The sequence below is a fragment of the Mercurialis annua genome, linkage group LG5 (assembly GCF_937616625.2).
Source record: "Mercurialis annua linkage group LG5, ddMerAnnu1.2, whole genome shotgun sequence".
Classification (NCBI taxonomy): domain Eukaryota; kingdom Viridiplantae; phylum Streptophyta; class Magnoliopsida; order Malpighiales; family Euphorbiaceae; genus Mercurialis; species Mercurialis annua.
In genome coordinates, this window is record NC_065574.1 from 12,071,510 (window position 1) to 12,142,062 (window position 70,553).

Here is a 70,553-nt window from a genome sequence, read left to right on the forward strand (position 1 = left end):
TCCTTTAATTAATTTAATTGTTAAAATTTTAAATTTTAGGATAGAGAACGAAAAATAAAAATAAAGGTACAAATGAATTTTTTCCTACGTGAGAGTATAAACGAAAAAATATTATAAGGTGATTTTTTTTAAGTAATTAGGCCTTTTGTATAATTGTCAAATCATAAAGTAAATGTGAAGAAAGAAAACCTTGAATAAGAAAAGAGTTTTATAAGGCGGAGATGTAATTTATGTGGAACGTGCATAAGGCAAGCACCAATCATCTTCTAGAATCCCTTTCATTCAATATTATTTATATTTGTATTATATTAAAGTATATAAAAAATAAAGAATTAAATCAGAATATAGAAAAAAAATAATTAAATCAAAAGTAATTTTACATATAAGTATAGAAAAACTTTATAAGAAATTAGTAATTTTCATGATAAAGTCTATTAATAATTAAAATAAATTGCAAATTTATGCGAATACGTTTTATAATAATGGATTTTATAATAAAATAAAATATTGAATAAGCAGTTTAAATAAGTTAAAAGCTTCACAAAATGTTTCATCATTAATAAATTTTACAATAAAAATAAACATTAAATAAAAAATTCTTAAAAAATGATAATTTTATAATAAAAGTTAAAAAAATAAAAAAAAATTGTGGATTTAGAAATTTATAATAATTTTTATAATAAAATCAAATAAAAATTAAACAAATAATTTATTTAAATTGGAACTCAATAGATTTCTATTTTGGTGGGAATTCATAATAATATCTAAATAAAATAATGTATATAAATTATACCCTAATGAGAATTAGAAATTATTAATTAATAAATAATTATAATGTAACTACCAATTATCGTAGTATAGAAATTCCAACCCTTGTTTATATTTTATTGATATCATACAATTTTATATAAACTAGTCATATACTCATGAGATTTATAATTTATTTTAGTTATAGAGACAAAATAAGTTTTATTTTTATAATTAATTTTTTATAAAATCCTTTAACTTGTGATAAATATAACACTGATTTAATGCTGATTAATTTGAATATGGTTAAATAAAGTAATAAATAAATAAGTATTTAAACTCTTAAATATTAATTAATTAAAATAGAATATAAACTATCAAGTAAATAAGTACTTGAATATAATTAAAACACTTATTAGTAAATAATATTTTTATTTTAAAAAAATATAATTTACTGAATTGATATAATAAAACAACTTAATTTAATACTCAAAATACAGTTTAGACTTTAGAGACATCAAAAGCTAGTATGAATTTTTTTAAAGATCCCTGGAATTATATATACAGATTCTAGATCATAGTATTCATATGACATTGGAAATAATAATAGAAGAATTAACCAAATTGTTGCTAGATAATGTACAAATAACATTAGAGTTGACTATTATAAGGATTAACCAAATTGTAGCTAGGTAATAGCTATTGTCCCATTTTGATGGGATGTAGGAATTTGGCAGCAAAGCAACAATTTCAATTAGGAATGTTCTAATCAAGAGATTCACTTGTATTTTGTAACTTAATTAGAACAATTTGATAAAGACATCAAATTAATCTATTATTAAAACAAATCATCTAGAAAAACCAGTCACTCGGCTTTCAAATTTGTGTTAGGTCAAATAAGTAAAATTATAATTTTTTCGAGTCAATAAAAACTCCAAACTTATATTTTGGAATCAAATAATCACTTTAATCAATTAGGTCTATAAATTTATATCTCGAACTTAAATAAGTATGCATTTGAGGTATTTAAATTTTAAAATTATTTGATTTAAATTAAAAGAGTTTAGAAACTTAATTGATAAATTAAAAATGACTTAAAATAACTTATTTAATCTTGAAAGCTCAAATTTAGAGATTTAATTGACCCAACAAAGTAATATGATCTCAAACATAAATTTAAGCGTTGGATTAGCCCTTTGTCCAAAATAATCAAATCTCAGTAGCAGAAAAATTTGGGTTAATGACATGTTTATCTATAAAATTAAAAAGATTTCTTAAATTAGTCCCCGATTAATTCTCTTTTTGCATTTGTGCCATGCAGACCGCGGAATACTTAAGCGTCTTGGGGTATACCGCGGAAGTGTTCCGCGGTATGCAGACGTGGCTCCACCTGAACGCAGGTGGACACAGGTGGAGCCACGTTGCCACATTGGACAAAGCAAACCGCGGAAGTGTTCCGCGGTTTGCTTTTCCCATGTGGCTCCTCCTGACTGGCTAGCGAGGAGCCACATAGGCTAGACCGCGGAACTGTTCCGCGGTTTACACAAACCGCTGAACAGTTCCGCGGTCTGGAAGAGACTAAATGAGAATTTATTTATTTTTGGGGGTAATTTGAGAAATAATTAGCAAATGAGACACACAATTGTCATTAACCCGAAAAATTTGACAGACCTTTTCTAGGAAAGAGATGCATGTTTGTTTGGTTGCATGTCATAGAATGAAATTTTTTTGGCAAAACTCATGCGGAAGCCCTTCTGCTTTATCGGTGTTGTTCGAAAGGTCCTTATTTCAAAATTTGTCACGTCCGGATCCCTGTACTTGTCATAATTCTTATTTTAAGGTCCTTTAGTGGACGGAAATTGGCAATTGCATAACACTCTCTCTTTCTGTTAACTAACGGAGCTAAATTGCTCTTTTGATAATCCATGTCATCAACTAACTCCTCTCTTTTAAACATGTGTACTCCCACCATTTGGTTTTCATTCTAACCAACCTTCTCTTTGATTTCACCCCAGCACCACTCTCTACCATATTCCATGGTCGTTCACCTTTCAATAATAACCGGCGCTGCAATTTTTTTCATTCTCCGACCATCTACTTCTCGTTTCTTGGACACATCCATCACCGTTCACCTTTCCGCAACCAAAGATAGAAATTGAAGTATCTCAACAAGTGGTTCTTTCAAGATCTACAAGCCATTTTTAGATTACAATCTCAACAAATGGTTCTTGCTGCTAACGCTTTTCAAAAGGTTTCAACTCGCACTCTTTCTGCTAGAGTTTCTTCTTCTAAACTTATCAAGATTACCACTTTGATCAAACCCATTTCTCTCCTTCTCACTCTGCTTATTATGATCATCATTATTATCATCAACATCTTTTTTGTCCTTTTTACATTTGAGATCAAATTTCAAAGACCCAGATGGCTGTCTTGATGAAACATTGGTGTTCCGATCAATAAAACCGAGATACAGCGAGGAAGAAGAAGTAGCAGCTCCGGCACGGATGACCGTTTTTTGGAGATAACGCAACCCATTAACCCGAATCTAGGACAAAACCCCAGATTGAGAAAATGGGTCCTCGTTTTTTGGTTTACTAAATTTGAATTAAGCAAAAAACATGACATTACATCAACATTTTAGATTTTAGATTTTAGCAAAAGATAAAAAAAATGGTGTTGTTTTTGTTTAGAAAATGGGTTAGGAGTGTTTGTCGACTTGGTGCATGCGAGATTTGCAGGTGGACAAGAAAAAGGATAGTCTGAGATTAAAGGAAGAGGTAAATGGCTTGATTATTGTGATCTGTGGAGGGAAACTTCATCGTGGTTAATGTTCGGTGAAAAAATGTTATCACCTGCACTTTTTTAATGGGGATTAAAGAAAGAGAAGATGAATAGAAGACGTCCAGTCATCATGCCATGTCACCATTTATATAGAAAAATAATAATTACAAAGACTTTTTTTCCCCTTCACTCTCGTTAACTGAGAGTATGAGACACTTGCCAATTTCCGTCCACTAAAGGGACTTAATATAAGAATTATGACAAGTATAAGGACTCAGACGTGACAAACTTTATCATAGGGACCTTTCGAACAAAACAGATAAAATATAAGGGCCTTCGTATGGGTTTTGCCAAAATTTTATTTTCATTTTAATTTTTTGATTTGATAATTAAATTAAAAAATTTAAGAAATTAAATAGGATTTATTAGAAATTAGTTTTTAAAAAATAGTTACTATAATTTTTAATAAAATGCACCAAGCGAATATAATAAGCTCAAACAAAACTGATACAAAGTTTTTCAAGGCACAAGGCCGGCTGCAAAACCAGTTATATAGAAAGAAAATGCAAAATCATAGTAAAAGACCATTACAAAATAAAGTATGGCATACAAGCTATTTTTCACTTCTCACTGTACCCTTTGCCAATTTTGATAGGAAAAAAAGGTAATTAATGTCTTTAAGATTTAATTTTAAGATCAAGTAAGCCTTCAATATCCAAATTTTTTAAAATAGAGTACAAATATTTTACATTAAATTTTGATGTTATAACCAATGAGCTTTAATTCAAATGATATAAACGCTAAGCAGCAAACTGTCAGGTCGTGGGTTCGATTCCTCCCATAAGCGCTCCCCTTCTCCAAATTATCAAAAAAAATTGATGTTATAGCTAGGGCAGAGTTCAATTGTAGATTCAATCGTGAGTTTCATCTGTGGATATGAGCATTTAACGTGAATTAGATATATTTAGAAAAGTTGTATTAGTTTTTTATTTTTTATTTTCGATGAGTTTCTTGCTTGTAATATATTTGATTTTTCTATTCAGAAACAAATAATAGCGACATTCCTTTCACTCACAATTCCAGATAATTTTCAGCCACATTTCTTGATTCTTCTTCTTTTTTTAACCAATTTTTTAAAATTTTAATATATAACTAGAAAGTTTCGGACTTCTCTTTTCTCTTCCATAAAATCTTTAAATTTTAATTATAACTTGAAAATCTGTGCTACTTTATTAAATTTTTAAAAATTCTTTTCTTTTTCTTCACACCGTCAGGCGTCAATGTATAATGATAAGTGATCATACTATAAAAAAAAATATAACCCACTCTTAAGTTTTTGCATTTTATTTCTATAGGATTGAGGTCCTGATATTTTTTGATTATCTATATCTATATCTATATTATATATAAAAGCACGGATTGGGGGGGACAGGCAAATTTACTGAATAATCTTTTTCAGTTTACTACTAAATAAAGATTTTATAGTCATTAACTAATTACTTATTTAATTAATCATTGTAATTAGAGTTCTAATTAAAATAGGTAGCTAAATTATCTCCAATTTAATTTTTACTATGTAAAAAATAATTAAATTGTCTCAAAATTAGTAGAAATACCTATTTTTTAGTTTGATTGAACTAAAAAATAAAAATATTGCATTTGGTCAATATATTATTATTTAAAATTATATCTTATATTTTAAAATATATTATTAATAAAATTAAGTTAATTATTTAATTATGATTATTATAAAACTAAAAGAAAAATAAATTCAATATGGAAAAAAATTTAATAACCGAAGATATTATATTTATTTTTACTATTAATTATAAATAAAAAATTGATATAATTATAATAAATTTACTAATATGTTCATTGAGAAGTTACGTTACGAGCCACGTGCATAGCACGTAACGCGAAACTAGTATTTAAAAAAGAACATATAAATTAATTAGTTATTAATATAAAATAGTGATACAATTAATTGTTTTTATAACGTTTAAATTAACAATTAGAATAAAAGATCAGATTAATAAACAATTATAGAAAAAATTTAAAATAAATAAAAATATATATTTTCTTTTTTCTTTTTTATTTTATTTACAACGCTTCATCATCAACTTAAACCTCAATTAATAGTAAAAAGTAAATGAATGAATTTTTGAGAAAATTTATTAAAAAGTTAGGAATGTTTTGATTACAAATTAAAATTTTAAAAACTTTGACAGGAGAAAAAAAAATAGAAACCTCTGATTTTGAGTATGCTTACCTTGTTTAAATTCTATGAATGTATAAAACTTATATCCAAATAAAATTTTATATAGTTCAAACTCAAAATTTGCGTTCTATACTAATTGAAGGCTTATAACAACTTAATTCAATTCAAAACTATAATGAAATAGAAATAATAAGTTATTCATAAAAATATAAGTAGATGTATATTTAATCTTTAAAGATGGTAAATATTTAAAATCAATCTCACTTCTACTTTAGATTTTGAGTATATAAATCAAATAAAATCCAATTTATTTGATTATTTGTTATAAATTTAGGATAAGATTCTTATACTAGAAGGAAGGTGGGATTGTGATCGAAACCCTACTTTTACTAAATAGTCTTAAAAAAGCGTTCGAGCTATACATAACTTAGGATTTAAAGTAAGAAAATAATATGTTTTAAATAAGATTTTTGTATGGAACCGTGGCTACAGACATGTCATCTTGGAAATGGACAACAAGCTCGGAGTGGACAGCCTGAACAACGAAGACAATTGCGTCGATGGCAATACGAACATTCGAAGGGAAATCAGGAGAATGATTGACAAAGACTGGCATGTTTCCATCTGTCACATTCGCAGAGAAGGCAACCGTGTTGCTGACCGTATGGCTAATATCAGATTCTCTCACCATGTGGGGCTGCTGCATTACGATAGTATTCCGAAGGGTATCTATAGCTTCAATACTGATGACAACGCCGGGGTCTCTATCCCCCGTATGTGTAGGAGCTTGTAGCTTTCTTCTTTTGTTGGCCTTGGCCTTTCTCTGTGATAAAAAAAAAAAGTAAGAAGATAATATGTTTTAAATAAGATTTTTGTACTCCTATATATTTTAGGACATGTTTCTCTACTTTTTATGCTAGACAATATTGAGTAATATGAAGTCCTATCTCATTTCATGCATTCTAATCTTAGTTCTAGTTATTTTTAGTATTTATCTTAGTTATTACTTTATTTTTAGTTTTTCATTTTGACTTTAAATATATTGTGCTTATAATTTTTTTTTGTATGATAATTATATAATTGTGGTAAATTAATAAACTTAGCAATTTTTTTTTTGAATAGAGCCATATTACAGACCTAGAATATTTTGTTTTGATGCAAGTTATCTTATGGAACTAAGATAAAGTGTGAGATATCTCAGTTGTAAAAGACATTCTTAGCACGACTAGATGACGATTTCATCCCAGTAGCGGTCACCAAGTTATCATAATGCTTGAGCAAACAAGCAGGTTCACACAACGTACCACTTTTATTTGGTTACGAAGCCATTCCACTGTAGTTAGCAATTCAAAATTTCAAATTAAACTCATAATGAGTAAGAAATCTTTAATAATTCAAGAAAAACATTCGAAATGATCCATTAACTTCAATTATTGAGTCTTCTTAGATGGAAAACATTACTAGAAGAACTGACTTACCATGTATCTTCAAGTTCTACGAACAAAAGAACCCCATAGATAATTTAACCTTATTGACAAGGGTGACTAGTGTAAAGAAAGTACAAGTTGATGTTGAAGTTGAAGTTTACCGGACTTTGTTTACTGAATGTACATTTTTTTTAAATGAATAACTTATTTTACTTATTAATTATATAGGTAAAATTGAAAAATTGAATAATCCATGAACATTACTCATACTTATTGCTTAAGTTTGGATCACGGAATATGCTATCTTTTGTAGACGGAGGGAGTATAATAGATTTGAATAGTAAATATTAACTCTGAATCTAGTTAGGACCGAACTTAAATTGTATTAAAAAAAATTTATGTATGGTTTGAACTCGTTTAAATCCGACTCATAGACATATAATTTCTAGTTGGAGTTAATGTAATTTAAAAATATAAAAATAAAACTTATATTATTTAATGAATTTTTTTAAAGGGTTAAATGCAAATTCATACACCAACTTTGATCTAATTTGCAATTACAACATAAACTTTTAAACTTGGCAATGTCGGTAACCAACTTTCATTTCTTGGCAAATTGGTACACCGACCAATCATAAAACGACAAATGGCAGTTTATTACAATGTCCACGTTAGTGTTTTTTGAGTTTGCTGTATCGATTTGCCAAAAGTGTAAAGTTGGTTACTGACATTGCCAAGTTTCAAAGTTTATGTTGTAATTGTAAATTAGGTCAAAGTTGGTGTATGAATTTGCATTTAATCCTTTTTTAAATTATGTGCAAATGGAATATTTTCAATTAGATTTGGAATAGTAATGTTTTTAGCATCTTAATTTAATATAATTATTTTATTAATTTTTTTTTTGGATAAATGATTATTGAATTAGCTCATCCACAAAGCAGTGGAAGGCAAAAGTCTTTGAAAAAAGACAGGCTACAAGAAATTACAGAAGAAAATCAAATTCCGATAGATATCATTAGCCGAATAATCAAAATCCTTGTTGTTATCCTTGTAATAAGTCACCGCTTTGCAGATTGCAGAGTAAACTAGAGAGTCGGCATCCGTCCCAATTTGACTGAAAACTCTCTTGTTTCTAGACTTCCACAATTCCCAAATAAAGAAGAACCAAATTGTTTGCCACAATATCCGGAATCTCCTGCTAGAAAGATCGCTCCATAAATCAAAGAATTGGTGAATAGAGTTTGGGACTACCCATTGAAAACTGCACAAGTTCAGCACTGAGTTCCAGACGTGCCAAGCGAAACGGCAATGAAGGACAATGTGAATGCTTGATTCTTCCTCCAAGCAAAATAGACAAGCAGAATTGATAGACGGGACTCCTCTACGAATCAAAGCAACATTCGAGGATATTCTATCTCTAGCCAAAAGCCACATAAAAAAATTGATACGAGGCGGAAGTTTGAATTTCCAAAACCTGCCATAAAGAGGATCGTTATGAACATTCTGCCGAAGACCAGTAAAGGATGCTGCCGTGTATATCTTCCCCCTCCAATTGAACCGATCAGAACTTAAAGAAGAACAGTGACCATCAATTTGACGCTGAAGCAACTGAAGCTGGGCCTGTTCTCCCACGCGAAGCCTGCGTTGCCAACTGAACCGAAACACCTGCTGATTGGAGTCAAATAAATCAGCCACTAAGCCATCCTTTATACGGCTGAGAGCAAACAGAGAAGGAAACTGCAGACGAAGGGCGCTGCTATCAGTCCAGTTTTCATGCCAAAATCTGGTATTTTCTCCTAAACCAACGGTAATACTCAGCTCTTATTTGAAGGCTTCCCAAACCTGATGATTTTTAACACAAACTGTGTATATTCCTCTCCACAAATGAGAAATGCGACGGGCGTCAACTTCTTCGATATCAAACCAATTAAGGATATGAGAGCTACAAGAAGTAACAAGAAACCAAAGAGAATTCTTGTCACAAGTCATAAACTTCCAAATCCATTTTAGAAGCAAACTTTGGTTTTTTATTTTCAAAGGAGTAATGTTTAAGCCTCCATCCACAAAACGCAAGCAAACATCATCCCACGAAACCTTACTGAAACCCGCAGAGATTGTTGAACCGGTCCATAAGAAACGACGCATGGATTTCTCTAAAGACATAATCACAGCATTGGGAATACTAAAAGTGCACAAATAATAAACAGGAAGACTGCCGAGAACAGACTTAATCAAAGTAAGGCGACCAGCCGGAGAAAGTAAATTACCTTTCCATCTCGCAAGCTGAGACGAAAAATTGCTAATAACCGAATCCCAATGCTTCGCTTTGACCGGCTTAAGAGAGAGAGGAAGCCCAAGATAAGTGATAGGTAATTCTTCGATCTTGCAATTAAGAATACTTGAAGCTTCTAATAGAGAATGATCATCCACGTTGATACCAATGATAGATGATTTCTGAAAATTAATTTCAAGGCCAGACACTAACTCAAAGCATCTAAGAATTCTCAATAAATTCTTTACCATCTCCAAGTCTTTAGGCACAAAAATAAGAGTATCATCCGCAAACTGGAGTATAGAAATAGGTTCAGCATACCCATCGACATGAATACCGTCTAAAAGACCCAAACCAACTGCTTGAGTGAATAAAGCTTTTAGGCCTTCAACTGCTAGGACAAAAAGCATGGGAGAAATTGGGTCTCCTTGTCGCACTCCTCTTCGCATACTGAAATTTTTACTCGGACTGCCGTTAACAAGCACGGATAATTGAGAAGACTTAAAAAAGGAGGAAATCCAGTTGATCCAAGTGGCATCAAAATTCATTCTAGCAAGCATTTTGAGAATAAAATCCCAAGAAATATAATCAAATGCTTTTTTAAAGTCAAGTTTAATGAGAAAAACTTGATCTTGGCGGCTATGTGCAAGATGAATCAAATCCGAGGCAATCATATGACAGTCGTGTATGTTTCTCCCTTTGATAAAACCAAACTGATTTTCAGAAATAAGATGAGGAAGAAAGGAAGATAACCTGTTTGCTAACACCTTCGACAGAAGTTTAAAAATCCCATTGATCAGACTTATAGGACGAAAGTCCTTAAGATCTGTAGCACCTTTCAGCTTTGGAATAAGGACTAAGAAAGCAGTATTGAGACTTGCAGGAAAAAATCCAGTATTATGAAAGTTGAAGAACAAGTCCAGAATATCGTTTTTCAATATTTTCCACGCCTTCTTGTAGAAGAAAAAATTAAAGCCATCCGGCCCTGGCGCTTTGTTATCATCACACCCAAGAAGAGTCAGATAAATCTCTTCTTCCGTGAAAGAAAGAGTAAGAGTCGAAGCTTTCTCGTCAGAAAGCCTTCTGATAGCCAGAGAATCAAGTGAATAAGCAATAACAGTGCTCGGTCTGTACAAATTTTTAAAGAATAGATGGGTGTGCAGCTTAATGGTATCCGGAGTAGTAAAGCGTTGATTATCTTCAACCAGCTCGGTAATAAGATTATTCCTGGAATGAACTGAGGCCACAGTATGAAAGAATTTAGAATTCTTGTCACCGAAAATGTTCCAGTTTAATCTAGATTTCTGATGCCATAAGGATTCTTGCTGTTTAGAGATCATGTGCAGCTCAGATTGAAGAGCAGTCAAATCGGTACACTCCTCTGCTGATAAAATCCGAAAATCTGCTTCTCTTTGCAAGGTCTCAATTGAGGTATGAATAACATCAAATCTTGAGTTGAGATTACCAAAGCAATTGGTATTCCAGTCCTTGATTAACCCTCTCAACGCTTTAAGTTTAAAAACCAAATTCTTATTCTCTATGGCTGCCGAAATGTCACACCAAGATGATGCCACAAAATCATAAAAAGAAGGATTACTCCACCAAGCGTTAATCGATTTGAATGGTTTAGGACCCCAATCAATAGACACAGCTGAACGGAATAACAACGGATAATGGTCTGAAAAGCTTCTCGACAAAGTTTCAAGCGATAAACTCGGCCAAGAAATGAGAGCATTAGCTGAAATAAAACAACGATCAATCCTAGAGCGCGATTGATTGTTGTGCCAAGTAAACAAACGACCTTGAAGGTTAACTTCTAGAAGATTGGAATCCAGAATAAAATCTGCAAACTGTTTCATGCCAGTAGAGAATCCTTCGCAATTTTGCCTATCCGACGGAAGCAAAATCTCATTAAAGTCACCAACCAAGAAATAAATCATATCCGTTTGAAGTTCAGGAAGAATATTAGACCAAAGAACAGCTCTATCAACAGCTTGCAAACAACCATAGACCAAAACATATCGAAAAGGAACTCCTAAACAGTCAAAATCAATACAAATCCATCTCTGAAAAATAAGAATTCTTGAAGCAGTAAGAACCTTTGAATCCCAAATACACAATAGGCCTCCAGAGGCTCCAGTAGAAGGCGAAAAGCAGAATTTATAATCAAAGTGAGGCCATAGACGACTAACGATAAAATCATCTATTAATTCCTTTTTAGTCTCAATGATCCCCGCTAAAGATAATTGGTGTTGAGAGACAAAAGAGCGAATAGCCCTCTGTTTCCTAGAAAAAGAAATACCTCCTCGACAATTCCATGAAATAAAGTTCAAAGCAAACGACATTAAAAAGATCAAAAAACCTTGATAAATGCAGAACTAAATACTTACTTAAACTGACTTCGAAAAGTCCTGCTGCAATCGATTCATTAGTAAGTCTAAAATGGCAGATTCATTATCCTCAGAAAATAATCCAAGTTGCAACCCAATATTCCATGTCTTTCGAGCTTCAGATGCCTTGTTAGCCTCCGAAAAATTAATCTTGCTACGATGTCTGATAATAGCATTGGAGAATGAGGATGTAGAACTTCCTGGAAGTGTTGAAACTGAGCCAATATTCCCTTGTTTGTCTAAACGTTTATGCTTACGTCGCGACTCGATAAATCCCATAAAATTTGCTGGCGTGCATGCTGCTGAAGGGCTGGACAAAGAATCACTATGCAGAATCGAATCTGCAGTTAGGTGCTCAGCGTCAGCTGGGATAATGGGAACAGGAGCAGAACCCGGCGAGAAGTCTTTTGGCTCTGAAGATTCCAGGTTATCAATGTCCAAAGGCACATTTGATTCAGATACGGAATCTTGAGTAGATGATTCATCAGAAGAACTAGAATCCAAACCATCCCATTCTTCCAATACAATTGGCAAATCAGATTCGGAGATACGGATATCAAATTCCTTATCAGCAAATAATAAGGGAATTGAGTTATTAATAACATCCATTGTAGTACAAATAAGTACTGAACCAGTATCGAGTCTATCTTTGGATATAACCATAGGATGAACCGCAATAGAATTACCATAACGATTACCCACTTGCATGAAAATATTCTCCTCCCATGCACCTATTGGAATGCCAACGATATTAATCCACACGAATCTGCCTCTGCTCAATGTAAATTTGTCTAATGGTTTGAAAGATTCGAAAAAATCTAACAGCGAAGGAAACTTAATATTCTCAAAAACAGTTCTAGCATCCTTAGAATTAAATCTTAGGATTATTTCATTAATTACTATAACATTAGCTTGAAATTAGTGAATACTCCTATTATAATAATGGATTTCATTACTATAACATTAGCTTGAAATGTTTTTAGCATCTTGATTTATTTTGCTTCATATTAAGCCAAAATATGTAACTGTGAATTCAGTCATCCCTATCAATGTCAATTTTTTCTACTCTTTTTTTTATATTTAAACAAAAAGGGGTAGGAGGCCTACAATTATGCATTTGACCTGATAAATAAAGAAAAGTTAAAAAGATTGCTAATAAAAAGAAGGAAAATATTGATTGGTGAAAGGTCGGTCCAACATGACGATGAGTCAATTATTCATTTTTGGTTGGAAAAAGAGTCATTTATGCCCTTAATGTTTGACTCGAAGATCAAATAAGCCCTCAACGTTTGGAAAAATTCAAATATGCCCCTAACGTCTTAAAAATTGAACAACCAGCCCTCCCGATTTTGACAACCATGCCCCCAATGTCTCATTTATAAGTCAAAATCAGGGTCTGGTTGTTCACTTTTTAAGACGATAGGGACATATATTTGAACCTTTCCGGACGTTAGGGGCTCACTTGATCCTGTAGACAAACCTTAAGGGCATAAATGACCCTTTTTCCTTTTTGGTTTATACAGCGTAAGCGTCATCACTGACATAAACAATAAATAAAAATTCACCTTTTTTTCATCAAAGATAAATTATTCTAAATTAATTGCTAGCGGAAGTAGTGGCGGAACTAAAAAAATTTTCTAGTCCAGACTAAACAATATCTAATTAATATATAAATACTATTTTCATAAAATTTATATTAATAAAAAATAATAGAAAATATTACAATAACCTTATATGTTAGTTTCGATCACTACTATATATTTGCTTTCTTCACGTTTATATAGTTTAAAAGCTAGCGCTGTAAAATAGACTAATTATCTATTTTTACAAAAAACATTATCTCTCAATTTAACACGTCTTTCTTCGTTCTAAAGTTGAGTTCGGATTATCTTCTTTATCACAAAAGTTGACGTTTTTTTAGTAATAAATTTATCTGATTAATTTTAATATCAACAGGTTCTATTTTAAAATATTCACAAAAATTCCCACTAATAAATTACAGAATAAAATAGAATGACATTTTTTTTTTATGAAAAGAGTGACAATAGTTATATACTTGTAGTATTCTAATCAATATTTTGATTTTCCATGACTAAAATCGATATAAATAATCTAAAAATATAATTTACTATATAGCTATTAAATAATAATATAAATATATAAACTAAATCAATTTGTATAAATAAAATTTTAAAGAGAAAAATTTCTCATAATATTATATGGATTGATTAAAAGAGAAATATTAAATAATTATTAGAATTATGAATTTTTAATTGAAGAAATTAGAGACATTTTGGTTAAAGAATTTGAGAAATAGATTAGAAAATTTGGTTAAAGTTTTTAGAAAAATAATGAAAAATTTAATAGAGAATTAATATAAAATTTAATAGAATATTAATAATTTAATTTGAAAATTATTGGTTAGGTATGTAGATTTGAAACTTTAAATTTTCATTGTGGATATTGGCACATAAAACGGAAATGATGCAGTCCCGTTTTACTCTGCTTTATCAATACTATATATAAAAGCACGAATGGAGAGGGGGGAGGGGAGGGGGACATGCAAATTTACGGAATATCTCTTTTTAATTTCTATTAAATAACGGTTTTATAGTCATTAACAAATTAGTTATTTAATTAAAAATTATTATAATTAGAATTTTAGTTAAAATAAAATTGTATCATGACAGAGGAATACTAATTGAATATAGAAAAAATAGCTAATCTTTTCCAAATTAATAGGAATATTAATCTTTTGGTTTGACTACACTAACAACGCAATTCATATTGTCCAAATCTTTGTTAGTTATGCGTAACTACAAAAAAATAAATTTAATTTTTTTTAATTTTGTTTTAAAATAATAATACACGAATTCATTACGGGCCACATGCGTAGCACGTAAAGCGAGACTAGTTTATCATAATAACATGGGCTAATTTGGGCCCGTCTGTTTAAGTAAATGATGGGCCAGTTTGACCGTTTTTTGAAAAATTACCTTTACACCTCATTTTTTGAAAATTTTATAAAAGTATCATTTTTACCTCTAATCTACCAATAAATTATCAATAATCTATTAGTAAACTACAATTTTTTTTAATAAAGAATTCAAAAAGCGAGGTATGTTTAAAAAAAATCCTTCTTTTTTGGGTAAAAGATGGGCTAATTTAACCCTTTTTTATAAAGTGAAATTAGGGCAAAAATACATCTTATTCGGTCTTCTTCCCCTTTAAACATCGAAATCAGTTTTACGCAAGCAGCTATGGCTGAAACACAGAAGCTTCACGCCGGCCTGCTTACAAATCGGACTTCCGAGCAACCTGGGCTTAAGCTTACCCAAACCTGAACCTAGTTCCGCCACTGAGCGGAAGTTAACAGGAATTAGTTAGTACCAGTTTTATTATTCATTTTTCTAAATCAGCCAAACAACGGGCTGCAGAGAGTCGTGGTCGAACTCCTAACTTTATAAAGTCTTAGCCATCACAGCTAAATGCCCAAATGCAAATATTCACCCTTTAAGCAAACACAAATAATACTCACTGATCAAACAAGTTCTTGTGAATATTATTTCGGTTGAGGGTTGTGTATAAATTTACAACTCTTTTTGATTTTTTAAAGCTCTATTTTATATGTTTTATGGGAAAAAATTTGAACTTCTTACACAAATAACCATCTTTCTTCAATTTTTAATTTTTATACGGGTCTAACTTTTGTATCTCTAAAATACAATACACGGTTCAAATTATATTTTTTATATTGTTCATGTATATACCACTCCTCTCAAACAAACCCTCATAATTACAATTATTTTTCTCTCCTCATATATCTGTCTCTCTTTCTCTCTCTCAACTCACACTCTCATACTTCTTTTTTTTTTTCTATTATCATCTCCATTCACCTTCAATTCAATAAATCAGCATTTTCAGATCTGTTCTTCGCGCTCTGTCTCCGCCATTCCATCTTTGTCCCGACGCTCAAAGTCATTTCATTAGATATGAAGTTTATTGTTTCTCTTCTTCTTCTTCTTCTTCTTCATCTTTTTCTTCTTTTCAAATATGTAATTTTGTTTTTGGTTCATTTTTTTATATAATAGTAATTTTCCATCATTAAACATGTATAGAGATTATCTTTTCATGTTATATAAAATAATTTTTGTGATTTTATGGAATAAATATATGTTAGCTTTGCATTTTTACTATGTTTGGTTGTATTTCTACGTTTTTTTTTATTCTGCAGCACGATTTGTTGATGATAGTTGATTGATGAATTATTATAATGTTATAATGCTGTTGATTTTATGTTGATTTTATGTTGATATTATGTTGATAATCAGTTGGTATATTTTTTGATTTTAACATTGACAAATAAGATGATATTATCCTTGAAATAAACTAAAAAATAAATAAATTGAGATTAGATAATAATAATGTTAGTATTGGGAATAATAATATTGAATTATTGTAATTTTATAGTGTTGATATTGTGTTAATTTTTGATTGATATTTTGTTAATTTTAGCATTGTTGAAGAAGACAATAATGATGTTAAATTATTGTAATGTTAATGTTGATATCATGTTGATATTATATTGATATTTAGTTGATTTTAGTATTAATGAAAAAGACCGCACTATATGTGAAATAAAATAAAACGGTAAAAATTAAAATAAAACAATGTTGAAAAGTAAAAATTAGTATCAAAAAGATTTAAAAATTAAAATTATACAGTTTATTAAATGTTGTTGATATTATATTGATGTTATGTTGATATTAAAATTGACGAAATATGTGAACATTTAAAAAAGTCAAAATTCAAAAAAGTTAAAAAATAAAATAAAAATAATGAAAGAAAATATTAGAAAATGAGAATTAGTATAAAAGGTAAAGATTTTTTTTTTAAAAAAAGTAGTATAAAAAAGAAAATAAAATTAGTACGAAATGTAAAGATTTAGAAAGGATGGTAAAAATAAATGTTGTAAAAAAACAGTATTTGTATATAAAATCCAAAAAATATAGTGTTGACAATTTCAATTGAGAATCTCCTCCTAAAAAAATTAATTAAAAAAGTATTTTTTTTTTGATGAATAAGATTATATTAAAAGCCCAAAAAAAGGCAAAACCGAAAACAAATATTAAGCCATAGGCTTACAAAAGCTAAGAAAAGAAAATGCTATCGGGATTTCTATGCAAATCTAAACCCGAGTATACAAAGGAAGGGTGAGCGGTATTGTAAAAGAAACCCACGTTGATAAGACTTCGAAAAATAACATCTTCTGTAGAACAATCCTTATGCTGAAAAATTCTTCTATTACGGCACTTCCAAATTCCCCATATAAAAATAATCCAAACATTAGTCCAAAGTTTGGAGCAACCACCATACAAAACAATGGCATTCCATTGAATAAGAAAATCATCAAGAGAAGAGGGCATCACCCAAGCTAGATCCAATTTTTGAAAAAACGAAAACTAAATTTTTCTTGCAAAGATACAATGCAAAAAAATTTGGTCTTGAGTCTCTAATTCAGCACAGAGATCACAAGTTGTATTACCATCTCTAATAATTCCACGCGAAGCGAGAAAAGCTAAAGACGGGATGCTTTTGTGTAAAGCAGTCCAGAAGAATACCTTTATTCGTGGAGGAACCTCTGATTTCCAGCAAATTTTAAATAAATCCGACCTGTGTTGATCAAGAGGTTGGGAGTGAATTCCTGTTATCAATGAAGAAGCTGCAGCTGCAGCTGAGAAGCCTCTGCTTCCATGTTTCCAGAAGATATCATCGTCTTCAACAGCAGCAACGGCAGACCCAGCGTGACGAGTGAACAGAAGTAGCAGTTCTTGGTATTGAGCAGATTCGTTGAGCCTGAGACGTCTTCTCCAACGCCATCCTGAAGACCTGACTGAACTGATGGTTGCATTTTTCATGTTTGAGAGCTGGAACAGGCGGGGAAAAACAGTAGCAGCTGATCCGGTTCCCGACCAATCATCGTGCCAAATAGAAATTGAGTCTCCGTCTGCTACTCTTGAAATAGCGTTTTTACTCCAAATTAAAAAAGTACATCCATATTTTAAACACTATATTTTAAGGTTTCCACAATATTTTTACTCCAACTTATTACACTATTTTCACACTAAAAGAATATTCTCCATTCTTCCTTACATACAATATTATTATATTTAAGCATTTACCACTTTACTTTTATATGTATACTTTTGAGCACATACATCCTCATCTATTAATATATTTAGATATTAATAATTTAAAATTAAATTAATAAATTAATTGTTACGATTCGAATTTCTCCAAAATCTCGAGCCGAGACCTGTACTAGAAAATGTGAGTGTTTGCTTTAAAACGCATATCAAGTCTAAAAACCTTTACACAATTTTCTCGTTTCAAAATTATAAAAAGGTTTCCAACCTCGTTGCAACACACTTTAAAACCTTTATTGGAAACTCAATCACAAAATCATAATAGTAATTTAAGAAATCAGAGCACAAACATCAATCTCTTATGACGTACCTGCTCTATTTCCAATACAATACTAAAATGCTATTAACATAAGATCAGCGTACCTCTTTAAACAACAGGTCAAAGCATTTTAGACAAATGCGCAGCTTTTCAAACATATATCATATTCAATAGTTAAAATCAGAGTTCATCAAAATATAGTTGAACTACTGAAAATAGAAAGACACACTTTTTGGTATGCAACTACTTGCAGCTCTACAGATACAGACGAAGACTTCTAGAATTATTGTGGAAGTCTGACCGCGTAGCTCTATAACCTATAAGGAAAAACAGAGGGGGTCAGAAATATAAATATTTCTGAGTGAGTTTAATTTACTAATGCATATTAAATAAAATATGATCGCATACATCAAAAACTATTCAAAAAATATAGCCAAATATTCAATCTGATCAAAACTCTAATCCAAAGCGCGCACAATATACGCATACCAAAACCATATCGAATCAAATCAAACTTAATCCAAGTGGCATGGTTTCGAGATTATCAACCGAGTTACCAATACCATATGACACAGTCCCGAGACATTCCACCGAGTTACTGGTACCATTTTTGGGACCCAAATTATGAGTCCCGATAATATCACCGAGTTACTCACTACAGGTCCCAAGAATTTTGCTTCCACACCGAGATCCCAGTCCCGAGAGCTTCTACCGAGTTACCTTGTATCTAACAAAGGATGTCCACCTTATACTCTTACGAATCACAAGGCACAGACACATAAGACTTAGACTCAACACCGGTGATTACACATTCCTATTGACACCCAGTAGGTAGTACGTTTCTTCTGATCTCTATATTGGTTTTCATACTATTATACAAAATCAAAGTATAATAATCAAAATACATAATCCAATATAATATGCAATACTTTTTTATATTCATAAAATAAAGACTTTGAATATTAATAAACAAAAGTAACTGTCAATTCACGGAACTGATATCCTCAAAAGCGTATGGTCCTGATAGTTCTCAATATAATATTTATAATTCACCACCTTATATATATTTATAATTGTATATATTTTGATTGAGATTTCAATTATAATTAAATTAGTTATTAATGTAACATTAATATCTATATAAGCAACTAAATAGTGCCATGAAAAAATATAATTTATCATTAAGTTACCACTTTTCATGAAAAATATTAAGTACATCTTTTCCATATAAATCCATGTAGTCAATTGGATTTTGGTCAATCTATTATGGACAACCTGACCCAAATATCAATAGAAAGTGATAAATATTAACTTTGTTTTTTTTTTTTGATAAATGGGGGAGGGGGAGCGTTTGTGGGAGGATTTGAACCCACGACCTAAAAGTTTTACTGTTCAGCGCCTATATTATTTGAGTTACAGCTTGTTGGTAATATTGACCATGTTGTTTTATCATTTATTTATATCTTATTTTATTTAAATAGGTTATCGATTAGATAAAGCCAAGTAGTTTAGATAGAGATAGAATTCCGTCTCTTTGTATTCTTCTTGTATTGCAACTCATGTTGCCAACCTCTATTAATTTGGGTTTTCATTTACAATACATATTTATATCTATTTATAAAATTAACAGATCAAAATGTTTAAATTTTGATAGATAATATATTAAATAACCAATTACTAAAAAATTTAAGTTTTTCAATTATAATTTATCATTATCTCTAAGAAGGCTCGACTCATGGAGACAAGATTGAGGCAATGTTGAGCTATACATTGATGGATTTGTTATCAACAAATTGTATCCTAACTAAGAACCGAGTCATAGAATCCAAATGGCATACGTGCTAAAAAGAAAAAAAAAAGAATGAATCACTATGGAAATAAGAATATCATCAAAGTGGGAGACAACTATACCAAAATTTCTTCATTATCTATATATGATCTTTAGGTTTTGGTGATGTAGCTAAGAGTTTTTTGGATCAATGTTTTATAGAGTAGTTGAGACATGAAAGAATACTTGACCAAAACGAATCGAAGTCTTTTTTTTTATAAGGTAGTTAGGGTTTTGTACGCCATCTTAGCTCATGCAATATGCTCCTCCCATCATAAATGCTAAATATCATACTCAAATATTCTAAATTACACATACCTACTTGCTTCATCATTTTACATGACAAATCTGGACCCTTGATGGGTACCCTCAAGAATTTGATCTAATGGCCTTGATTGTATATTTTTGCATAGTAATACCATGATGCATGCACTTCTTGTACAATTAGCATTGCTCATAATAATGCTTAGTTAAAGAAAAAACTTAGAATAAAAATGAAAATAAGGTTTAATTCTTCCTCATGCAAGCTCTGCACTTCACCTACCAAAGCAACAGCAAAAGCTCCAGATATAATAAAGTGAAGAAACATTAATTATAATTTGTAGGAATTAGTGACAATATAATATAAATATTAGGAGGGTCAATCTTATTTCTTTTATTTTGTTATAGTAAAACCCAACCAAATGAAGATATAAAATCTTTTTCATGTGCTAAGAGATGGTGCAGTTAACCATTGCTATCATTTGAAGTTTTGTTTAGATCATTTAGTGCTTTTTTCTCCACAAACAAGTTCAGACAGGTATTTACTTTCGTTGTTTAGTATGTTTTGGATAACTGTTTTGCTGTTTGTGATGCAAGGTTTTGTCTTTTATTTATGGTCTAGCCATGTGAGATTAAATGTTTTTGATGGGTTTAATTATGTATATGCAGACATCATGAACATGTTTCATAACATCATGGAAAGACTGAGGCCTCTAGTTGGTTTCAAAGGCTGGGATTATGTCGTTCTTTGGAAACTGAGTGACGACCAAAGGTTACACAATCTTTTATTTCTTAGGGTTTATACTATCTAACACCGCCCAAAAACGAAAAAACACCCGAAAATAGGGTTTCGGGGTTTCGTAAGTGTTTCCGGATATGGAAATAAAATGCGGAAATCGTAGGACTCGAGAAGTTTCCGTAGTATAAACAGTTTTACTTGTGTTTGTAGGTATGTTGAGTGGATGGATTGTTGCTGTAGTGGAACTGAAAACACACAAATTAATGGTGGAGAAGAAGCTCAGTTTTCTGTTTCATCAGTTGTAGCATGCAGAGATATTATTTTTCAGCATCCAACTTCTAAATCTTGTGAACTTCTTGCTCAACTTCCTTCTTCTATACCCCTTGATTCTGGGTATTTAATTACTTAATCCCACCTTTTTATTTTAGGTATCAAGTGTTGATTATTGATTAACTTGAGCTGATTTATTATGCAGAATTCATGCACAAGCTTTGATTTCAAACCAACCCAGATGGTTAAATTTTTCTAATAGCTCAGATTCAAATGTTCTTGAAGTGAGCAATATTATTTTTTCTTTTGTCTGATCTATAAAATCCTATATATAAAAGAAATTAAGAAGTTTTCTGATTTGTTGACAGTGCACAGTTGGAACTAGGGCTTTGATACCAGTGCCAGGAGGACTATTAGAGCTGTTTGTCACTAAACAAGTAAGCAACATTGTTCTCTTCTTCTTCTTTTCATTATTTTTATTACAATGGGAAGCAGACATGGTTCTGAATTCGAGATTTTTAGATATCAACATTATGTTTTTCGCAATAGACTCTATTTTATGTTGTATGGAAACTTGTCGAGTATTACACTTCGACGTTTCATTCTCATTTACTTTTGAAACTCTCAAAATCTATGTGTATAACCTATTCTTATAAAGATATCTTTTCGTGGTTTTTCCTTTCAGCAATTCCATTTACCTATCGAAAATTATCTCTTTTTCGATTCGAAGAAAATGATGTTTTAATTTCATGAAAGCTACAATTAAATTTCAAAATAATTAATCATAACAATGTTAAATGATTTAACAGGTAGCTGAAGATCAGAATATTATAGATTTTGTGACAACTCAATGCAGCATATTACTAGAGCAAGAAGCAGCCATGTTAAATTCAACCAACAACATTGATACAAGTAACAATTTTGCAGTTAATGTGGATCATATGATTGGAGATCAAGATCAATCAAAACAATATTTAACCGATCATCATGATCAAAACGAACAAAACGATCATATCAACAACAATCAATTCCAACACACACAAGTTTCTCCATCAGCAACAGGAGGAGCACTAGAGAATTTGAATCTTCCGTACGATATATCAGCGGAACGAATCCAACTTTGCAGTCCTCCAATGAACTTTCTGCAGCAATTCACTACTAACTACAGCAACAATGACCAAGAAAATCTAACCAATGGGCTTCAAGATCATATGATGATGAATAATAATACAGATAACTTGCAGATGAAGTTTATGGAGTCCTCATCAGCAAATAAGGACCAACAAGGTAATAATAACAACGATAAGGACTCGATCAAACTCGAAAACGGAAGATCAGATTCGATATCGGATTGTAGTGATCAGATTGATGATGAGAATGATGCAAAGTATAGAAGAAGAACAGGAAGAGGTCCACAAGCTAAAAATCTTCATGCTGAGAGAAGGAGAAGAAAAAGGCTCAATGGCAGACTCTATGATTTAAGGGCTTTGGTTCCAAAAATTTCAAATGTAATTAGTATATAACATTCTTGATTTCATGCATTTTACATTATTTATTTAGTTTTTAAAATTTCAAAGTTTTTTTTGGTTATGATTTCAGCTAAATAAGGCTTCTATACTTGGAGATGCAATTGAATTTGTGAAGGAGTTACAAAAGCAAGCTAAAGAACTACAAGATGAGCTTGAAGAGAATTCAGATGATGATCAAGGTGCTAAAATTGGGAACCATAGCAATATCCCACAAGAAATTCTGAATCAAAATGGAGGAGTTGCTAATGGGTATCATGTAGTTTCATCAGAAGTAGTCAGCTGCACTAAACTTAATCAGAAGTCAGAAATTAGTCATCAAGACAAGGGACAACAAATGGAGGTGTGCATGTGAATTAATGTTATATTATATACTATGTATGAGAAAATAAGATATATGATTAATTAAATTGTATACTGTGATTCATAGGTTAATTAGTGAAATAAAATGATTTGTATGTGTATATTAGGTGCAAGTGGAAGTAGCACAAATAGATGGAAATGAGTTTTTTGTGAAGGTATTTTGTGAGCACAAGGCAGGAGGGTTCATGAGATTGATGGAGGCTTTGGATTCTCTTGGATTAGAAGTTACAAATGCCAATGTAACTAGCTTCAGAGGCCTTGTCTCTAATGTTTTCAAAGTTGAGGTAACTTTTTCAACCCTTTTATATTATATTTTATCATCCAAAAAATTTCATTTTCAGTATTTTTTTCAAACTTTTAAAATCGTCAATTTTACCTCATTTTTCAATTTCATTTGTATTTTTTTTAACAAATTTCACTCTAAAAATAATTTAAATATATCCTTCATATTTGACACGTAGTCTAAATAAACTATTAATGTTTGAAAAAGTAATAAAAATTAAGACTATGTGTGAAATATGAAGGACATGTTTAAACATTTTTTAAGTGAAAAAGCTCCAATTTGACAAAAAGGATACAATTAAAACTGAGTATAAAAAAAGTAGGGTAATATTGATGATTTTGAAAGTTTAATAAACGAAAAGAAAAAAGTAAAAAATGTGAGTTATTTTTAAATGATTAAGCCTTTAAATTATAGCTTTTCAATTTCATGTTTTCATATATGTTATATAGCACGGAAACGGAAACCTCGAAAAGAAAACGCCAAAGCAAAACACCACCGGACAATATATTTTTACAATAATAGGCGATAAATATGAGTTTTTAAATTTAAAAAACCTTTTTGAAAACACAAAACATAGAACTCGATAAATTTACATGAGACATAACATACAAGCAATATGTATATATAGTAATATGCAAACATTGATATAAAATTAATTTGTAGAAAAAGGATAGTGAAATGGTTCAAGCAGAGTATGTAAGGGAGTCATTGCTAGAGCTGACAAGAGACCCATCAAGAGGATGGCCGGAGATGGCAAAAGCTACGGAGAACGGAAACGGCATGGACTATCATCCCCACCATCACCACCACCATCTCCACCACCATATGCACAATAACCACCTCAGTTCCAGTCACCACCATCTCCACCATCTTCATAACTGAGCAACATTTAAATTAAGTTTTTGTGATATTAATTTCAGATGACAAAATGTTACTGGTACTTTGATTAATTTTTATCATCTTTTGCATGCTTAATGTCATACTTTTCTTGTTTGCTAGAAAATGAAATAGATAGTCAACAAAATCAAAATTAAAATGACAATAACATTCCTTGTTTGCATGTTTTAAGAATGTATATAACTAGATAACATTATTAAGTTTTTACAATTACTCACCCAATCAAATTGTATAAATTAGTAGCTGCACATATAATTTTATCATAGTTATTAAAGGCAAAAGGCGACCTGAGGCGACAGGGGTCCAAAAGCCCGAGGCGCAAGGCGTGGGGCAAGGCGAAAGCCTTTTGGAAAAAAGGCGACAATTAAAAAAAAAAATTAAAATATACCTTGAAATTTTGTTCCAAGTTAAATAGAGTTCCATATTAGTCATCCCACTTATGCATACAAAGAACAAATGACAGATCAATGGAGGTCAAAGATTCATATTGTGCACTATGAATTCTAGTAACAACAGTCAATCTATGAGCCTCTGGTTATCAATGTTCATTTCTAATCTATCTATAGTAGCAAACATCACCAGTATCAGTCACATTCTCAAAGAAGTCCATCAACAGAATCTACGAAACCCGTGAAAGATCAGCCAATTATTGTACGAATCAACCACAATGTTGATCACTCCCTTCAAGCTGATGCAAACCCGTTAGAGCCTATTATTTCATCGCAACAATGAAAGGTTGCAGTGTGCAAGCTAGAAGTAATAATGATATTGATGATGAGGTAGAACAAAAGCGAGACTGTATGTTTAAATCCAACTAGTCACATGAACATGAATTTCAAAATAACTATGTAGGTGTTGGCATTTCGAATTAGTTCAAAGTCACGCAACCAATCGTCCCATAAATACTACACTTGAATCATGACAAGTAACTAGGACAAGAATCTTTTAATTAAAAAGTACCACCAAAAATAATTGCATATGCATCTATAAGTACAAGAAACAATTAGAGACAGTCTCCATAAAAACAGCCGAAAGAAGATCGAGTTTGAGGAGCATATATCAGTCATCCTTGAAAAGGTGCAGTATGTTACCGGTTAATGCATCATAATGGTAGCACAGATCAATCAAAAAACACATATTAATAGTCCACAGGCATATCAAATGAATTTCTGCAAGTGTTTAGAGACAAATGAGCTGGGTGTACATTGCATATTTCAACAGAATTTCTCAAACTAATATACACCCACAGATAATTACATCAAGGATTAATCCTAATTGTCAAACAATAAGTTTATACTAACAATAAGTCTATACTACTAAAAATGCTAGGAAAACAAGTTCGAAAGCAAATAATTTATGCAAAACATGTGCGCACCAACTGTTCGATGAAATGCTCAGTAGGTCCAGCAGACGAGAAAAAAATTTGGACCATTTCTCGATTTATGCGTGTCATCCTTGCGCAGGGGCCATGCTAATCTTCTCTGTATCGTTCCAATTTTATCGGATGTCCCCGAAGGGACGATAACTTAGTGTAACGTTTCTTACTATAAAGACAAAGATAGCTATGTAAACAAACAATGTGGGATTTTTAAGACTTTCAACGTAGTAAACGTCATGCCGTTTTCGGTTATCGAGCTAATTTCAAAAAAAAAATTATAGCTCATCTTTTACCTTTTAATTAAATCACACTGCATAAAGGTAACTTTGGAAAAATAAATTAAATTTATATGGCCTTTTCTTTTTGATATATATTTATACACTACTCTTTAAATTTTCAGAAAAAAAAAAATTACTGATCGTTTGTTAGTAAATATTACTCTTTATAACTGGATTATTTTGATTTCAAGAAAAATAATATACCATGGAAGGTCTAGGGTTCCGTCTTTTGTTGGGGATAATGTTGTATTAAAGATTTACGAAGAAGAATCTGAAATTTGCACGAAAAGACTATAAGTGTTAGAAGCGTCGGCTGTGACATTATACTGTCATGATGCTGAGATCTGTACACAATGTATTTAACGTAAATAACGTAAAAAATTATAAATATATATACATATTTATAATATTTGCATCGGTCAAATAGTGAAATTGGTATACTTTCTATCTTATATACCTCTATTGAAAAAATTATTTAAATATATTTTTGATATATGCATCACTGTTAATTTTTCAATATTAATAGCATTATTTGTAATCAATAAAAAAACAATTAACACTCTAAAATCATCTAAAAATGTCATCAATTTTATTAGAATTTCAATCAAGTATAATCAATTATAGGCCTAATACTTTTAAAACGCCAAACCTTTTTGGATGAGATAAATTATAACTAAATCTTTGAAAAACATCAATTTAAGCCAATTATCACTCACTTTAAAAAAAAAAACTAATTTTACCATATTTTTTATTTTAACCAAAACTAATATTTTTTTTATTTATAAAATACTAATCAAAATTAGGATATAGTAAAATGGTCATAATTGAAATAAATACAAAAAATTGGTATTGTTTTAAAAAAGAAAATCATTGGATAAAACTGAATTGTGTTTAACAAAAATTGACAAAAATTGGGTTTTTTAAAAAGTTAGATTAGAATTGACCTTCTTTAAAAATGTTTGGTATTTTTAAAATATTAAGCCTTTATTATATAAAACTGAAAAATTTAAATGAATTCTAAAGATAAGGAAATGTTCTGATGGAGATCGGACCCCTGCTGCTGCTGCTACTGGCCAATGGCGACCTGCTGTCCATCATTCAGCTATTGTGGAGGTAAATTCTGGACACCGGTCTGCTGCAATCTCATCCAATCCGGTGTTAATTAATTCTGAATATAATTTCTAATTGGAAATGATTTTTTTTCTGTGTCAGCGGGCTAGGATTCTAATAGAAATCATCGGCTATTTGCTTCTGTGTGGACATCGTGTGCGCCTCTTAAAGTTAAATTCTTTATTTGGCTTGCCTTGTATGGTAGGATATTTTCTCTTGATAGTTTTTACGGATAACTCTTTATGCTCACTTTGCAGTGTGATGGAGACTCAATCTCGTATTGTCATTCATTGTAAATTTGCCCAAAGCGTTTGGTGTGGCATTCTTCACAAATTTGATATTCCCTAGTCTTTTCCTAATTTCTTTGGTGATTCTATGGTGCAATGAATATCATTTCTAAAAGGTTGTATTGGAAACTTTGGCAAGTTTTTTTTTTAATTCTTTGGGAGATATGAAAATGCAGAAACATCAAAGTTTTTCAGCATAAAGAATCAAGTAAAGAGGCGGTGATTCTAAACTGTTTTTCTAAGGCAGCTTTTATTTACAAGTGTAATAGGGAGTTTAGTTACTCGGATTTGAATTTCTTTTGGAATCATTTTTATATTCTGTTCTCGGATGTTTGATTTTGTTTCTTTAGCCTATCTCTGAGTCGTAACCTATAGTGTACCACCTTAAGTGTGCCACTTCTTGTGCGAAAATTTAAGAGTTAAGATGAAATTGTTTAAGAGTTAAGATGAAATTGTTTAAGAGTTAAGATGAAATTTATCGATGAGGCACATCTAGGGGTGTGCGTCGGTCGGCTCGGTTCCTAAAAATTGGAAACCGACTATTTCGATTTAAGACATATTTGAAACCAAATTGCATTATATTAACTTGAAAACCGATTGGTTTTTAACCGAAAATGGTCGGTCGGTTCGGTTCGGTGTCGGTTCGGTATTTCTGTTTGGGCCTTATCATGGGCCTTTAATAAATAGACATAAAACAGATTGTAAAGACAGCAAAATATAAAATATTACAAAACTACATACTTAAAATGTATGAAATGATCTATACGCCCACCCTTAAATTAATTACAAGTTTTCCCCTATTAATAGTACACAACTATTAATACAAATATACAAAAATTTCCTCCTGAATCAGAAAGTAGCAATATACAAAACAATTGAACTGTTCAAAAATTACACAGTTTAAATAATCAAAAAAAATGATTGATGAAAGCAATAAAAAGAAGCTGCTTCCAAAGTTTCAAGTTCAAACCAATTGCATAGTCTCTCTGTGTTGTATGTACACAGTCAGTCTCTTTCATCACTTTCAGTTGAAGCCCATGCAAAAAAATGGACATGAAAGGAGAAGCTGTTTTAACTTTTAAGATTGAAAGACAACAACTTCTCATTATTGAAATTGAAAATTGTACTAACTAAAAACAGAAGTGTAGTTTTTTAAAAAAAAAGTTATAAAAATAAGGGCTCAGTCTAGTGCTTTTCTGGTCATTTGTAAGGCGAACAAATGATATGGTGGCTCAAAAAATGTGTCATTAAAATATCATATCACAGTTATGCAGGCCTTACAATATCATTTTGTGGTGGAAGCATCATCATAGCCCAAAAAAAAAAGATTATAAACAATTTTAAAACTGAATTAAAAAGAGGAAAAGATTAAGAGCAGTCAACATAGTTTTAAAAGATTTAAAACTGAAAAAAGTAGAGTTCAAAGTTTGAACTTTGAAAAACAGAAGGCAACTAGTTTTAAAAGAGAAAGTTAAAACTGAGTAATGCATCATATTTACAAAAAAAGATTGAGTTGAACAAGAGTTTAAAAGTTAAAGTCAGTAAATAAAGTACAAGAGTTTAAAAGTTAGAAGTTCATACTTTGAAGTTTGAACAAAATTCAGCACTAGTTTTTGCTTCCACCATCAAAAATCATACTATCAGAAGGTACAGGGACATTAACTGATCCTTAGATCAGTTCTCATTCAGAAGGGACATCAGGTAGGGACAATGATCTGATTTGGCTTCCACCAGAAGCTCCAAATTCCAAATCCACCAAAAGCAAAAAATGTGTCATTCTCTTTCTCATATTGCAACAGGACCAACATTTGGCAATTCTGAAACAAAAAACCAAAGAGAAGAAGTTCAGAAAGCAATGATATAATATAAGGCAGTTTAACCAAAAGAAAAAAATAAAGAAAAGAATTGCATAACCTTTGTCAAATGCCTCTAACTCCTCCAAGATTTCCTCCACAACAAGAGACTCTTTAAAGCCTCTGAACCAATCTTGTGTGCATACCAGAGCTTCCACCAGTTTAGGAGTCAAAGAGCTCCTGAAGCTATCAAGGACTCTACCTCAGTACTGAATGCAGACTCAGATGCAACAGTGGAAATGGGAACTGCAAGAATGTCACGAGAAAGCTTGGATAGCATTGGAAGCCTTTGTGCATTTTTCTTCCACCAAATCAAAACCTCCATATCATCTTCCAGTAAATCCTCACTGAGGTTTACTTCTAGCTCACTCCTTTGAAGTTCTCATTTCCTTTCTATGCTTCTTGAATCTGGTTTTCATAACTGAAGCACCCTTTTTTGAACCAGAAGCAGACACAAGAATAGATCCAGTTGGTGAGGCACTGACCCCTTGAGATGGGGACACTTCATATTGAGAGCTTACTACCTCAGTCAAATTTGTTATACTTCCACCATTTTCATACACAGATTTGTATTCATTGAACAAAATAGTAAGCTCGTCAACAACTGATTTAAACAAAATGACCCCCTTCTCTTTACCAAACATTGTTGTTAGAGAATATTCCATACCCTCTAACTTCACAGTAGGATCAAAGACACAAGCAAAGAAAATCAGTTTATTCATTTTTTCAGGATCACCCCAGTATTTGTCAAACTTAGTTTTTATTTTTTCACCCAACAATTTCACTATCTTCACTATCAATCATATCAGATAACACACAACTCAAATCATATATCTCTTGAAAATGCATATTAGAGGTAACATACAAAGAACCTGATATGCGCTAAGTTACATGATAAAAATGACATAAACAATCAGAACACTTCCTAACAACCTCCCAATCTAATGATTCAGGTATGTTATCATTCAAGTCAGACCTAAAACAGGACTCATCTTCCTCATACTTCTCAAATGCTTTCTCAAAAATATAGGCAGTTGTAAGCATCAAATAAGTAGAATTCCAACGAGTTCACACATCAAGACATAATGACTTTTTAGTTTCAATCTCCACAAATCCAGCAGCTTCTCTAAACTTTCTTAGCCTAGCAGGACTATTCCTAATGTACCTAACACAGTCTCTAACTTTTTTAATTGACACATTGACATCTTTCAAACCATCACTGACAACAAGATTCAAGATATGAGCAATGCATCTCATGTGCAAATACTTACCCTTAGCAACACCAGTGCCCCATTGATTCAATTTCTTTTTAAAAGCAGACACAACAGTGTCATTACTACTGGCATTATCCATTGTGATAGAGAATACATTTTTAAGTCCCCAGTCCACCAAGCAATTTTCAAGGGACTTAGAAATGTATTCTCCCTTATGTCCACAAACATGCATAAAAGCAATTATACATTTGTGCAAAACCCAAAGGTCATCAAACAATGACAAGTAACACACACATAGTTAATTCTCTGGATGATAGTCCATGTGTCAGTGGTTATACTAACCCTTTGTCTATGATTCTTTAAGAAAAGTTTCAGTTTCAATCTTTGTTCCTCATACATTTTGAAACAGTCCCTAGTTACAGTCCACCTACTAGTTATTTTAAACCTAGGACATGCAGCTAACATCAATTTTTTAGACCCAACCCCTTCCACAAACCCTAGAGGCAACTCATCCACAATTATCATATAGGCTAAAGCTTCCCTAATAACTTCTTGACAGAATTTCCATGACCCAACATTGACTCTGTTATCATTATCATCACCAGCACTACAAACAGGGGCAACAAGAGTTAAAGTTAACAATGTCTGCCTAGTATGTTTAGCATGAGGATTTTTAAGACATGCAAGCATATGGGCTCTCAAAGTAGAAGTACCATCCAATTTGCTATGACATTGATAAACTCTAGCACAGTAAAGACACTTAGCACTCATGACTCTACCATATTCATCATACACACGCTCGTAATGTTCCCAAACATGTGATCTAGTAACCATGGGTTTTTTTTCCCTTACCCCAGTGACCTCAGCAGGAGCATGAGCAGCAGCAGGCACAGGAAGAGGGATTGTTGAACCCTTTACCACCAATGGCACATCAACAGGAGCATTGGGAGTCCCAATGGGAGCAATATTGCTCCCACCAGTCCGAACTTCTTCAACTGTTGGCATCTACAAAATTAAAAATAAGATAACATTAGTACATATCCAACAACTTATAAAAAGAAGTTAAGAAGTAAAGAAGTTAGGAAGATTGTCTTACCATTGAGTTTGCTGCCATCGAATGATCTGCAACTGCAAAGGCCAAAGAAGTAGGTCTGTTGTACTGGTAAAAAGCTTCCACCAGGGTCCAGGATCACCACTTTATTCTCAAACAGAGATTAAACACAAAAAAAGTGTATCAATAACACTAACTAACAAAATTTTAGAATCATCAAAATGAAGAACTAACTAAAAAAGTTCAGAATAATCACCTCTTTTGGATCTGATGTTATCAACACAAAACCAGTCTCAGAAACACAGATGAGATGACATGTCAATTAGATGCAGGCAACATACAAGAATCAAACATACCCATTAGTTTTACATATTAAACAAAACAGAAAATGAAAAAAAAAAGAACACTTTGAAGCACAAACACAGAAACACTCACCAATATACGTATTTGGACTGATAATTAATAGATCGTTAATGATAAGAAAAGAAAGGCATGTCGTTTTCTTTTACAAAACACAAAAAGCTCTTGAGATAAAGCTTCAGTGATTCATAACTTCAAATCAAAAGATTCAGAAGAGCAGCGATCAAACTACAGTTTAATTGATGTGTGTATGATGATGAAGTGAGTCTGAGTCATGATGAGTGCAAAGAGTAACTGTGAGAATGAGGCTGGGTTAGGGTTAGGGTTAGGGTTTCAGTCGAGAGAGAAATGAAGAGGAGAGAGGTCAGAGAGAATCAGAGAGAGAAGTGAAAAAGAGAGGCGCTGAGAGAGAATGAAATTTTAGGGTTTGTAAAATTAACAAACCTTATATACCCTATACAATACACACCGTTTTGTATAGGATTTTCTCATACGTGCAGAGCTCTGGAAGCTTCTTTCACGTATGAAAACTGAGATACGGTTTTTCGGTTAAATCGGTCCTGACCAAGCCGAAACCAAACCATTTATCAAACACCAATTTTTTTCACTATCCCAACCCAAACCGCACCGTTTTGGTCATAATTACCGAATTGAATTCATATTTTGGTCTAATTCGGTCAATTTAATTCGGCCGATTCGATTTCTGCACACCCCTAGGCACATCATATCAATATATCTCAAATCCAAAATGAGATATAAATCAAGACCTTTTCAAGATTGAAGATGAAATTGTTTAGATGTTATATTAGTTTTTTTGTTTTTGATACGTTTTGTTATGGTATATTGTCTTTCTTTTTTAAAAGTTTTGTTGTTCTTTCTATGTCAAAAAGTTTGTTGTCCTTTAAGTATCGAAAGGTTTGTTTGTTGACTTTTTTTATGAAATTTTGAGTTTTTTGTAGGACAGCGAAAAATGGAAATCTTATGATGGTAAAGCAGTTATGTAATTTTAATTTTGATTTTGTAAGGTGATCTGCGAATAAGATTTTATTTCTTGTTCTATGTCAAATTATTAAAAACGGTTATACCCTTTTTCAATTCTTACACATATAACTATTTAATATTAATGAAAAATTATTTTAATTGTAAAAAAACAAAAAAATCAGTGTTGGCAAAACCGAACTGATAACTAAATCAATATAGTCATTGATTTACAGATCAATCGGTTGAATCGGCTCTTTGACCGATTCAACTGGTTAGATTAAAGTACTAGCAAAATATGTACCGTTATTTTCATACCCGTCAACTTTAGCTAAAAAAAAGGCTTAATGTCTTAAAAAAACCCCGACCTTTTAACCCCTTTTCAATCATACCCTGACGTTGAAAATTTGTCAATTTCACCCTATTTTGCATTTTTGTGTTTCAATTGTACCCTGAAAAATTAAATTAACGTCTTTTGCGTTTGGAGATTTGTTTAAAACATTCTCCATATCTCGCTTATATTGATTGTATATTTTTAAAATTTATTTAAATTTAGTTAAATTAATTAAGAATTTAAATTAGTGTTAATTTGATTATGGTTATTAGTTAGTTTTTAAAAATAAAGGACTTATTTGTACTTTTTTGAATAAAAAAGAATTTAATTTCATGTTTAGACTTAATTAATTGAATGATTTCATCATTTAAGTAAAAAAATTAACAAAAATTAAAATATTGGGGTACAATTGAAAACGGAAAATTTAAAAGTGGGTAAAATTGACAAATTTTCAACATCGGGGTGGAATTGAAAAAAAGTTTAAAGGTGAGGGGTTTTTGAGTGATTAGGCCTAAAAAAAATGGCCTATCACAATTTATCTTATATAATGATAATTTTCTTTTAAAGGCAATAAAATAGTTCATTGAAATTTGTGTTTTTTCTTTTTAGTTTTCCTAAACAAATTACTTTCCCCATGCAAATTCATTATCTCTAACCCACCGTTCTGTTTTGTTTGTTTGTTAAACCCAACATCTTCATTTTCTTTCTCTCTCTAGTCTCTAGTCTCTTCCATTTCACATACTCCATTCATTCTTTTAATTGTCCATTTAATTAAATAAATTTATTTATATTTATTTATTTATTTAAAATTTTAAAATAATTTTCACTATTATTTTTTAAATTTATTCATTCTTAATTAATAATTTTATAATTTAATTTATAAAATATTTATTAAAAAGTAAGTTTATATTAATATTTTCTCCTACAATTTAAGACAAAAAATTTATTTTTTAATATATACAATTTTAATTAAATGGACAACTAAATAAAACAGAGCGAGTATTTTTCATCTAATTCTCAAACGGTTTTTACAACACACAAAAGAAAAAAATTAAAATGAATGCAAGAAATTTAATATTCTTGAATTCTCATCAACTGTATCTTCGTCCTGCTTTCTTTATTTTATCTTTTCCGACCAAACCTCTATCTATAATCACAAATTCAAGTTGTAGTACAATTATTGTCCTTTTACCATCTCTCAACTAATTTTCAAAATATTTCCAACATTTTCCCTCTTTCATTATTTTTTCTCTCAAATCAAGTTGTTGTTTTTTATTCTTCCATCTACTTTTTCATTTTGACAGTAAAAGTTTGTAGACCCAAGATGTTGGGGTTTTTGACGGATTAGTGCCTACGAAAATTATAAAATTCCATTTTTGTGCCTATGAAAAAATTAATTTCAATTTAGTATCTGGGTCCACTCAATCCGCGATCTAAAATCTCAATCCGCGATTTAGAATTGCGGATTGCCCTTAATTACTAATTAGGGGCAATCCGCAATTCATGCATGCGGATTGCATCTCAAATTATGGTGAATATTGCTATTTGGTGCTTAACTTAAACCAATAACTTATTTATTATTTCTTATTATAAATATAATTTATGTGTGAGGCGAAGAAAGTTTAGGGATTAAATTGAATCTTTTTTTTATTTTTCTTATTATATATATATATATATATATATATATATATATATATATATATATATATATATATATATATTTCTTAATTTATATACTTCCGTATTACGTCGAAACTTTCAAATTTCGACATTTTAATTTTGAGGTTTTATCCGAAACTTTTGACTCTACATTTAGAGATGTACATTGATATATTAATTTTGATATATTTACCTTCTAAATTTCATTTGTTTCGTTCAAAACCGATTATTAGAATTTTATTCCTAAATTTAAATTTTAAATTCCTACAATTACGACCTACTTTTTAGGACACCTATATATTAATTTTACACTTAAATAATACGTAAATAATCGAGTTTAATCGAGTATTTAAACGTTAAGTTAAAAGAAAAATTTAAAAGAAATATTGTATAAGTTAAAGAAATGAAGGATTGAGGTGATCATTGACCATATTTTCTATTGATAATGGAGACAAAAACAAGAAGGAATAAATAAGTAATTGGTTTAAGTTAAGCATCAAATAGCAATATTCACCATAATTTGAGAATGCAATCCGCATTCATGAATTGCGGATTGCGGATTGCCCCTAATTAGTAATTAAGGGCAATCCGCAATTTTAGATCGCGAATTGCCACTCAATCCGCGATTTTAGATCGCGGATTGAGTGGGCACAGGTATTAAATTGGAATTAATTTTTTTACAGGCACAAGAATGGAATTTATAATTTTCGTAGGCCCTAATACGTCAAAAACCCCAAGATGTTGTATGGTTTATTGGTGAACTGGCCAGTTTTTCTAGTTCAACCGGATTGATAATGCTCCGGTTGAATGGCTTTTTGCAGTTTGAAACAGTTGAACTAAAAGTCCGGTTCTTACGATAAAAAAAGTCGGAATAACCCTGGATTCCGGTCGAATTGGCCGGTCTGAATTTTTTAAAACACTAAAAAAAACTAAATTATATAAGAGTTTCGGATCAATATGGTCAAAAATTATTAATTCTAGATTCCATTTCTTTAACAGGTGTTCTTCCACTACATTATTATTCTTAACTGCTCACTTTGATATTTTAATTAATTTAAGCAAAAAAAAAAAGTTTAAATGTATAAATTATCCACTTTATTTTATGATTTTTCAATTATATTTTTTTATTACACATTTAAACTTATGTTTTTTTTCCTGATTTAGGCTCTTAGGGAGTGCGTGGATGACACGCGCGCAAACGTAAAAATACAACTATTCATTTTCTATTGCACATCTAAATATATTTTTTTGGCCTATTTAACCTTTCAGAAATTTTTTGATTTTGAAAAAAAGATACATATACCCCCTCATATATAAACAAAAGGTTAAAAAAAATACAAATTACACATGTACGTTTTCTGGTTTTGCCATTATAAAAGTATCACAACTTGTAATATGGGCACCTGTGTAATCAAATCAACAAACAAATCATGATGTCGAAGTATGTTCAAGAAATGTCCATTGATGGGGACGAACCCCCTCCAAGTTTCACTACCAAAGAAATCCTGGATCCTTCTCCTCCATTAACTTCAATTCCTATCATTGATCTCAGCTTACTATCTTCACCATCTTCTCAACAAATTCAAGAGCTTCAAAAACTTAAAGAAGCTCTCGGTTCTTGGGGTTGCTTTCAGGTTTTTTAATCTCTTGCAAGATTTCGTTTCCAAGAAATTAAATTAACTGTCAAGTTTATTGATTTTCCTTGGTGGTAATAAATATATATTGATGAAATTGCAGGCTATAAATCATGGGATTTCGGGCTTATTCCTGGACAAAGTACGAGAAGTGACTAAGCAATTCTTTGCACTTCCGACAATGGAGAAACAGAAGGTTGGTCAGGGAGTGGATGATAATCAAGGATATGGAAATGATCCTGTTCATGATTGGGTTGATCGTCTGCTTCTTAGGTTAATCCCTTATGAATCAAGAAATCTTAATGTTTGGCCAACCAATCCAACCGAATTCAGGTACTTATGAGCTTTTTTTTTTGTATATAATCACTTTTCCTTTTTTGTATATAATCAAACCGAATAATTGACCAACCGACAATTTGGTTAATTTTGATATTATACGAAAAAAATTCACCTCAATTCCGTCATGAGAATTAAAACATGGCTAAATTTACAAAAAATAGGTTAAGTTATTTAAAAAGAACACATAAATTATTTTATTATTTTTTGTCCACTTAGACCCTTAATGCTTTAAAACGTTGATAATAAAATCTTTCAATTTTTGAAAGACCGCTGAAGCCCTTTTAGTTTTTTTTCCTTCGGAAAGTTAGCCGCACATTTTCAGCTTTTTATGTGCTTTTTTTTTTCAAGTGGCACTGTGGGAGTTTTTGTACCATTTCAAAATATTAAGGGCTAAGTTGCCCAAAAAAACTAAAAGGATTTATGTGTTCTTTTTGAATAACTTGAAGGGTCTATTTTGTACTTTCTGCCTTAAAATATTTCAATATTTTTTTTGGTGGAAACCAAACTAAAATGGGGTTATTAGCCAAAATGGTACCTAACCTTTGCACCTTGTGTCGAAATGGTTATTCTTTTCTGGTCACTTTTGATGACGTGACAACCGGAAAAATAATTTTTTTATTGATGTAAAATAAGAGTTCGTTTTAATTTTTTAAATTATATAAAATCTTATTTGTCATGTGATGTGGCAAAAATATAAAAAAAATAGTTTTCCGGTAGCCACGTCATCAAAAGTGACCGGAAAATGTTAAAAAAACCATTTTGATACAAACATTAGAACGTTGAGTGTCATTTTGATACAAATTAAAGGTTGAGTACCATTTTGATACAAGGTGCGAAGGTTGGGTACCACTTTGGCTAATAACCCACTAAAATGAGTGAGCTGGACTTAAAAATACTGATTGGTCCGTTGAGTTTGATATATTGAAGAGGGGAAGCGCCTGTGGGCAGAATTGAGGTCACGATCTTAAAAATTTGTTATCTAGCGCTTATACCATTTGCGCTATAACTCGTTAGTTAAATGATATTTGTTTTTCGAAATATGGGACTAAGTATAAACAATAATTTTCAATTTGTTCTGATTGAAATGAGATCACATAACATCATTACAGGGAAATATTGAGTGAATATTCAGAAAAAGTGAAAGAAATCGTGGAGCTTCTACTTAAGGCTATGGCAAGATCATTGAATATAGAAGAGGATAGTTTCTTGAAACAATATGAGAAACAAGAACAAATGGCAGTAAGGTTTAATTACTATCCTAAATGTCCGAAACCGGAGTCGGTTCTTGGTTTTAAAGCTCATTCAGACAGATCAGTCATCACAATTTTGTTACAAGACGCAGAAGTAGAAGGTCTTCAAATGTTCAAAGATGATCAATGGTATAGAGTTCCAATTATTCCTCATGCTCTTGTTGTTAATGTGGGTGATCAGTTGCAGGTAATTCTAATTTTTGTACTCAATATTTCTTCATGGTCAATTGTTTTTAATTTTGGTAAGTACATTTCTATTGAAAGCGGATCAAGGTTGGACCATAAATAAAAAAAATAGAAAAAATTTGGCTTTTTTGAAACAACTAAAAAGTATGAATTGGAATTCTCTCAAGTTTAAAATAAATTTGAGGGGGTCATATTTACGATTTACACCGTTCATTATAAAATGAAAGGTGTAGATCAAGAAGGTACAATTTTAATCAAATTAATCTACACCGTTCATTTTACAATGAATGGTGTAGATCGTGAACATGACTCCCTCAAGTTCAAATGAACTTGAGGAAATCCCCATCCAAAAAAGTATATATGGAAATTGGTCAAAATTAACGTCCTTTAAAAGTTGAGATATAAATTAAAAAAATGAAATGATTGGATATTTGTTTTTATTATATCTTTTAATAAATATCGGATGATTGTTTGGTACCAATAATTGAAAGTAGGTTGTTAATAAATCTTTACATGTGTATATATAAAAAAATCATACCAATAGTGTATATGTTAGTTTGAGCATTGATAAATATATGATTTGTTTGGAGATATTATACATGACAGGCAGCTGGATGGATTTTGTACACATAGACATTTTATAATTTTGATTTGTTTGATACATATACCGTTATCTTTAACTTTTGCTATAAACTTTTCGACTTTTGTTGAATATATTTATGACCTATTTTGAGTTAATGCTGCCCGATATTATTTATATTATATGGTTTAATTTTGTACATATAGATATATTGTATTGCATCACGTCAGTTTCTGAATCTTGGATATATTTAGTAAATATTGAATATATGATTTATATGACAAGATTTATATATTATATAGAATATATGGTAACTAAGTTAAATTGTGAATTTATAAACATATTTTCCTATTAAAAGATTATACTAAGAAGAATTTCTCTCTTTTGTTTTTTTTTTATTTGGGATAGTGACAACTAGCCAACTAGTTAGCATATGAAAAAGGTGGATTAAAAAAAAAGGATACTATTTTTAAAAAATAGTAACTAATTAATGCAATTCAGATAATGAGCAACGGTATAATGAAGAGCCCAATGCATAGGGTGTCAACAAATTCAGAAAGGAATAGAATATCAGTGGCAACGTTCCACTCGCCAAATGCAGAAGTGGAGATAGAGCCACTTCAGAATTTGATTGATGAAGAGAGACCTCAACAATACAGGAAGCTCAAAAATTATGCTGCATTCAGCTACGCATGCTTCCAATCTGGCAAAATTCCTCTGGATTTAGTGAAGATATGACTCTTAATTATCATCTTTTGTTTACAACTAATGAGCATGCATCCTTTGTTTTCAATAAATAATCGTCTTTTGTTTTCTATTTCAAACTCGAATTTCATCTCTTAATCTTCAAAATACTTGCAGCAAGAATTTAATTGTTTATATTTTATAATAATTCTTGCATCTAGTTATAGATAAAATAACAAAAATACCAAAAGAAGACCTTTTTTATCATAAGATACAATTTTTTTGCCATTTATTACAACCGTACGTGTCGATTTTTTCAAAAATATTTCGGCAATACCACTTATGCTGACCTATCTGAGGCTAAGATCATCATGCGTCAGCAGGTGCACCTGCTCATTTAAGAAAATGGCCTGTGTGAGAAGGTACACTACGAGTTTCTTTAATTTTTTTCCTATAAATAATTTACTTTAGTATTAAAAAACAATTAAGATTAATTTCAGACTTTTAATAATAAACATATTAAATTTTAAAAATATAAAAATTCACAATTAATACAATTACTTTAAAAAAACACAATTTTATGAATTATTTATCTGATATATAATTTAAATGCATCGAATACGGATCTAATGCATGAATAATATATTTTTTATTTATAAATTATATATCGTAGATATATCAAATATGTATAAAAGATATATATGTCATGAATGTGATAAAATTTTCGATATGTCGTGAAAATATATCAATTATGTATAAAATAAATATGCAATAAAACTTTAAAAATGTACAAAAAATAAGAATAAGGGTTTGAACCCTCAAATATGTACCAAAAATATATCGGAGATGTAAAAAATATGTATCGGAGATGATATATCAAACATGCATCGGAAAAAAAATCAAATATGTATCTGGTATATATCGGAATTGAATATATATCGAAAATGTATCAAATATGTATCAGAGATTTATAATATTTTGACCAATCATCCCTATACCAAAAATTACAAACTAATAATAATTGTATAGGAGATGTATATATCAAAAATATATATGTTATATTACTATAATAAATTTATCAAAGATATATCAAATATGTAGAAAAAAGATATATGTAATAATATTAATCAAATTAACTAAAATCTTCAAAATATAAAAACAAACGATTGAATTAGTCGGTTGATTTAAATAAATCGATAAAAAAATAAGAAAAAAGTTCAAACGATCGAATATGCATCGAAAATATATCAAATATATATAAAAAATGTAATAATTATGTATCGAAGTTATATCAAATATGTATTGGAGATGTATTAAATATTTTTTCAAATACCTTCTGTATATTTTGATTATTTTTTTAAAATTTTATCTTTGTCTTCAGAATCTTATTTGGTCTGTAATTTAATTTTAACTGATGGTATGAGAATATAATTAAACACATAAATGATAAGATTGAATTAAGAGAAATGGATCTCTGCAAAGGACTATAACCAAATTAACTTCTATCACTAGCCATCTCTCCATTCTTCAACTAGCATTAATTAAACACCCACCCACCATTTATTTTTTTTGATGAATAAAATTTATTAAAGCCGAAGAAAAACGGCAAAAACAACACAACACGGGGAGCTTACGCCATTAAAGGCTACGACTCCGAAAAGGGAAACAAGCTAAGACGAGAAAATATTTTCCGGTTTTCTATACAAATCTAAACCGGAATAAATTACCAGCTAAATAGGACACGGTAAATGTCAAAGACACCATTTTTACAGAACCTTCTGTTCTGCTCTTAAAATTAAAGTGGACTACTATTTACCGCCCCAAATTACTACCCACCGCCCCAATTTTGACCAAACTACCCCTAATCTTTTTTCAACTCAAAAAACAAAAAAACCATCCTCTCAACTTCCTCTCAAACCAAAATTCTCTAAAATCCATTACAAAATCTCAAGCAATAATCGGAGCCGATTTATGTCGGAATTGACGAAAGATAAAAGACGGGGACCTCCGGTAAGTAATTTAATTTCAGTTTTAAGTTTTTTTTAAATTTTTTTTTTACGGGAACCGGTCATCGTCCGGCGATGGCGATGACCGGTTGCACCATCGCCGGCCGATGGCGATGGTGCAGCAGACCATCGCCTGGGCGATGGCGATGGTCTGCTGCACCATCGCCATCGTCCGGCGATGGTGCACGCCATCGCCTGGCGATGGCGATGGTCCATCAGACCATCGCCATCGCCGGGCGATGGTCTGCCGGACCTTCGCCATCGCCGGGCGATGGCGTGCACCATCGCCGGGCGATGGCGTGCACCATCGCCGGGCGATGGCGTGCACCATCGCCGGGCGATGGCGATGGTGCAGCAGACCATCGCCGGGCGATGGCAATGTCTGCTGGACCATTGCCATCGCCCGGCGATGGTCTGCTGCACCATCGCCATCGCCGGGCGATGGTGCAGGCCGTCGCCGGCGATGGCCAGGACCCGCCGGATGGCCAGGCCGCCGCCGCCGTCAAAGGGCCGTAAATCGATTTAATTTTTTTTTATATATATTTTTTAATTTAAAAAATTAAAATTAATCGATTTAATAAATAATGAAATAACCTAATAATTAATTAAAAAAATTTAATTGAAAAATACAATTAAATTTTATTAGTTATAGGTGTAATTAAATTAAATTTTATTAGTTATAGGTGTAGTTAAATTAAATTTTAGTAGTACAATTTTAGGTTGTATAATATAATTTTTTATTTAATTAAATTTTATTATATAGATTTAATTAAATTTAATTTTGATAGTGCTATTATTTTAGATTTTAAGAAATAATCTTTAATTTTACGGACTAAATAAATTTAGGTATTTACAATTTAGAATTTTATTAATATATTTTTATTTGCTTAAGTTTAATAGTATAATTTAATGAATATTATTGTTTGTAAAATTGATAATTGCAGAAAGAAGGACCCGGTAATGGTGGCAGGGGAAAGAGTAACCCTATTATAGCTGAAGCTGATTTTGAGGAGTCGGGACAACGAAATGTTCGAAAGCGTGGTGTGAGTGCCTCAGTCCGACGACACAAGAAGGGGGCTCCTGCTATTGAGGGAGCTAGTGAGACGCCAGTCGATGATCAGATACAGGATGATCGGATGGAGGATGATTACATGGAAGACCGCCGGATAGACGATGCTGATTTTGAGACTTCTGAGGACGAGAGTTTAGGACCAATCGTGAACATTCGACGGAGAAAGGGGAAAGATGGACGGTTTGTTGCTGAAACGTCATCAGGTAAATAAAATTTAACTATTTCATTAATTTAATAATAATAGTTAAAAGATATTAAATTTATGTTAATTGTTGTAATTGTAATTTCAGTGACGAGTAGAAGAGCCAGGACTGAAATACCTGCTTGGACTGTTAGTGATCCAGTGCCAGGTGGACCTGAGGACGGGAGTATTATTCCCAGTTTCCTTGGACATGTCGCTTATGGAATATGGACAGGGAAGGAGGAGCGAGGCACTCTGAAGTGTCAGAGTAGACATGCAGTTTGTAAGAGGCTGTCAGCATGGCATCATGACGCCTCAGACGAGGTCAAACACCTGATAGCCGAGAGTGGTTTGGGGCATCTCCCTGATATTATGTTCGGTCACTTGGATATTCCGCTCCTTTCTGCATTTGTGGAGCGATGGCAGCTTGATACTAACTCTTTTCACCTGCCATTAGGGGAGATGACCATTACACTGCATGACGTGTGGATTATTCTCCGTATTCATGTGAAAACATGAATTAATGATTTATAAAGATCTCTTGAAAAATGACTTACTTTGTCGTGCAAAGGAACTTATTACACCATGAATTAACTGTTAAAAATAACAATATACAAATGCATTGAACATGAGACATTGTAAATTAATAAAGTATTAATTAGTAATATTTAAATTAGTCTGTTAGTTAATATATATCACTAAATTAATAAATTTTGGTGGTCCAAACAAGAATTTCTCGTCCAAATTATAGACTTTAAAGCGTATTTGATTAATTTGTTTTAGCCTAATGTTTGCTTACCCTTGATTATATCCGTTACTATTCAACATATATGTCGTCTTACATAACAGTATAAGTATTAACGGATTGCTAAACTATAATTTGGTAGAAATTAAAGTTTTGGCATCAGATTATAACATAGAATGGTCTTACTTTGTTTTGATGCAGAGGAAATTGCATTAGATAGCTCAACAAAGATGAAGCAAATCGTGCTAAGAAAACTAGAAGATGGAATAGGCAATTCTTATATAAAGAACGTAGTAGAGACAACTGAGGTAGAAAATATAGATGCAGCTCCTCTAGGATTCAGATTTCCGATGGAGTTCATATGGGCAAACATAAGCAAAGATAATGTGTGCGTGGCCGGAGATGCTCTTCATCCTATGACACCCGATGTCGGCCAAGGTGGCTGCAGTTCGTTGGAAGATGGGTTTGTCATGGCTAGGTGCCTTGCTAAAGCATTAAAATCCAGTAAGAAAACCATCAATGGAGAATATGATGGTGATGAAGAGAGAGCGGGATACGAGAGAATTGTGTCGGGTTTGCAGAAATATGCGAACGAGAGGAGATGGAGAAGCTTTGATCTTGTGACTACTTCTTATTTGGTTGGGGTGTTACTAGAGAGTGATAATTTGGTTTTGAAGTTCTTGCGGGAGAAAGTTTTGGGGCAGTTTCTTGGTGGGTTGTTGCTGAAGAGAGCTGATTATGACTTTGGAAAACTCTGTGTTACTTAACAATTCTGAGAATTAATTCCTTAAAAAAAAAACCACCTTGTATTTTTTTTCGTTTATACCCTAACCTTGTAAAAACACCATTTGTACCCAATTTTGAGTTTTTATGTTTCATCTCTCCCAAAAGCATTAAATTGTACTCTTTTCATTTAAAAAAAAGTTTAAAACAATACTTTATTTTTAACTTATATACTATTTAGATATTAATGTTATTAATAGTACAAAAAATACCATTTTCTTCAACAAATTAAAAATAATTTTAATTTTTTTTATTTTTTTAAAAAATATTTCCGATTTTTTTTTAAATTTTTAATTTTATTTTTATTTTTTTAAAAAATGTTTCCAACAAAAAAATCTAAAATAATAATAATTCGTTTTATTATTTTATAAAATTAAAAAAATTAATTAATTATTTGGATGTATTTGATTATTTTTTAAGTTTAAGGATTTATTTATATTTTTAAAAATAAAAAAAAGTATGTTTAAAACTCTTTTCCAAATGAAAAGAGTACAATTTAATGCTTTTGGGTAGGGATGAAACATAAAAACTCAAAATTGGGTACAAATGTTGTTTTTATAAGGTCAGGGTATAAACGAAGAAAAAGTGTAAGGTGGGGGGTTTTAAGAAATTAAGACCAATTCTGACGAAGAAATGTTGAGGTTTTTTATATTAACTGTTGTGAGATTTGAGGAAACAAAAAGGCCAAATCCATATAGAGGTCCCTGTATTTTACACTTTTTTTTCTGTAGATCTTTATACTTTATTTTTGTATTATATGGTCCCTCTACTTGCCTATTTTTGATTTTCAGGTTTTTTGTGATTTTTTTCCAGTCACTCTACTTATAATTTTTGTTTCCTCCAGTCCCTCTACTTATATTTTTTGTTTCCTCCAGCCACACAAAAGGATCGGAAAAAACTCATAAAGGACCTGAAAATCAAAAATAGATAAGTAGAGGGACCAAATAATATAAAAATAAAGTATAAGGACCTACGGAAAAAAATGTATAAAGTATAGGGACCTCTATACGGATTAAGCCAAATAAAAACTCGGCATTTGTTACCATTACGATTGTTCATTGAATAAGGATGGAGTGTTTAAATTTCATGCTCACTACCCAAATGTTAGGGAACGGGAGTGTTTGCTCCGGAGCAACCCGTAGTAAATTTAGAAATCATTAAGAATTTTTTGCATACAAAAACATTATCAAACATAAAACATTTCTAGAAACATCTTTAAATAACAAATTCGTATCCATCGAATTCACTTTTCGAAAATCATTACAAAACAACTTAAAAATCAAGATTTTACAAAGCTATACTATAAATCCAACAGTGCCCTGTTTCAATCATATTAACTTCCACAAAGTTCGATCGGTCTTACTTTCGACAGACAAAGAAAGTAACAATTGAAAGTCCAAGGCAAAACCTTAATAAACTCTTTCCTTACATTTTCAAAAAAAAACGGCAATATAACGTTTGAAAACTGTGCTACTGGCACCTGTTTAAAATACAAGACACTCTTTGAAAAATACCATATAATTATATACAAAATTAATGGATAAACCATTTTTCTAAAAATACATCTCTATATCAGAGCACACGAAAATTATAAATTGTTTACTACAGATTAGTTTTTAGTACTTTTTAGTTTTTAAGACTGAATTATAGGTTGACTTCAAGAGAAATAATATATAATCAAATAAGGCCTAATGCCTTAAACACACTCGATTTTTTAGTCTCTTTTCAATCTTATCCTGACATTGAAAATTAGTCAATTTTATCTTATTTTGCATTTTTTTGTTTCAATTGTACCCTTAAACATTAAATTAACATTTTTTTTATTTAAAAAAAATTCAAAATACTCCTTAAAAAAGTCAATTTAATGCAAAAAGAGCCACTTTGAAAAACTTTTTTGAACTTTTTCTAAATGAAAAAAAATATCAATTTAATGCTTAAGGGTGCAATTTAAACGAGAAAATGTGAAATAGAGTAAAATCGACCAGTTTTCAACGTCAGAATAGGATTGAGAAGGGATTAAAAGATCGGATATTTTTAAGATATTAGATCATCAAGTAATGATATATTTAAATATATTTTTGTTGTATATGCATCACTATTAAATTTGAATATTAATAGCATTGTTTGACATTGTTATAAAAAAACAATATATATACTAAAATTTATTTAAAAATGGCATCAGTTTGTTTAGAATTTGCATCAACAATATTCAATTATATAAAATTAAAAAATTAAACCAATTCTAATGTGAACTAAATACAAATACTATAAACTTTGATATATATCTCTTGAAATTTATGAGATTTATTTATAACAGATACATTTCTGCAAACTTATATTATTCAACATAGTCTACAAGCACAACTAAAAAGGTGCTAAAACCAATGAGCTGTAACCTAGGTAGCACGGAAACGGAAACGGGAAACGGAAACGATACGAAACGGACACGGAGAAACGAAAAAATTTCAAAATGAAGGACACGAAACGTGGGGGAAACGTGTAAATAACAAAAATGTAGGGATATATTTATAAAAATATTATTTAAATATTTATGATAATTAACAAAATAATTCATTTTAATATACTAAATATTTAAAATTTTATAAATATATAAAAAATATAATATAATTCAACACAAATAAAAATATTTGATGTATTGTGGGCAATGCGAATGTAAAATTTATGGGTAACTAGTTAGATTTTTTTATTTGTGGGTAATAATTTTAAATTTTTTTATCAATTTTAATTTTTATTATTTACAGAAACAGCCCGAAACGTTTCGTACGGGTGTCCAAGAGTTTCCTGTTTCCGAAACGTTTCTGAAACGGGAAACGCAACTTTATCGAAGTTTCCGTGCTTCTTAGGCTGTAACTCAAATGGTATAAATACTGAGCAGCAAAATGCTAGTTTGTAAATTAAATTCCTCACACAAGCGCTCCCCTCTCTCAATTACAAAAAAAAAAGTTGCTAAAAAAATAAAAAATAAAAATCAATCTTACATCAAAAGGAAAGAAAAAGAAAACAATTCACAAATTCAATTACCCATATAATTTGATAAATATCCAAAATGCAATAAAATAAGTGAAAAATCCCCATTTTTCCAAAGAATTATTTGCAGCTGAGGTGGGTGGTGGAGGCTGTTCAATTGGTGCATTTGCAGAGGAATCAGTATTAGTATTATTAGTATCAGAAGTACTAGATAATAATGGTTTGACATCAACAACTAATCTCATTCCACCGAAGCAATGACCGGCCACATTGCAAAGGAACCAATACTTTTTAGGTAGAGCGAGGTTCACTTCATCATTCCCACTCTCATACTTTGCTATTACTCCACTGCTTGTATCGCACGATCTGTATGTCGCCTCCGTTACCTCGTATGTGTTGTGTTGCTCTTTCAAATACTTGAAAACTACACCATCATTATTCCCATTTTCCATTAATTTTTTTCTCATTTTATATAAAAATACAACAAAATAATTATTAAAGGTATTCACAAATTTGTATGTGTTGATGAATTAACATAAAACATCAGATATTATCAAAGTCATATCGTAAAATTAATATGATGCAATCTTGAATTAACATAAGGATTAATAATATTATCAAAGTCAATATATTGTAAAATTAATATGAAGCGTTCAAAAATCATATGTGTAAAAATAAAATTACGAAAAACAAAATGAAATTTTAAAAAAACACCTGAAATGGTGAAAGCATTGCCATGATTAAATGAAAACAATAAAACCCCTTTATTTACAAACATTTGAAAACAAAATTTTGAAGAGGAAAATTGATGAAATTGAGTGTTACGTACCAAGAACATCACCAACAGTAAAATTGTATTTCTGTGACCACGAGCCGTAGTTCGAACTCGTAACCCACCCTTCGCCATCACCGACCGTATAGACTTCCGATCTAACACACTTGAAGAATGACGCATTAATAAAAAGAATAACCAGAAATACCGAATAATAATTCTTCAAGATCTTCGTTTTCTTGTCTACCATAGCTATAAATTTTTAAGAAATTGAGAAAGTAAACGAATTATAGTGAAAGAGTATGCAAAGAGAAAATAGGGTTTTATGAGACTTGACAATGAAGGAAAAATTATTATATATTAGTTATGATTGTTGAATGTGTCTGGTATGATTAATTTATGTGTCAATTTGATTTAAAATAATTTGTCTAGTTGTTAAGTCTACTTTGATCATTTCTGAGTATAATTCAAATGGAGACGGCAGATTATAATTTAATGTGTTTAATCATTATATATGCATTTTTTTATGCTCTTCAGCTTTGTGATTGGTAATTAAGTATTTATTCATTCGTGCTAAAAATATATATATATAATGCTAGAAAGTCAGCTATTTATGCAAGTTTTTAAAATGTTAAGCAACTCTCAAGCAATAGAAGATTAGAAGTTATCAACTAATGTCCCCACAAATATAACCTAGTAATAGTAACATTATATAGTTCGGCTTAAAAAATCATAAATTTAATTCTCCTATCCTATCCCCTCTCTTTAACAATAAAAAGGAAACAACTACCAAATCATATGTGATATGTCCAGCATTTACTTTTAGTAATATTTGTTTAATTTATCAAAATTTATTTTAGTATGTATTTGAATTTTATAAAAAAAAAAATCTTTTCTTAAGACTAATCTAATAGAGATTTTTTTTATTTTGATAAATAATGATTTATAAAATACAACCACAAGCTATGTCACCCGGATTCGGATATGGGTGTCCAAGTCGGACACATATTTGCATGTCCGACTCGTTAATCTTCTAATTTGAAGATACGACGGTACAGATCCGAAATTAAACACGGGTGTGGGGATCCGTCAAACGATAAATATATTAGAATTTTTTTAGAGGAATTAGAATTATTATTAATTTTAGATTTTAGTCTACTACATTATTTCTTTTTAAGGTTTTCTTTTCTTTTTCCGAGAGAATTTCTTTTTAGATTTTTATCTTCCTTGGGTTAAATACATTAAAGAAGATAAGTCCATAAGAAGCCCATAATATTAATAATAGAAGATATTATACTACTAGATAAGAAAGGCTCAATTGCAAGTCCATTTTTATATTTAAAACATAAACAGCCACGTCACTTCTTCTTCATCCTCTTCTTCTTCTATTTTTAAAACCCTAGCCGCAAAAAATTGAGGACTGAAATTGCTTATAGAAGAATCAATGGCGGAAGTTCAAATTTTCACAGATCTAGATCCATTTAATCATTCTCAACCACCTTAAAGCTTCAAACTTTTCAACTGATTTTTTTCGAAGAGTTCGGTTGCACTTTGCAAGGTCGGACTCAGATCTCGTGTCGTGTCCCGTGTCATGTCGTGTCGACACGGGTACAGGAGACTCAAAATGGCGAGTCCGAATAACAGAGACCACAAGTAGTGAAAGGCAAAAAATCTGAGAATAGGATTAAAAAATGTCAACAAAACAATTTAAACATTTAAATACATCATTTTTTACAAAAATGCAGATGAAAAAAAACTCTTTGCAAATACTCGAATACGTAACGGAGTCAAAAGACCTAAAAACGCCATTGAAAATCTATTGTTTTTCACCTTCCTAAATCCCAAACACTAAAATACCAAATCGAACACCATATATAAACCTTTGTAATGACCATGAGAAAAAGGCAACCAAAAATTGAAAAAATGATCCACTAAAGGAGGAGAAACCCATAAAATATGACACTTAGGTAAGATGGCACACAGAATAAAATATTCCAACAATTAAGATTGTAGAAAATTCTTACAATTATTGACATGACATTTATTGATTGGTATTTTTCAATATATTTAATATATTTATAAAGTTAAAACTTTAATTTTTATATTTTATTGGAAGTAATATTTTAATTATTTAGAGTAATTTTATTTTTTTATTTTTCCAAATAATACTCCTAAAACTATAATGCTTATTAATATTTTATCATGAATAAAAAATTAAATTAATAAAAAATAATTCATATAATAATATATTCTAAATTCTTATTTACTATTATAACAATTATCTAAAATAATTTAAGTTTAACTTACCATAATTTTAAAAAATAAAAATGGATAAAATATATGTTTATCTAAAATAATATATTATTTTTAAAAAAATTATTAATAAAAGTTTTTAGTAGCTGAACTTACAAAAAATTATTTTTAGTTAACTAATTTCATAATTTTTGTTAATTTTATTTTTAATTCCATTCCAACTATCATTTTATTATATGCAACACACTACCGTCTAAAAAAAACTAAAATATAGAGAAAGATTATCAACAGGAAATAAATAATCATACTATTGTTCAGTTTGCAATTTTAGAAGTCATAAATTGTGTGGACATATTTTATGTAAAATATAAAAACTAAAAATATAACTTTAATAAATATATTTAATGTATTAAAAGAGGCCAATCAAAAAGTGTCATGTTAATGGTTGTAAGAGTTTTCTATGATCAAGGTTGTAGGAAAATTTTATTCGCACACCAAAACTTCTAAACAAACGGAATATGATTGCTTGATTAAGGGAAACTGCAAATCAAACGACCAACAAGATCCCCATTCAAAAATATCTCTGTTAACCAAAAAGGAATTCGAAAAAAATTTTATCCTTTACCAATAAGCTTGTAGGGGGAACTTCCACTTTCAAATCAAAGGAATAAACGAAGAGGATGCGAACTAATTTGAAGCTGAAGATAACCGTACTAAAGATGACGAGATATATCTGGAAATGAACCTCTAAATCTTACCCTTCCAGCAGTAAACATCAGGGTTGTTTGCAACCAGTCAAACAGTCAAAATCTCAAACAACATCTTCTATGCAATTTAGTCGCGCGCAGATCTGCCTTGTAAATCTATAAAAGGTGAAATCAAGCAGCTGTGCTGGAGTTGAATACACGTTTGATTCTTCAAGAAATCTGCATCTGGTAAACTTGTAACGTCACAAAAACTGTTGAAATTAATATAAACAAGCTTAAACCATAATAAGAAATTTGAATAAATCAAGAGAACTGAATATACCAGGATTCACCAAGAATTAAAATAGGTAATCGCCCATAACGATAAAATTTTGATCGAATACATAAAATTGCAATACAAATGCACAATTAATATAGAAACATCAAAATTATATAACACGCCAAGAACAAAAAAAAAACTCAAAATTTGAATATTTTATTAAAATAAAACTAATAAAATATAGATGGATGGGCAAAGAAACGATGACCTACCGGTTAAACTGGAGATCATCGTCTCTTCCCCTTCAATTTTAAGAAAGAAAATGAAGTTTTAAGAACAGAAAAATTATATAAAGTAGAGAGTTATTTTTTTTAATTTTCATAAAGAAAAATCTAAAAAAAATAAAGTTGCAATATTAAAGAGGTCAAACTGAAATGAGTAAAAAAAAATTACTTTCTCTCTCAACAAAATTTGCTCTTCCTTCTCTCTAAACAAAGTTCATCTTCTTCATCTTGTTCTTGGTGAGGGTGGGAGAAGATGATTTTTCCGCTCACCGGAAAATCATCTTCTCTCCGCCCATAGTTTTATTTAGTATAGATCTACTATTTGTTGATTGAATAAGACTTTTTTTTAAGATGTTTTTTATGGTTTGAAATTTTATCTTATGAAATAAATTGTTATGGTTTGTTTTCTTACCTCTTTGATCCGATGTTGTAGATCGTTCAAGACTATTTAGTGTTTGTTCGAACTTTAGATCCAAGTTCTTGTAAATCTAAACATTGGGGAGGTTTTTAAATCTATCTCTTTAGAATATTCTTGAAGATGAATCAAAAATGCTAAGCTTCGTCGGATAGAGCGGATTTCTTGTCAAATCGGAAAAAGGATGATCTAAGTACCCCGTCCAACGGGAACATAGTTCTTTGTTGTGTTAAATTTATCGGGATTCATGTCATAGATTTATCTTTATTTTCGATTATTTTTTGCTTATCTTGGATTGTTGTTTAGTAGTTGGTTGTTCAAATTTGAAAGATCATATTGAGATCCTTGTGATATGACTTTCATTGTTTGTATTTACATCTTCATTAATATATTCTAACTTTGGAAAAAAAAAATGAGTAAAATATATAAGTTCAAAGATTAAAATATATCTTAACTATTTAATACATCAGCTCAAATTTAAGGGTCTCTCGCGCCATTTTCTATTTATAATTAAACATTTGCATCATGTGGATAATGAAAAAGTTAAACAGTCATAAAAATGACAATTTCAAAGATTATATGAATAAAATTTACAAATTGAAATATCAAATAAATTATACTGAAAGATAACTAGTCATACGAGTAAATAGATATAAGTTTTAAGATCAAATAATATATTAATTCTAATTTGACTTAATATATTTTTTAACTCCTAAACTTCACCACTTTATTTTTTGTGACTTTTAAATTATTTTTATATTACATTGAACCTCTTAGTTATTATTTTTGTTCTATTTAACCCCTGAAACTATACTATTTGTTCTATTTAACCCCTTAACTAAATGTTTTTCCCATTGGACATCTAAACTACTTTCTTTTACCCATTTAAATCTCTCACACAATGTATTAATTTTAAAAAAGATATAAATCTATTTTTTACATTTAAAACAAACAGTGATGTATTTTATATATTATATAAAATCCATTTAAGGATTAATTTCTTTAAAAATCATGAATTTTAGCGTGTTTTGCAATTTAAACACAAACTTGAAAGATTCGTAATTGATTTGAAAAGTTTGAAATTGCAAAAAATTAAAATTTGGTATCTTACAATTTCTAAAATTAAAAATTCAAGTTAAATTTACGAAACACACTAAAATTTATAATTTTTTTTAAACAATTAAACATTCATTTAATATTATCAAAATATAATAAATTTATATATTTTATAAGTATCATTAATAAAAAGAGACAAACTCCTTTTATCATTGTTAAAATATAAAAAAACATTATACATGTTTAAGAAATAATATAATGTAATTATTTAATCAACTTTATATATTTATTATTTATTTATAACTTTTCTTTCCAATTTTTATTGTCGTCAACAATTTATAAAAATATTATATAATTTAAATAAATATATCTTTTTAAAAAAATTATTTATCATCGTGCAGAAATCAATTTATATGCTTCCATAGATATAATATAACTGAAAATTAAATATTTGTATTTCTGAGGAGGTTAAATGGATAAAAAAATTTAAATTTAAATGTACAATAGACAAACAACATTGTTAAGGGGTTAAATATAATAAATAGTATAGTTTGAGTGATTAAATAGAATAAAAGATAGTTAAGAGGTGTAATAGACAATAAAATTAATTTAGAAATCACAGAAAAATAAAATTATTAAATTTAAGAGTTAAATAATATATTAAGCCATTTCATCTTTATGTGACTACGTTTGAGTCAGCCTCAAGTTGACAAAAAGTGGCATGCCTAAACGCTGTCGTGTTAACATCTCGAAGACTTGGAGTCGAACACTCCAGAAAAATCCTAAAACCCTAAAACCCAAAATCCTTGACGAAGAACCCAAATCAAGAAACCAAAAATGGCCGGAGGTAGATTCAGAGAACTCTTAAAAAAGTACGGAAAAGTTGCAATAGGAGTTCATTTCTCAGTGTCAGCAGCTTCAATTACAGGCCTCTACATTGCAATCAAGAACAACGTCGATGTCGAATCTCTTTTCGACAAATACCATCTCCCCGGAATATTATCCAAAAACCCCAATCAAGAAACTAATTCTGAAGTTGGGTTTGTTGAGAATGATAAAAACTCAGCTGATGTGATTGTCGAGAAGCCGAGGAATCGGACTGCTGAGCTTACTGCTACTACTGGTGGAGCTCTTGCTCTTGCTCTGCTGTGTAATAAGGCCTTGTTTCCTCTGCGGGTTCCGATTACTATTGCGGTTACGCCTCCGCTTGCGAGGTTCTTGGCTAGAAGGAGAATTATCAAAAATACTGTATGATTTATTTATTTGTTTATGCTTCTTGGTTTATATCAGTTTATGTTAATGAATTGTTGTTGGTCTGTTTTGGTATCCCTGTTCTTGATGTTGTTGTTGGGAGATTTTTATACGAAACAGAGAGGGGGATTGAAATTGGAAATATGATGTTATGCTAAGGTCTTAATTAGCAGCAATAATTGATTTAACTTTTTGAACTTTCGTTGCTTGTCATAGCAAAGAATAGATTTTTGGTTCTGGGTTTGCTTTGTGGTGTTTGATTGCTAATGATTGGTGATAGTGAATCATGGGGATGAATATTGCAAATGGAAAAAAAAAAGGTACTGTGAATGACACCTGAACACTAATGGGAGCTAAATCGAGTTTTAGGATTACCGGAATTAAATCATTGTTTTCTCTTGGTTTTTTTAGAACCAAAAGAGAATTTAGCATAAAAACTCTATTTTTTCGCTCTGTTTCCCCATTGTATACAAGTAAATAAACTGTTATGCTTCCGTGTTTTGCTTTTCAAGTTTGCGTCATGAAATGGTAAATAGATTAGATAGTTTTCTCATTGTCAACGAAGCAGGTTAGTTAGCTAATCTTAATATACTGCTACTTTAAAAATTTGTTTCTAATCAATTTTAAGTTGTGTTGTATGTTCGACAAGCAAATTGTTGTAGTCTAGACTCTATTGGATGTGATGTTGAATCTGAATAGTTATATTGAAGGATTCGATAAAGAGAATGTGAGCGGTGGGTTGGTAGTAGATCAATAAACACGGAAAGAGACAACACTTTTTCTTGAGAGAATGATAACTTCTTAAACATTTGAGAATGTGATGTAGTTAGATTGTATTTTGAATTGGTTGATATTCTCTTAAAGGGACATATATCCTATTCTTTGGCTAGTCAGACTTTGTGGTATTTTTATTTTTGTTAACTATCGAACATTGCTTTTGCTCTATCTGTTACGAACAGTGTTGTTAAAGAGCTACCAATTTGCGCATTTTGAAGATAACCAAGGATTACTAAAATGTGCTTATTTTGTTCATGTATGTATGTATTTTATTGGAAGTTGCATATGATCATTTTGGTACTAGTTGGTCAGCTCATAAAATGTAGAAAAAGCATTTGAAGACGACTCTATTACTGGTGAGTTTGTAGTTTACTGTGTGCTTTCATTGACAATGGTTTCCTTCACGTCATTTCCTTCTCGAATGTGCATTGACCTCATAGAAAATGTATAGAGCTTGGAGAAAATCGAGTTTTCTATGTGAACTTGTAGGCACGGTGGTTCTGGACCTCTGGTGCTGATTTTCATTTTCATTTGAAGGTATTGATGTTTCTGTATGTTGCTGCACTATCAGCTACTCAGAATGATTACTTTTTCTATCTGAAATTATTTGATTCCAAGTAAAAAAATTATTGTCGTATTTAATCTCATTCAAAAAATTCTGTTTGGTTTTAGTTTAATTACTGCAATAAAATACGACATGTTGTTACTGTTTATGTTTTTCTTATTAACTTGTTACTATATTAAAAAAATTATTAAATTATATAAAAAAAAATACTTCATTCGTTTTAATAGAATTAATATTTTTTATTTTTTTAAAAGGAGTACTAATTATTCTACAAAATTATGGAATAACTACTTGATGAGTCAAAGTTAAAAATAGCTATTACTTATACACTTATTACTTGAACCAAATATGACCTTAACGTATAAGTGTGAAAGTTTAATTCAAGATTTCCATCCCAAAAGTGAGATTCTCCACCATTATATTAAATAAGGATACAATTGAAAAAGTATAGAAAAACTATAAAACTATAGTATAATTATGTTTTTGTAATCTTTGCGGATTAAAAAGTGATTAGAACATAGCTAATATATTATTGCTGTTTTAAATTTTTTTTATTTTTTAAAGTCTGACCACTACTGCCAGAAGATATAAATGGATGTCATATTTATTCAGAACGGGTCAAACACAACCACCATGCCAATAGAGATATTAATAACATTAGAAGTTTTGTTTAAATTTTTTTCTTTATTTTAGCTTTAGGCCTTTCTTTTATGGACCAAAGGAGACATTTTATTGATGAAACAAAACTAGCAATCTCCAGTTTTTTTAGCTGCTACTGCCAACTAAATCATTAATGAATTGTGAAACTGCACTGAACGAAGATCCACCTTCCTTCACAGCATTCCTCGCCATCTCCGACATATTTTTCACCTTCTTTCTCACCTCACTGTCAGCTTCCATTACGCAAGACAGAGCTCTTTTAACCTCATCTGCAGTTACAACATCCCTGTTCGGCCTGTAATCCATCTTCAGATTCACTGCCAATCCTAGTTCCTTCACCGTTATAAACGCATTGATCGCCTGCTCAGCATACAAAGGCAAGGAAGCAGTAGGCACTCCATACCACAAGCTCTCCAAGACGGAGTTCCATCCGCAATGAGACACGAATCCTCCGATCGCCTTGTGCGCGAGCACCTCCACCTGTGGCGCCCAACCGCACACCATTCCCCTACCTTGTATCCGCCCCATGAATCCCTCCGGCAACATCTCTTCTGCATCCTTAAATTCTTCGTTCTTTGCCGGGGGAACACGTAACGACCACAGGAATCTATGCCCGCTTTGTTCAAGACCGAGAGCCATTTCATTCACTTGGGGCAGAGTCAAGAACCCGGCACTCCCGAAACATAAGAACACTACAGACTCATCGGGTTGCTGATCGAGCCAATTCTTGATCGTCTCCCATCGACCATGGTTCATCTGCGGATGCGGTTGGCTCTTCAGATGTAGCACTGGTCCAACCGCGTAAACATTCGGGTTCTTCTCGCCATTGTTTAATGACTCGAGCGCATGAGATTCGAGCTCAGTGAATGTATTAACCAATATCCCTTTAGCAGCCATCAACCCCTTAGCAATCTTCAAATAAGCAGCGTAACCACCGACGTCGTTATAACAAGGTTCCGGCAAGGAACTTGGAGGAACCAAGTTGACAAAACCTGGAACTAACATGTCAGGATCAGAGTAAGCAAACTGAGAGCCAACCAGCTGATGACGAGCAGGCAGATGAAGCAAGAAACTCAAGAATAAAGCACCACTCGTAAAGAATACAAACGATGGGATACTCAATTCAGATCCAATATCAGCAAGTGAACCACAGAACAAATCAAGAACTATCCCAGCAACGGAGCCGGCCGACGTAACATCGGAGATAATTTTCTTGACGTAGAGTTTATAGCAGTCAATAACAGCACAGTAATAGCTTTGAATGGATTTTGCAGCGTGTGTTAATGGAGGAAGGCCGTCCACTTGATCGGGAAGATGGATGAAGTGAATGTTGGGTTGAGATGCAGCGATTGATTGAACATATGGATTGAGAAATGGAATGGTGGGAATCTTCATGACAATGATGGTGATGAATAGATGATCGCACCTGTTGATCAGGGTTTTTGCAAATTCAATGGTGGATACCAGATGACCAACTCCCGGCATAGAAACAAATACTAGCTCTACCTTCTTCATCTTCTTCTCCATTGGGTGCATGTATCTTCTTCTTCTTCTTCTTCTTCTTCTTTATGAGAGTTGCAAATTTGGTTTGGTTTCTCGAAGAGGAAGAGATAATGTTAGTGGGCTGTTACTACAACAGTCTCTTTATTGACAGTAGTTGTCGCATATTGATTGGGTTAAATATTGTTTAGGTCACCAAATTATAGAGTTTTTACAAAATAGTTATCAAACTATAGTTTTATTTACACAACGGTTATCGAACTATAAAAAATTATAAAACGGTTACTGAAGTATTATCTTTTTACAAACGGGTTACCATCTTGATGATGTGGATAAAAAAATATGTATAGTAAGATAAAATGTTTTGAAAAAAAACATCAGTTCAATAATTTTTTTGTAAGAAAAACTATATTTCGATATCCATATTGTAATTTTTTATAGTTTGGTAACCGTTTTATAGAAATATTATAGTTTGATAATTATTTTATAAATTTTTATAATTCAGTAACCATCTTATAAAAATATGATAATTTGGTGACCTAAAAAAGTATTGGGTTTTTTTAACAAGTACCTATGTTATAGTAAAATATTCTCAAAAGTACTAGGTATACTTTCAAAATTGAAAAATACAATACCTACCTTTTTTTTGTAAAATTATACTTAATTAATTATAAAAATACAATAATTATTATATAAGAAACGTAGTTAGATGAAAGTTAAGATTCTCTTACAAATAAGATCTTTTCAATTAAGATCTTTTCAAATGAAATTAATTAATATATTTACAAATAAAACCAATTAAAAATCTTTTCAAATAAAATCAATTAAATATTTTTCAAAATCAAATTTAAATAAAATCAAGGATAATATTTCAAAAAAAATATGGTTTGCTTAACCAACGGCATATATACTAACAGGTTATTAAAACAAATTTTGTTTAAAATGCACAATTTAGGTTTACTAAAAAAATTATTAATGATATATTAAATATTACATAGTTATAGGTTTATCAACGGTTTACTCACGGTTTACTAACGATACACTAAAAATAAATTTATTATTTTTTTTAAAAGTACATTTTATTTAAAATACACAATTCAAATTTACTAACGATATATTCAAAATAAACTTTATTACAACTTTACCAATGTTTAACTCAACATTTACTAATAGTGTACTAAAAATAAAATTATTGGTTTACCATTTGTAAACCACTGGTTAACCAACAGATTCATAAGTAAAAAAAATTACATCAGAAGATAGCCAACAGTTTATCTGAGGTTAACCAACACCAATCTACATTTACCAAATAAACCAAATAAATTTACATCATTGTTAATATCCCAATTATAATAAAAAAGACAACACCAGCCACCGCGTCTTCCACCGCCTCCACTGCCTTCGCCGTTTTGATTCTTTTTTTCTTCTTCTTCTACCATACTTCTTACTTTGAAAGTCCCTACGCTTTTCTTTTTTCTGAATCGATCAAACTGTCCTCCACGACTAGGTCCGTTTAAATCAGTAATTTCTTGACGTTTTTGTCGTCTCCTCCATGGCTAGGTCCGTTCAGATCTGGGATTTTTTTGACGCTTCCGTCGTCTCCTCCACGACTAAGTCTGTTCAGATCTGCGATTTCTTGAAATTTTTGTCGTTTCCATTAATCAATTATTCATTTGGGTCTGGGTGATAGAGAGAAAAGGCGCGAGAAAATAAAAAATTAGGAGTATAATTGCTATAGAAATTTAGAGTGACAACGCTTGTTTATTATGAACGGTGATTAGGGTTGTGTCAATATAAAAAAGAAAAATGAAACATAGGAAATATATTTATGAAAAACTAAAAGGTTAAAAATATAATAAAAAAAGCAAACATCGTAATTAAACAAAATGAAATTTATAGCTGTACCATTGAGAATAAAATGGCTCAACCGTGAATGGTCTAATGTTCTCAAAAATATTTAACCCCATATTGATTTGAGGAAATTAGATAGAGCACTTGATTTTAAAAAGTAATCCCAAAATTACTTACTCTCTAATCTCTTTTGATCTTAAACCTGTTTAAAATTTTCACACGTAATAAGCTTATTTTAATTTAATCCATCACGTGATTGCTTGGTTTACTTTTCTCCAACACTTGCTTCTATTTCCTTCCATTTCCTTCCATTTAGCCAACACTTTCCACCAACTCCACCAACTCTTTAGGATAAATTTTATGACTTTCCGGCGGCAGAAAAAATATGTCTCACATTTAACGACGGTTGAAAAAATTGAGACCGTTCGACGTCGACTCCAGATTTAGACAAATTTTGGCCAATAATGGCTTGGTTGAGATGTACTTCAAATTGCAATCTCTACAACTTGTAAGACGGTGATTTATGACTGGACATATGGTGGTTTATGACTAGACTGGTGGTACCGGTGGGCCACAAATGGTTTAAGGAAGATGGTGGTGGAGGAAAAGTGATTATGGTGGCAGTAATTTTTCATAATTAATCAAGTATCTGATGTTGTTATTCCGATGAGAAAAAAAAAATAAAAAAAAAGAAAAATGGAAATAAAAAAATTGATTATTATATGCTCTGTTTTTGTTTATGTTGCTCTGTTTTTATGTTATTTACAGTAGAGAGAGAAGTTAGAGAGAGAAAGGAAGATTAATGTGATTTTGATATGTTTAAAATATACATAAAGTATATTAGAAATATACATATGTTATACTTTATATGTACAATATTGAATGTTATAACAAATGTTGGGTTGTTTTAAGGTTAATGCAATGGTAAATAAATTATAATGATTGTTTATACAGATTGTTAGTTGCTTTTTACTTATTATAACTGAAAATACTGACACAATGACCGCATTATCATTAGACTCAAAAGGAACCAATGATATGTTGAGTTTTGATTTAATAGAAACTGATCAAATTAATGATTTCTTTACGTTTATTGAATATTTCATGTATATTAACTGTGTACTTTTATATACTTTCAACATAAGTATTTGAAATTTTTATTAACGATCATCTCATATTAATTATAAAAATTAAAGAACTTAGATGTAAAGTATACATAAAGTATATTGAACACTATGAGCAGTTATAATTATAAAAATTGAAAGAATTCAGATGGTATGTCCAACGTTTCTTCGTTGTTAATTCGATACATTGTTGATTACAAAGTGGGATTATTGTCTTATTTTTATAGAATTATGAGTAGTAAATTATTGCGTCTTGGCATATGTTATCACTTATGTTATTGCATGTTGATATGGTATCTCATACACTTGAAACTTGTTGCATGTACATGTCCTCTCTTTTAAGTTTACTACACAAGTATACTTCCCATTCAGCACATTAAGTAGATGTGGATTTGTTGGCACTATCTGTATTGGATTGTATTAAGAAATTTGCTCATTAAAAATATACATAAAATATATGAACGGTATACATAAAATATACAAACACGCTGTAAATAGAAACTAGAAAAGTAAAAGGTATGATAAGAATATACATTAAGTATACATAAGATATACCAAACATTATAATTATTCAAAAAAAAATACACATAGTATACATAGAATATACATACAATATACATAAAGTATACAAACACACTGTAACCAGAAAAGTAAAAGAATTATAAGGATATACATAAAGTATACATAAGATATATCAAACACTGTGAAAATATTCAAAAGATAACGCCAAATATTGTTAAGTATTGATGTTGTCATTTTTGAAGCATTAAAAAATATAGTAAGCATACAGATAATATACATAAAATATACATAATTTGATTAGCATAAATATTTTTTTTATATAAACAATTCAATAGATATAACAAATTAATACATATAACAAATGTACAATATCCAAAAAACATTAAAAAGGTAATACCAAACTATTGTAATTATTAAAAATAAAATAATCAATACATATAACCTTTAAATTGCGTTAACATATAAAGAGAAATAATATACTAAAATTACATGAGGGTATACAAAAAGTATACAAAAAGTATATTCATAAAACAACATCAGCAATAGCTGTAGAAAACAGCAGCAGCAGTAAGACAAAACAAAAAACAACAACAGCAGCAACAACAATATCACAAGAAAACAACAACAATTCTATAAAGCTCAAATCAATTTCAGCGATGATGAAACTGATTTCGGTTTCGCTGAAATCGATTTTATTACAACAAATCTCAATTGAAGATCTGATAAATTACAGATCTGATAAAATTATATGAGGGTATATTTAAAATATACATAAAATATACTAAGAAAACAACAACAACAACAGTAGCAGTAGAAAACCATAGCAACAATAGGAAAAAACAACAACAAACGCAAAAATCAACAACAGTAACAGAAGGGGTAAATCTGTCTCAAAAACCGATGACGCGGAATTATTCTCCATTGACGTCGACTCGGCATTACCCAAGAGCAAGAATATTCAATAATGATTGTTGCGCTTAAAATCGTCATCTCCGGCTCTACTGCTACTGCCATGTCATCAGATATTTCTCAAGAATTGATTCATCTTCACTCTCCTCCTCCGATCTGCTGCCGCCTGGATTATCTCCTCGGAGCTGCTTCTGCGCGGACGTCCTCCTCCGATCAGTTGCCGCCTGAACCGTCTCCTCTGATTTTCTTTTTTCTTTTTGCGAGAATTTATGAGAATTGAAGAAGAAGGAGAATATTACTCACCAAATTATGCAAACCACGTGTTGGGTGAGAGAAGTTTTTGAATTTGAGTGTTAATAGAATTTAGGAATGAAATAAAGTGTCAGCTCCAATAAATTAGAGACACGCGTAGATTTGATAATGTTTTTTTCTTTTTCCGTAATTTTCAGTTTTTCCCTATTGATTTCTCTAAGTTGTAGTTTTTTTGTCATTTTCTTTTAAAGTAATCATAAATATGAGAGATCCTTAGGTAGATTCAGTACAGCACGTCATCCGTAAATTAATCTATATTATTTTGACACGTTATTAAAATAGTGGCACTATCGTAATTTTGTTTATTATTTTTTTACACCTTTAAATAATAATATTACGATAGTACCACTACTTTAATGATGTGTTATAATGTAATAGATTAGTTTACAGATTAGGTGATAAACTGAATCTATCTAAAAAATTCTCTATAAATATTGCTCGGTATAATCTCTCTTTTCATTGTTGTAGGCATATATTGTTACATTCCTTAGAAATGCTTGGCTAAATGCATTTTACTGCGCTTGAACTTTAATTATTTAGTCATTTACACACCTCTATTTTATAATAACTACTTACATAAATTTAACTTTTTTCTATATGCAAATATTTTTGTTATAGAGAGAATAGTTAAAGATGCAAAAATATAGAAATTGTATGGTGAAAATCCAAAACCACTTCTCATCATCTTTTTCTTTTTTGAGTTTGAATAATTTGTATCAAGAAGAAATTGAGTTCCTTCGGTTTCTTCTTTTCATATGGAAATAGGAAAAAGTTGAATTTTCTTATTGATACAGGTCGATCTTAAAGGGTCGCCCGTACTGTTTTTCCTGCACAAGTAACAAATATAAGCTCAAAGGACCTCAGGCTTGCTCAGCCTGAAAGCCACTCCGATGCTTAAGTCAGAGAGGGTTTTTTGGTAGGTAAATGAGTGTAAGAGTATTTGAGTCTGATTTGTGCTTACCCTTCTCAGCATTCGGTGGCTTCCTTTTATAATGAGTTTAAGGCGGTTGTTATCTGGTAAATCGTGGGTTTGTCCCACGATTATTGATAATGGTGAAGGCACGTTCCCGATTATCCCGGGTAGTGGGTGTCAGGGAACGGAGTGGATGAGGTCGTCTAGATGGCAGACATGGGCGATACTCGTACTGTCGCTGGGCGATGGGAGGTTTGGAGACCCGTTGGGCGAGCATAGCATTTGTTAGGCGATGCTTGGAGTTCTGATATTATTAGGGCGGTATCAGATGTCCCCCCCCTATAATCTCGCTTAGTCAAAGACTTGAAGCGCCAATTTTCAAAATTCAAATTCCCGGATTTTTCGAGATTATTTGAATTTCAAACGTTTCCTTCAGCAGTTACGAATCTCAAGCGTTTTTTGGCATATAAAAGAACGCAACCGTTGGTTTTCTTTCATTGATTGATTGATTGTTTCGAGGAGTTCCCTGCTACTAGGTACTTGAGTGCTCTATTTCTGACTTGACATATAAAAGAGGTACTAGTTTCTCATTTTAATTTTTATTCTTGCTCTCTGTTTCGTCTAGTTCTTTCATCGTTGCTAATCATCTTTTCTAAACAGGCTTCTTCGAGTTATATAGTGCCAGATTTTCTTCTTTCATCAGTAAGTGACTTAGCTTTGCTTTTCTTCTAGTGTTCTTTTTATTTTCTGCTCTATTCTCCAGTTAGCATTTTTTAGGATGTCTTTTTCCGAGGTTTCCTCTACCACTTCTTCTTCTTCTTCTTCTTCTGAGGGCGCTTCCAGTGGTTCTCCTTATCCTACTCCTCTTGCGGTGCTGGTTGATTTGAGTTCTGACGAGGAAAGGCTATCTCAGAAGGTGGTTCCGGATAGTGAGGAGGGCGTGCCCCTTGTGGAAGATATTGATGCGCCTTTAGGGCCTAGTGACAAAGATGCGGGAGGCGAGATTCCCTTGGGAGGGGTTGATGATGACGAGGGCGAGTTGGGCGATGACGAGGAGGATTATGTTTTGAAAAAACGTAAAGCTTCCAAGAAACGTAAAGCGTCTCCTGAGGCGTCCTCTGGCAAGAAAATACCTTTGTCCGAGTGGCCCATTGTCCTTAGTCAAAGTGCCTTAGTATGGATTAGGGCGAGGTACGAGATTCCCTCTACCATCGGGCTCCGGATTCCTTCTGAAGGATCGGCTGTTGACCAAGTCCTAGGTGACGACGAGCAGTTGATTTTTATAGAAGATTTTGAAGCAGGCTTGAGGCTACCCCTTGATGGCTTTACACAGATGGTGTTTGACCATCTTAAAATTCCTTTAGGTCAACTTCACCCTAACGCCCATCGCCATTTGACGGGGATTTTCATTCGTGGGCTCCATCTGAAGAGGTCGGTTGGCTATGAAATTGTCCGAGCGATATATTCTCTTGGGAGGAAGAAAAGTGATGAGTTCTTCTATCTACAACCTGGCCGATCTCCCTTTTGTGGCCTTCCCAATTCTTTAAAGCGGTGGAAAGGTTCTTTCGTGATTGCTAAACAGGAAGGGGGTTGGGGCTCCATCCCCAATGTATTTTTGGAAGGTCCTAGGAAATTGGACAAGGTTACATTGAACGAGGATGATCAGAAAACGTTGACTTTGCTCCGGGATGGCGAGAAGGTTCATGTGGTGAAGCTTATTGAACATTATTTTGGCTGGGATCAAGGCGTTGCTTCCAAGAGAAGCAGGAGAGTAAGGAGTGGCAAGAAGGGGAAGAAGAAGAAAAAGAATGATGATAAGCAGGAAACCTCGCCTCTCAAAGAGGGCGAGTTTCCTGATGAGGGCGAACCACCTCTCTCTTCTCCCCTTAATATTTCTTCTATGCCCCTTAGTCCTTCTGGTACCTTGTTTGTACCATGAAGCTTTTGTTCTCTTTGATTTCTGATTTTTAGTTCCTGATATTTGTTTATTTTCTTGGAATTCTCAGTGGTTGACTTCAAGGAGCTCCAACAGAAGGTTATGGAGGATAGAAGAGCTCGCCGAGAGAAAGAGGCGCGGGAGAAGGAGGCTCTCGCCCAGGCTGTCTCTGCGAAACTCTCCGAGGTGGGGAAGGGGCCTCAAAAGAAGGGGGGCGATGTTCCTTCCAAGACCGGAGATAAGCTGTCTTCTTCCCAGAAGGATGATGGCTCTGCCCCAAATCCTCCTGTTGCTTCCAGGGTGGTGCTTCCTGGTTTTGCCATTAGGGAGCCTGTTCTGAGTCCTCCTTCCGCTGCTGTTCCCTCTTACACTGGCAAAGGGAAGAACAAGATGGAGGTTCCCTCGAAGGATAAGAAGTCTAAGTCCATTCCTCCTCCTCCTCCGGCTGTAATGCCTGCTTCTTCGGGCTCAAAGAGACGAGCTCCTTCCTCTGGGGGCGAGGATGTTGCTGAGGAGGGTCCTTCCATGAAGAAGCCGCGGAAGGACGTTATGGTGACTCAGGTCGACCTTATCCTTCAAAAGTACGGGATGGAGGCCACTAGCCGTTGTCCGGCTGTTGCGGCTGACATCTTTAGGGGTTCTTGCTGCCCTTCTGATGTCGATTATTATCTGAGAAGGCCGGACGACGTGCTGATCGACGACTGCTTTACCGGCCTGCTAAGGGTGATTATTTTCGTGCCTTTTTCTCTTTTCCTTCTTCTTTCTCTTTTTTTTTATTAACGTTACTTTATTTTGTTTCTAGACCGGCTTCGCCATCCGCCAATACTGCTCAAACCGTCTGAATGACGAGGATGTTCTAGCTAAGCTGAGGGCGGAGTACAAGCTTTTGAAGGGGAAGCATGACTCCCTTAAAGCCGAGCATGGCGGGTGTGCTCCTAAGCAAACCTCTCTTCGCGCCGATGTGGATCGGTTGTCGAAGGAAAGGGAGAGTGCTGTCAAGCAGCAGCAGGCGCTATCTGCTGAGGTCGCCCGACTTAAAAAGGAGAACAAGAGTTTATCTGCGGAGGTGGTGATCAAGGGGAGTGACTATGAGGAGCTGAAAAAGGAATTTGACACCATGGTCCTGGCTCTTACTGAGAAGGTGTCTGCTGCTGAGAAGAAGCTTTATTTGAAGCGGGGTCGACTGACTCGTGAGAAGGAAAGGCGTCGCCGCAATACCGCCCAGCTGGCCAACGATCTGACTGATTTTACTGAGGCCATTGTGGGTACTTACTTAGAACGTCATCCTGATGGTGACGTTGACTTTTTGTACGGCTTTCCTTCTGGGGTCAACAGTGAGAGCGAGCCGGATTCCCCTGAAGACTTGTTTGTTTCCATCAAGTCTGAAAAGGGTGGAGGTGTTGCTGAGGAAGCCAAGCAGTCTGCCCAAGGGGCCCAGGAACCTGCCAAGGCTGGCGAGAAGCCTCTTGTTCCCGGTTTGGGAGGTAGTCCTGAGGAGAAGGACTTCGGTTTGATTATTTCTTCTGAGCGCCCTTTTGCTGCTCTGGAGTTATTGGATAGGCCCTCTGATTTGGATTCTATTCTTCCCGGGGCCGATCCTCTAAGTCTAGCCGACGTCCCTTCTCCTTCCCGGTCCGGCAACATTGTTGTCGCTGCTTTTTCAGTTGCGGGAAATTCGCAGGAAGCGTTATCTGACCCCGCTGCTTCCGAGGTTGTTAAGGGAGCTCTTCCTGAGAAGACTGAGGATGTGAAGCTTTAGGAGCCCCTCCCCCCCCCCCCCCCTTTTTTTTTGTTATGTACTTTGTACATTTGTATATTTTCTTTTGTTAGGAATTTTATTTTCCTTTGTAATTTTTTGTGGGGCATTTACCCTCTTTTTAATATATATCTTTTTTGCCTTCTTTATATTTGAGATAGCTAGTTTCTATGTTCTCTTTATTTTAGGCGATATATATTTTGACTGGGTATTTTCCTTTTTGGGAATGAACTCGTCAGTTCTCCTCTTTGGAAATATTTTAAATAATCAGTAATTATGGTAAAGAGACGATATCTGTGGAAATTCCTTGTCCGAGCAAGGGTAAATTAAAATACTTGCATAAATTCAAATACAATACCGTGATGAAATATCACTTGTAGAAATTGAAACACAATGCTGTGATTAAACATCACTTGGAGGAATTGAAATACAATATTGAAACTAAACATCGCTTGACTAATTATGTTAATTCTTAAGGAATAACTAATCATGTCGGATGGTGACCCATTGTCACTAAATTTTCCTCAAGTTGTTGGCGTTCCATGTCCTTGGTATGATTCTTCAAATGGAGTTAGTGAGTTTAAATGTTCCTTCTTTAATGACCTCGCTGATGGTGTAAGGTCCTTCCCAGTTTGGCTGCAGTTTTCCGCTTCCTGCTTCTCCTTTTTTGACTTCGGTCTTTCGCATGACGAGGTCGCCTAGTTTGAATTTTCTTTTCTTTACATGGCTGTTGAAATGTTTGGCCATCTTTTGTCTGTAGGCTTCCATCCTGATGTCTGATCTGTTGATTTTTTCAACCAGGAGATCCAGATTGTTCCTGAGCTCTTCTTCGTTTTCTTCTAGGTTTAGCTGGTTGTCCTCTGTCCTTGGTGTGGGTGCGCCGATCTCTACAGGAATTACAGCCTCCGTTCCATAAGCTAGGGTGAATGGAGTTTCGCCCGTTGATTCCCTAGGGGTGGTACGGTAGTTCCATAGGACGCTGTAGAGTTCTTCTACCCATCTTCCTTTGTATTCGTCTAATCTTCTTTTTAGTCCGGCCAGTAGGATCCTGTTGGCCACTTCGGTTTGCCCATTTGATTGTGGGTAATAAACCGAGGTGAACCTCAAATTGATTTGATATTCGGCACAGAACTTTCTGAATTTTGCTGAGTCGAACTGCTTTCCATTGTCTGTGATTAGCACCTTCGGTATTCCAAACCTGCACAAGATAGATCAAAAGAAAAAGTTAGTTATGCGTTGCTGGGTGATTTTTGCCAGTGGTTCTGCTTCTATCCACTTAGTGAAGTGGTCGATTGCCACTACCAAGAACTTCCGTTGTCCTGTAGCCAAAGGGAGAGGTCCTAGGATATCCATACCCCATTGGGCGAAGGGCCATGCACTGCCGATTGGTTTCATTTCTGAAGCTTGCTTTCTTGGTACCAAGGCATGTTGCTGGCAAGGCCAGTATCCCCTTACTAGCGTTGTAGCTTGTTCTTTCATCGTGGGCCAATAATAGCCTTGTAGCAGTGCTTTCCTGACCAGTGTTGATGCTCCGTCATGTGCTCCGCAGGTCCCCTCATGTAATTCTTTCATGATGTACTCTCCTTCTTCTTTGTTCACACATCTTAGCCAGGGATGGGTGAATGACCGTTTGTACAGCTGGCCGTTGTATATTCCGAACTTTGATGATAGTATCACTATTCTTTTGGCTTCCTTTTTATCCTCGGGGAGTATTCCATTAGCCAAGTATGCTGTGAGGGGGGTCATCTAGGTTTCTTCCCCTTCTACCATCAGTACTTCGCCTTCTTCAATTTCTTCTTGAAAGCTAGGCTGTCGTTTGATTTCATGAGGGATGTTTCTCATTGAGTCGTAATTCTTTGTTGCTGTCCACTTTGCCAATTCGTCTGATCTTCCATTCATTGCTCTGGGTATTTGCTGTAACGACCAGGATCGCCCATTATCGGCAAAGAAGGTTTTGGCTTGCTTGGCGTATTTCTTCAATGTAGCTTCTTTTACTTCGAAGTTCCCTGAGACTTGGTTCACGACCAGTTGTGAATCACTATAGATCTGGACTTCGGAGATATTGAGTTCTTCGCATAATTGCAACCCTGTTATCAGCGCCTCATATTCCGCAACATTGTTGGAAGCTGGAAATTCGAGTCTTGCTGAGTATTCCATTTGGATTCTTCCTGGTCCTTTGAGCACGACTCCGATACCCGCTCCTTCTCCGCAAACTGCTCCATCGACGTGTATCTCCCAGGGAGTCGTTTTGTCCTCCATGGGTTCCTTGAATGTTAATTCTGCGAAGAAGTCGGCTAGTGCTTGAGCTTTCAGTGCTTTTCGAGCTTCATAGATAACGCCCAGGCTTCCTATTTTGACGGCCCATTCTGCTATGCGTCCACTTGTCTCCGCCTTCTGGAGGATTTTTCGTAATGGTTGGTCGGTCCGTACAATGACTTGGTGTCCTTCGAAGTAATGTCGGAGCTTGATGGTGGCGGTGTATACGCATAGCGCCAGCTTTTCCAACTTTGGGTATCTTAGCTCCGCATCTCTGAGCACTTTGCTAATGTAGTAGATCGGGTATTGTTCTCCTCCTTTTTCTGATACCAATACTCCTGCTATTGTTTCGTTAGAGCAAGAGATGTATAAATATAACACGTCGCCCGGATCTGGTCTCGCCAAAAGTGGGGGCGAGGATAGGAAGCTTTTCAATTCCTCAAACGCCTGCTGGCATTCTGCTGTCCATGTGAAGTTCTTGATCTGTTTCAGGGTTTTGAAGAAAGGTAGACATCGTTTTGCCGAGCAGGACATGAACCGACCTAGAGCCGTGATCCGGCCGTTGAGCTTCTGGACTTCATGTATGCTCCGTGGCGGCGTCATTTTTAAGACCGCTTCGATTTTATCTGGGTTAGCCTCAATACCCCGCTGAGAGACCATGTATCCCAAGAACTTGCCTGCCGGTACTCCGAATACGCACTTTTTCGGATTGAGTTTTAGCTGGTATTTCTTTAGCGTCTCTAGGACTATCTTCACGTCTGCTGGGTGGTCTTCGGCTCGGATGCTTTTGACGATCATGTCATCCACATAAACTTCCATGTGTTTTCCGATCTGATCTCTGAATATTGAGTTCACCAGCCGCTGATATGTGGCTCCTGCGTTCTTCAGACCGAAGGGCATCATCTTGTAACAAAATAATCCCTGGTCCGTTATGAAGGCCGTCCTCTCCTGGTCTTCAGGTGCCATGGGTATCTGATGATATCCCGCCTTGGCATCTAGGAATGTATAGAGGGCGTGACCTGCTGTGGAGTCTACTAACTGATCAATGTGTGGAAGCG

General features: G+C 32.3%; 10 protein-coding genes and 1 non-coding gene across 11 annotated transcripts; 6 read left to right on the forward strand and 5 right to left on the reverse strand.

Annotated features, from left to right (window-relative positions):
* Window positions 1-20,600: 20,600 nt before the first annotated feature.
* LOC126680048 (transcription factor ABORTED MICROSPORES) lies at window positions 20,601-24,545 on the forward strand. Its single transcript, XM_050375083.2, has 9 exons — window positions 20,601-20,927; window positions 21,059-21,161; window positions 21,339-21,521; window positions 21,604-21,682; window positions 21,767-21,835; window positions 22,208-22,906; window positions 22,998-23,267; window positions 23,395-23,571; window positions 24,234-24,545. The coding sequence occupies exons 2-9, from the start codon at window positions 21,064-21,066 to the stop codon at window positions 24,450-24,452; spliced, it is 1,794 nt and encodes a 597-aa protein (XP_050231040.1). The 5' UTR covers window positions 20,601-20,927; window positions 21,059-21,063; the 3' UTR covers window positions 24,453-24,545.
* A 650-nt stretch (window positions 24,546-25,195) lies between these two features.
* On the forward strand, window positions 25,196-27,796 carry LOC130015531 (uncharacterized). Its single transcript, XM_056105856.1, has 3 exons — window positions 25,196-25,246; window positions 27,147-27,236; window positions 27,336-27,796. The coding sequence occupies exons 1-3, from the start codon at window positions 25,196-25,198 to the stop codon at window positions 27,579-27,581; spliced, it is 387 nt and encodes a 128-aa protein (XP_055961831.1). The 3' UTR covers window positions 27,582-27,796.
* Window positions 25,885-25,987, reverse strand: LOC126685182 (U6 spliceosomal RNA). Its single transcript, XR_007643296.1, has one exon. It is a non-coding gene; the product is annotated as a U6 spliceosomal RNA (small nuclear RNA).
* A 2,645-nt stretch (window positions 27,797-30,441) lies between the features above and the next one.
* On the reverse strand, window positions 30,442-31,998 carry LOC126681478 (zinc finger BED domain-containing protein RICESLEEPER 3-like). Its single transcript, XM_050377016.1, has 5 exons — window positions 31,995-31,998; window positions 31,895-31,905; window positions 31,684-31,746; window positions 30,930-31,592; window positions 30,442-30,798 (listed from the first exon to the last, which is right to left on the reverse strand). Exons 1-5 carry the CDS (start codon window positions 31,996-31,998, stop codon window positions 30,442-30,444), a joined length of 1,098 nt encoding a protein of 365 aa, XP_050232973.1.
* A 4,306-nt stretch (window positions 31,999-36,304) lies between these two features.
* On the forward strand, window positions 36,305-39,825 carry LOC126679976 (jasmonate-induced oxygenase 2-like). The gene is made up of 4 exons (XM_050375002.2): window positions 36,305-36,603; window positions 36,707-36,936; window positions 38,052-38,379; window positions 39,460-39,825. Exons 1-4 carry the CDS (start codon window positions 36,400-36,402, stop codon window positions 39,694-39,696), a joined length of 999 nt encoding a protein of 332 aa, XP_050230959.1. The 5' UTR covers window positions 36,305-36,399; the 3' UTR covers window positions 39,697-39,825.
* A 1,181-nt stretch (window positions 39,826-41,006) lies between these two features.
* LOC126682762 (uncharacterized) lies at window positions 41,007-43,568 on the forward strand. The gene is made up of 3 exons (XM_050378518.2): window positions 41,007-41,652; window positions 42,593-42,923; window positions 43,011-43,568. Exons 1-3 carry the CDS (start codon window positions 41,614-41,616, stop codon window positions 43,418-43,420), a joined length of 780 nt encoding a protein of 259 aa, XP_050234475.1. The 5' UTR covers window positions 41,007-41,613; the 3' UTR covers window positions 43,421-43,568.
* Window positions 43,569-43,822: 254 nt separating this feature from the next.
* LOC126682692 (monooxygenase 2-like) lies at window positions 43,823-44,413 on the forward strand. The gene has a single exon (XM_050378439.2). The coding sequence runs from the start codon at window positions 43,823-43,825 to the stop codon at window positions 44,411-44,413; it is 591 nt and encodes a 196-aa protein (XP_050234396.1).
* Window positions 44,414-46,711: 2,298 nt separating this feature from the next.
* LOC126680483 (mavicyanin-like) lies at window positions 46,712-48,517 on the reverse strand. Its single transcript, XM_050375611.2, has 2 exons — window positions 48,247-48,517; window positions 46,712-47,841 (listed from the first exon to the last, which is right to left on the reverse strand). The coding sequence occupies exons 1-2, from the start codon at window positions 48,437-48,439 to the stop codon at window positions 47,468-47,470; spliced, it is 567 nt and encodes a 188-aa protein (XP_050231568.1). The 5' UTR covers window positions 48,440-48,517; the 3' UTR covers window positions 46,712-47,467.
* A 5,347-nt stretch (window positions 48,518-53,864) lies between these two features.
* On the forward strand, window positions 53,865-54,611 carry LOC126679995 (uncharacterized). The gene has a single exon (XM_050375022.1). It carries the CDS (start codon window positions 54,001-54,003, stop codon window positions 54,415-54,417), a length of 417 nt encoding a protein of 138 aa, XP_050230979.1. The 5' UTR covers window positions 53,865-54,000; the 3' UTR covers window positions 54,418-54,611.
* Window positions 54,612-56,344: 1,733 nt separating this feature from the next.
* LOC126683306 (UDP-glycosyltransferase 71K1-like) lies at window positions 56,345-58,041 on the reverse strand. Its single transcript, XM_050379158.2, has one exon. It carries the CDS (start codon window positions 57,950-57,952, stop codon window positions 56,522-56,524), a length of 1,431 nt encoding a protein of 476 aa, XP_050235115.1. The 5' UTR covers window positions 57,953-58,041; the 3' UTR covers window positions 56,345-56,521.
* Window positions 58,042-67,800: 9,759 nt separating this feature from the next.
* Window positions 67,801-68,985, reverse strand: LOC126681479 (uncharacterized). The gene is made up of 2 exons (XM_050377017.1): window positions 68,516-68,985; window positions 67,801-68,437 (listed from the first exon to the last, which is right to left on the reverse strand). Exons 1-2 carry the CDS (start codon window positions 68,983-68,985, stop codon window positions 67,801-67,803), a joined length of 1,107 nt encoding a protein of 368 aa, XP_050232974.1.
* Between the last annotated feature and the right edge of the window lie 1,568 nt (window positions 68,986-70,553).

What these genes read in the sequence shown, in the direction of transcription:
- LOC126680048 (XM_050375083.2), top strand. Translation starts at nt 21,064, where the DNA reads ATGAACATGTTTCATAACATCATGGAAAGACTGAGGCCTCTAGTTGGT. An exon ending in CAGATTCAAATGTTCTTGAA is followed by an intron (nt 21,683 to 21,766) that starts GTGAGCAATATT and finishes ATTTGTTGACAG; the next exon opens with TGCACAGTTGGAACTAGGGC. An exon ending in ACAAGGGACAACAAATGGAG is followed by an intron (nt 23,268 to 23,394) that starts GTGTGCATGTGA and finishes TGTGTATATTAG; the next exon opens with GTGCAAGTGGAAGTAGCACA.
- LOC126683306 (XM_050379158.2), bottom strand. Translation starts at nt 57,952, where the DNA reads ATGCACCCAATGGAGAAGAAGATGAAGAAGGTAGAGCTAGTATTTGTT.
- LOC126682692 (XM_050378439.2), top strand. Translation starts at nt 43,823, where the DNA reads ATGGTCTTACTTTGTTTTGATGCAGAGGAAATTGCATTAGATAGCTCA.
- LOC126679976 (XM_050375002.2), top strand. Translation starts at nt 36,400, where the DNA reads ATGATGTCGAAGTATGTTCAAGAAATGTCCATTGATGGGGACGAACCC. An exon ending in ACCAATCCAACCGAATTCAG is followed by an intron (nt 36,937 to 38,051) that starts GTACTTATGAGC and finishes ACATCATTACAG; the next exon opens with GGAAATATTGAGTGAATATT. An exon ending in ATGTGGGTGATCAGTTGCAG is followed by an intron (nt 38,380 to 39,459) that starts GTAATTCTAATT and finishes AATGCAATTCAG; the next exon opens with ATAATGAGCAACGGTATAAT.
- LOC130015531 (XM_056105856.1), top strand. Translation starts at nt 25,196, where the DNA reads ATGAAAGGTTGCAGTGTGCAAGCTAGAAGTAATAATGATATTGATGAT. An exon ending in ATAATGATATTGATGATGAG is followed by an intron (nt 25,247 to 27,146) that starts GTAGAACAAAAG and finishes TGAATTCTAAAG; the next exon opens with ATAAGGAAATGTTCTGATGG. An exon ending in ATCATTCAGCTATTGTGGAG is followed by an intron (nt 27,237 to 27,335) that starts GTAAATTCTGGA and finishes TTTCTGTGTCAG; the next exon opens with CGGGCTAGGATTCTAATAGA.
- LOC126681479 (XM_050377017.1), bottom strand. Translation starts at nt 68,985, where the DNA reads ATGACCCCCCTCACAGCATACTTGGCTAATGGAATACTCCCCGAGGAT. An exon ending in GCAATCGACCACTTCACTAA is followed by an intron (nt 68,438 to 68,515) that starts GTGGATAGAAGC and finishes TATCTTGTGCAG; the next exon opens with GTTTGGAATACCGAAGGTGC.
- LOC126681478 (XM_050377016.1), bottom strand. An exon ending in CGATGGCAGCAAACTCAATG is followed by an intron (nt 31,593 to 31,683) that starts GTAAGACAATCT and finishes TTAATTTTGTAG; the next exon opens with ATGCCAACAGTTGAAGAAGT. An exon ending in TAAAGAATCATAGACAAAGG is followed by an intron (nt 30,799 to 30,929) that starts GTTAGTATAACC and finishes TGTGGACATAAG; the next exon opens with GGAGAATACATTTCTAAGTC.
- LOC126679995 (XM_050375022.1), top strand. Translation starts at nt 54,001, where the DNA reads ATGGCCGGAGGTAGATTCAGAGAACTCTTAAAAAAGTACGGAAAAGTT.
- LOC126682762 (XM_050378518.2), top strand. Translation starts at nt 41,614, where the DNA reads ATGTCGGAATTGACGAAAGATAAAAGACGGGGACCTCCG. An exon ending in ATAAAAGACGGGGACCTCCG is followed by an intron (nt 41,653 to 42,592) that starts GTAAGTAATTTA and finishes TGATAATTGCAG; the next exon opens with AAAGAAGGACCCGGTAATGG. An exon ending in TGTTGCTGAAACGTCATCAG is followed by an intron (nt 42,924 to 43,010) that starts GTAAATAAAATT and finishes TTGTAATTTCAG; the next exon opens with TGACGAGTAGAAGAGCCAGG.
- LOC126680483 (XM_050375611.2), bottom strand. Translation starts at nt 48,439, where the DNA reads ATGGTAGACAAGAAAACGAAGATCTTGAAGAATTATTATTCGGTATTT. An exon ending in TACTGTTGGTGATGTTCTTG is followed by an intron (nt 47,842 to 48,246) that starts GTACGTAACACT and finishes ATGATGGTGTAG; the next exon opens with TTTTCAAGTATTTGAAAGAG.